This window comes from Panicum virgatum, chromosome 2K (assembly GCF_016808335.1).
Source record: "Panicum virgatum strain AP13 chromosome 2K, P.virgatum_v5, whole genome shotgun sequence".
NCBI classification, from domain to species: Eukaryota; Viridiplantae; Streptophyta; class Magnoliopsida; order Poales; family Poaceae; genus Panicum; species Panicum virgatum.
In genome coordinates this window covers 7996086-8065743 of record NC_053137.1, presented here as the reverse complement: position 1 = coordinate 8065743, position 69658 = coordinate 7996086, and the positions used below count along the sequence as shown (strand labels likewise).

The following is a 69658-nucleotide window of genomic DNA, read 5'->3' as shown; positions in this document are numbered from 1 at the left end:
TTCTAGTTCCTGAAACTTTTATTTATTTTTATTTTTTATATATATTGGCGTATCCCCGTATCCTTATTTTTGGAAAAATAGCGTATCGGAATATCCCCGTATCGCGTACCGGTATCCGTATCCGCGTATCCGGGCAACATAGACTACCACACTCTAGCTTGATCTTCACAATCAAGCTCTATATGCTCTATATCTCATGTTCTATATCACATACTCAACACATGAGGGGTACATGTCCTTTTATAGGACTTACAAACCGTCATACAAACCTACAGCTCATTGCTAGCTAAGTACTAGCTGGTTCACTGTTTTTTCCAGCTTATGATCAAAACCAACTTTGCCTTTCCTTTGCTTCCATGCATTCACTGCATGTTCTTGATCCTTGCAGTAGTAAACCTCAAGTTGATTACCTCTAGATACAACTATGCTCTAGCTAACACTATGCCCATAGATGCATGTAGATGCATCTACACATTTCTTATGACAAGATTATTTCCAACAATAAGATGCACCACGAACAAAACTGATTAGATTTGTAAACATCATGATTAACATATTATTCAAATGATCTGACATGTGTATATGTGTCCGTGGGCTATCCCAAATTTGTTTGAACAAGGATTAGTAAGTTAACGACTTCAAAAGGTGAACAAAAAACATTGCAGACATGACCTATTTGTAAGTATTGTGCGGATATGCTACACAGCATATTGGAAAAATTGTGCCACAGATAGGTAAACAGAAGGGATACTGGATTCACTTACTGTATTGGAACCAACAAAGGATACAGCCTTAATATCCTCATCATCACAAATATTGTTGACAACATCCTGCATCAGAAAAAATGCAATTGGAGCCAAACAATGTAATAGATATTAAAGTCAGCAGAACAGATTCATGAATTTTCTTTTCGGAAAAGAGGAAAACACAGAAAAGATCGAACAATTCTACAGAGTAAATAAGGCAGCATTGCCCCTAACAAACACCAGTGGTCAAGTGTACTCTAGCAACACCAGAAGTACATGACAACTGGGAAACAAGTTACCATAACATAGTATCAGATCAAAATTTGAAAAGGCAGCTAGGAATACCATACGTGGGTACCATGGACAATGTTCAAAACACCCTTAGGTAAACCAGCCTCCATTGCTAGCTCCGCAAGCATCATAGCAGCCCCTGAAGTAGTAACAAGAAACAGTGAGGTACAGCATCAGATTTCCAAATTGGTCAAACATAAAGCAGTTTGAATGGCTTTGTATGGTATTTCTTAGGAGTATATCAATTCCATTTCATTAAGAACATAGATGCCATAACTCAAGAGTAACTAATGGAAACATTGAAGCTGGGTGTACTTGTATCCATATCCCTTACAATACTAAAAGAATATATTTCCCTTAAAATATGTGCACTATGAGCACATTTTGTCCTAGTAGCTTTAAAAAGAAAATGCAGCTTAGTAACCAAACTGTAATGGTAGGTGGTCGCTAATAAAGTAGGCAATACAACCATGCAAAACAAATTAGTCCATAGATATCATTTGTGATAACAAAGTTAGTCAAGGAATTGGCCAGTTGGCTAGGCAATGAGGGGTGCAGGCATGCTGCCAGCTCACTAGACTACTAGAGTTTGAGTGGTGGAGCTATTTGCTATCTGCCTTAAATAGAGGCTGGGACTAGTTGAACAGAAAATCATGTTTTATTAAATAAAGTTATATAAACTTGATGATAAAGTAAATCACCTGGGTCCTTTTCTGATGGCTTCAGGACAAAAGTATTGCCACATGTTACTGCTATGGGAAACATCTGCAGCCATTGGAGGGGAAGGAATTTTTAAGATGACCAAACCTATTCTCTTGAGTTAAATTATTTCAATAGAGAATAACAACATAAATAGTGACAATTATGTGAAATAGTATAACCATGAAAAAGCACAGGTCAGATCCTGTAGATTGAAGTCAGAATGCTAGGTGTACAGCATTCACATGATACAATTAATCATTGGTGTCAGTTTTCTATTAAGATTTAAAAACCAAAGAGGAAAAGGTGTCGTGAAGTTAGACATACCCATAGGGGAATCATAGCAGGAAAATTAAATGGGCATATCCCAGCACACACACCAAGTGGCTCCCTAATGCTGAAGGTATCAATCCCATTAGAAACATTTGATACGTATTCACCCATTTGCAGAGTCCCCATTCCACAAGCATGCTCCACCACCTCTACAAGATCAGGAGTTTAAAATCAAAATCGTAAAACATGTGTGATAAATGGCCAAGATAAGGGTCCTCTGACAGAAAAAAAAAAGAAGTCACTAATTCAAACATATAGGCAGATTAAAACAGACAAATCAGCAGTAACAGTGACTTTTTATGCCATCTGGGGTATTTCGGCAATATGAGACAACATTTGATATTGCATAAATAATGAAAAACCTTTGTAATAAGTTTTCAGGACACTTGTTTTTTATTGCAGGTTGAAATTTATTGTAAGATGTAAATGCATTTCTTATAGTAACTAAGGTATGTGAATTTAGGAGGCAATTGAAAACTTCTATGTCAAGATATTGAGTTTATGGTAACATAAAAATTTTAGATAGTCGACATATCCACATTCCAATGATCTGAAAACCAACCTAGACCCCGAAACACATCGCCCCAAGCATCTTTCAGCGTCTTCCCCTGCTCCGTTGTAATGTTCTCTGCAAGCTTGTCCTGTGATCAGGAGTCAACGACAGTCACCAAAACAACGACCCGACAGCATCAAAATGACGCAAACAGGACGTCAATTAAGCAAAGAGTCACCATGTTTGCCCGGATGAGTTCCTGGAACTTGAACATGACGCGCTGGCGCATGGTGACGGGCGTGCCCCGCCACCCGGGGAAGGCCGTCCTGGCGGCGTCCACGGCGGCCCTGAACTCGTCGGCGGTCGTGAGCGGGATCCGCGACACCACCTCCTGCGTCGCCTGCGACAACCCGACACCCAAATGCGCGCGTCACACACACACACACAGCCCCCAAAATCGATTCGGAGGGAAGGAAAGCGGGGGCTTACGGGGTTGGTGACGTCGACGTGCTCGTCGGCGCGCGACTCGACGAACTCGCCGCCGATGAGGAGGCGCACCCTTGGCTGCGAGGGGTCGAGGCGCAGGGCTCCGAGGTAAGTCGCGACGGTTTAACGCGACGGCAGTGGCCGCCGCAACCGCGGCGGCGCGCAGTCGCAGAGGGATACGAGGGGGTAAGGGGGGAGCGGGCGCGTACCGGGGACGAGGCGGGGCCGTTGGAGAGCCACGGGGCGGCGGCGGTGGAGAGCGGGACGGCCGCGGCCATCGCCGGGGAGCGGCGGAGCCCGGAGGCTGCGCGCGGAAGGAGGAGGTGTCAGTCTCAGTCAGTCCGTCGGGGAAGGGATCGCGCGGGCGCGGGGATGCGCGCGTACCTGAGCGGGAGAGCGCCGCGCGGAGCATGGGGTCCGATCGGCGCCGGCGGCCGCGCCTCCTCTTCCGGATTGGGGCGCGGGGCGGCGTCGGAGGCCGGGCGAGCGGCTGGTTGGTGAGTCGGAGTGGTTTGCTGGACTGGTTGGTGGGGTGATAGGGGGTGTCGCGCCTGTGATTTTGTATAGCGGCGGCGCCGGCGGCTGCGGGGCCCGCCGAGCAGTGAGAGAGGGGGAGAGATGGATTAGGATCGGCGGGGCGCGCGTGACGGCGGCTAGTGTGCAGTGCGTCAGCCGGTGTCGTGCGTGCCTATCGGAAATTCGGAATCAGCCAGCGCGGGATGACGTGGCCGGCTGCAAAAGAAACTTTTTCTTCTCCGAGGAACGCACGGGACACTTTGGGCGGTAAAAATAATCAGGGTGAGACTACTATCCATCCTAAAACATTACAACTACCTCCGTCGTGCGGGGATAATATCTTTAAAAATAATTATTTTTAAAAAAAATTATTGGTTTCATCATGAATAAACTAATACCATTTTATGTTATTAATCTTTATATAATTTTTTCTACCACTACAGTTAAAGTTTAAAAGGTGAAAAATCTAAAAATAGTTATTCTGGAACGGAAGTAGTAGCAAAGAGCACATAAACTGCCAGAAATAGCATGGATGTCATGCATGCTAGAGTACTAAACATACTGTCACTGAAACAAGTACATGAAAGATTATATATGTGAATGTATATCTAAGTCATCTGTGTGCATAAATAAATTATTCATGAATAAGTTATCAATTGATTTTTTTCTCACATTGTTTTGTACAAGGATCTGAGCGGGACAATGAAAATTATTATCCACTCTTGCTTATTCCTCTGGTCATAAAAAATTTGATTCACCAAAAGTGAGAATAAGCAAAGAATGTTGTAAATACCCACCATTGATGGTTGAAGATATGTTATTATAGATGGGGATTCATACACCTCCCGTTGATGGAGCGGTGACCGGCGATGGTGGGAAAAATAGATAGGAGCAGGTCGATGCCAACATCCCAGAAGCTATGCTATTTTCAACTCTTTCTAATGGAGCGGAGGATTAAGGTTTTTAGAATGGAATGGACAAATAAAAATATAAAATTAGCTATGGGCATTAGGTACAACAATAGCTAAGAAGCTTGGAATGTTCAGTCAAAGAAGTGAAAGCAAATACTTAGGCAGAAGCAGAGACTGCCGAATGCCGATTCTACAGCTACTGCTATCTTACAAGAAACCATGGCTCCACATCGTCCCTTCCGCCGATTCTATACAGTGCACCGTCCACTTACAGTTGTGTGTGTGCAGGTTGCACTGAAAACAAACTGCCAACCATTTTTTCTTCTTCTTCTTGAAAAGATGGATGCCAACCACTTCATTTCCAAAATGCAGCTCCAAGATTCCTCCAACCCGTACTCAAAATGTACAACCACCACCCAAGGAACTCACTCTTCATCACAGTGTTAACACAGACGATCAGACCGCGCGTCATCTGTCAGTTAGCAGGCGCGTGCCAAGAAGCTCCGAGGAGAATATAATCAGCGCTAGCTAGCCCTGCGCGGCGATCCTGACGTTGAGCCGCCGGAGCCAGACCGAGTGCAGGACCATGTGGAACGCGTCGTACCGCCGCGGCGCGCCGCCGTGCACCATGAAGTGCCGCCGCACCGCCCGCACCCGCCGCTGCATCCGGATGTACTGCCGCGGCGACACGGCGGCGAGCACCTCCCGGAGCCGCGGGATGTCGGCGGCGCGGAGCCGCACGGCGAACGCGCCCCAGTTGAGCACGTCCGCGAACGGCAGCGCGTACTCGCCGTCGTCCACCACCACCGGCACGCACTCCAGGTAGATGGCCTCCGCCAGCCGCGGCGACGCCACCTCGTACCCGCCGGGGCACAGGCAGAAGCGGCTCCGCCGCATCATCTCCGTGTACGACACGCCGCGGGGCAGGTACTCGCTCACCTGCACGTCGGGCTCCCCCTTCCCCTTCCAGTGCGCCAGCAGCGCCGGCCGGACGGGCCCGTGGTTGCCGCCGGCGAAGAAGGCCAGGATCGGGCGGCGCGACGCCGACGGCCCGCCCACCTGCCGGTCCACGACGTCGCTGCGGAGGTTGATCTCCGGCAGGGACACGTCCTTGGCCGGGTTGAAGCCCTCCGACGTGTTGGCGTTGCACAGCACCCGGATGGAGTTGCCGAAGAGGTGATCGTTCGCCGACGACACGTACGGCCCCTGAAACAAAATTACAAATTCACAGAGTTCAGCTGAAAATGCAGAACTCTGAAAATTCCCCAAACGACAACTCACTAGTCAATGATCTACAATTTACATAACAGAAATCATATATAGCAAAGTTACCCAGTCATGGCAGGAGAGCATGAAGTGGTCGGCGCCGAGGCTGCGGTTCCAGTACGGGTACTTGGTGGAGAGCACGCTGATGTAGTCGGAGACGGTGCGCTTGAGCGGGCCCATGTCATGAGAGTTGGGCTCGTAGATCATTTTCACCATCTTGACGACGCTGAAGGGGAGGAAGAAGGCGTGGGCGAGGTCCGGGTCCCTGGTCCGCAGCCGGCTCTCCATCTCCATGGAGTAGATGAACCTGCCCTCCGTCGAGTATATGCTGCGGCACGGCCCGTCGTGGAACACCGGCGGCTCGCCTTCCTCGTACACGTACACCTTGAACAGCTTCTCCATTTCCAGGTAGCTCCTGCGTTGCAGAAAAGAATGTTCAGAAAATTCAGAACCAGTGTTCAGAAAGAAAATTCATAATCACTGGCACTGCATGAACAATCAGGTATTTATTCTGTAATAACTACAATTAAGTTTCACCTGGAGAACTATGTACCTGTGAAACGCATAGGCATTCCTGTAGATTGGCCCCATCGGCACATAATCTTTGTCAGCCAACGGAGGCCTCTTGTCTTTGTTCTTGATAGCTTCCATTATCGCCGACCGAGCTTTCGCCAGACCCAGTTCTAGTCGCTCCAATTTGGCAACCCTTTTCCTCTGCACTTGTGGCGTGACTTGGAGGGCCACATCATCTGAATTCTCCTGCAACGCAAAATCGGAGTAAGCAACTCATTAGTCATTACTCATACTGTTAACATGCTCCGTTCAAGACGCCGTGAAAATGAAAAGGTCAGCATGACCATTTTGGAAACAGATCGTGAATCTCGACTGAATTGCCGTCCCTGCCTAAATCCTGACTCCTGAGGAGAGCTTGCAGTTGCAGAGGCTGCATGACGATGCTCCAAATCAGACTTGGGCACAAGTGGTGGACAGACTGTTTACTACAATTGTGGCAAACTGCAACTTCAGATGCAGCGCATTTGCAGCTAGCACCTGTCACAACTTTTGGCAGAAACATCTAAAGCTAAGGCCATGTTTAGTTCCCGCGCAAAAAAATTTTGCGTTGGAATTTTATTAATTTGAAGTACTAAATGAAGTTTATTTATAAATTTTTTTGCATAGATGGATTGTAAATCGCGAGACGAATCTAATGATGCTAATTAATCCATGATTAATCAATAATTAGCTGATTTTTACTGTAGCATCACTGTTGCAAATCATGGATTAAGTATGCTCATTAGATTCGTATCGCAATTTACAACCCATCTATACAAAAAGTTTTATAAATAAACTTCATTTAATACTCCATGCATGTGTCGAAATATTTATTGTGACGGTTTTTTTTGCGTTTACGGGGTTTATGGTATGTGAACTAAACAGGGCCTAACTTCCTTTCTCAGGAACTGACGACAGAAGACAGTCGCAAATTCAGAAACCTTTTACGCAATTAGACCAGGTTGTTGGAAGCTGCCCATCCTAATTCACGAGCAGTTTCAATTGCACAAGCAACACATTGTACAAATTTAGCTGCGCAGTGTTGCCATTCTCCAATTAATTGAGAGATTCAAGCAGGTCTACATATTCTCCTGCCGTCCCTCGACGATTCTGAAAGTTTTGGGTTGGGATCAGCCAGGACTCCGTAAACAAACAAGCCAATTCATCGAAAGGACGGAGCTGCCTTTCCTTCCACCTTAATGGTCGCTGGAAAGCCAAGAACACCTAGCCTCCTCCGAGAAGAAGAAAAAAAGATGAATTTTGTTTATAGGACACGGAGGAAAGCCACGTGTCAGTGTCCAGGATGAGGTGTTTTTTTTATTGGGTAAATTCCCCTGCAGGATTTGATCTCCAATGTAATTATTTAATTTCCTCAGTGGCGCATCATCTCCGCCGTTCCATCGAAGATGAACGGCGTCACACAACACCGATAGTTATACCATCATTGAATTGTTGTCAGGAAATCTACTGTTGAATTCGGCGGTGATCGAAGTGAACTAAAAGTTGACAAGGAGTAAGATGATGATGCTCTGTCCAAAAGGTCCCATGATGAGAGTACTACTAGTACTACTGTGCCGTAAATATCCACGTGTACAAATGTCAGCGAATTTTGGCGTTCTTGTTAGGCCAGCAACAATAAATTTTTTTTACAAGTTCAGTTCTGAACTTCTGATTCAGTGATTCATGGGCTTCCTGAACAGAGATTTTGTAGTCCTAGCTATTGCTCCATTTGCATTTTTTTATTGCACAATTTAATCAACTAAACACACTACTAATAGGTGCTAGTATCCAGCAAAAGCATGACATGTCCCAATTCTGAACCTGAATCAAAATGGAAATTCATTCCCCCCTCAAAAAAAAAAAAAACAGTGCACTTCAAGAATGAATCCAACGAACTAACCAGAATTCGTTAAAATAAACGGAAGAAAAATAAATGACACCATCAACTGGTAGCCAAGCTGGTAGCTGGGACTGCATATATACCGTCGCTGGAGCCGGAGCCAGTGCGGCCGGTGTCGGTTCCGGTTCCGGTGCGGCGACCGGCGGCGTGATGGAGAGCTGAGGCGGCGCGCCATGGCCGGAGCTGGGGCTGATCAAGGACAGCAGGAGGTCGTCACCACCAACCTGCAACTCCTCGTGCACCTCCTTGCCGGAGCTGTTCCTGCGGCCGCCGTCGCGGCCGCCGTCGGAGAAGGAGCTGGAGGTGACCAGGAGGTGCTCAGCGTCACCGCCACCTCCGCTCGGCTGCAAGGAGGAGAAAGAGGCGATGGAGGAAGACGAAGACGAAGACGACGACAAGAACCAGCTGGAAGCTTGCGTCCTGGGGTCCAAGGCAGCCAGCGCCAAGAAGGTCACCGCCACAAGGCACGCCGCCACGGCGTAGGCGGCGGCGACCGCCCTGCCGTTGCCATGGACTTGCAAGCACGGCACGCAAGGTGCCGCGGCGGAGGACGCGGAGACGGAGGCTCGCATGGCTGGTTTGGCCTCGGTGTCAAGGCAAGGACGACGATGCCGCCATCACAAGCTAGCCGCTGTCCGGAGTTTCTCGCCGTGCCTTGCGAGGTGCGGTTGCACGCGGCGGCAAGCTTAGGAGTTAGGACATGTTCATATGAGGAGGACGGTGGCGGGTGGCTACGCTCCTGTGCGGGAGGAGGGCGGCGATGCTTGCCATGGCGAGGAAGAAAAGCATGTGTGCGCGCGTCGCGTTTGCTGACGGCGACGGAGGCGGAGGAAAAGCAAGTAGTACGAGTAGTAGGTGGGGAAATACTAGAAGGGGCGTGGGACCCACGAGATCGACGAACGCAATATTTTAAGGCCTAGTTTGGTGACTTTGGTCAAATGACTAAATGAGGGGATATTGCAGTTGGGTTCCTTGGTTTCTCAGGTTTTCATTTTCGGTCCTTGGGGTAATAAGTTCCTTTTGCTTTGCTTCAATTCAGATGAATTTATACATAACTGTGTACACGTCAAGTATATACTAAAATGATAAGTTATAAAAAATAAGGGAATATGATATTAATATCGTTATATATCAGATATGGTGCATTGAGCAATGCCCATGCGTGTAGTACTTCGCTTTGTCGTCAAGGCGAGTGGTACGAGACATCGATTTGTAAAGCAGTACAAAGATCTCAATTTGTAAAGAAGCCGTACAAAGCAAGCGGAATTTGAGACCTAAATCTTGAGAAATACTGAAAAAAAATTATACAGCCAAGGAGGAAAAGACTGTATTATTCCTCTCGCAAGAAAGAAAAGGGAGAAAAGAGAAAAACTGTAAAACCCTATTAAAACTGGCGTTGGCGTTTCTTGAATCTCCTTCTGCTTTCGGGAGCAGGGAAAAATAATCTCCGCAATTCTGAACGAAACTAGGAGTTCAAAAAGAACTAAAAGAAGAAGGAATAACCGTCGCCCCTTCCATTGCGCAGCCCGACGGCGCGAATAAGCGATAAGGTCGGGGGTGCCTGCGCGAAAAACGGCGCCATCGCCATGATGCGTCAATCCTGATGCGAGATCTTGGACTCGTGCTCCCCCTCGCTACGTGCCAGGCTGCCACGCCCAGGCTTCGCCATGCACTCATGCAGCCGTGCTGCTGCTGCAGCCGGGAAAGAGAAGCGAGCCGAGCAAAGCGAAGGGGGCAGGGCGCCAGGCGAGGCGGGGCGCGGCGAGGGCACGTGGTGACCGGGGGCGCGGTGGCGTCGACACGACGCAGGCATGGGGCGCGACGCGAGAGGCCCCCGGCCGCGCCGAGCGGCGCCCCGCCCCGTCTTCCATGCACGGTCTCGGACGAGTTCGATGCGCCCACAGACGCCGGCATCTGCTTTCACGTCGCGTCCGCGAGGCGGCAGGCAACCAGCCAATTTCTTGAATGCCATCAAAATTTAGATCATCTCTTCATTGCTATTGAAATTTTACTTCAATCCTCTCAGTGCCATTTCCGTTAGATTCCAAACAGTAACCGTGAAAAAACTGTTCATAAATATTAAAATTTGATCTATACAATTTTTGTGTTCCGATTCTACCCCCATGAACCCTATCCCTAACTCCGAACCCCACCTCCCCTCCCGACCGCCGCACAGCACCCCCCCCGAGTCGTCTGCGGCTCGTCGGCCCGGCCGGCGTGCGCCGCGCGCAGCTGCCCTCAGGGCCGGGGCACCAGCCTCCGCGCCCTCCGCGGCTCGGCCGCCGTGCGCTGCGGCTGGTTGCCCTCGGGGGCGGGGCACCGGCGTCCGCGCCCGACCTGCGGCCCCGCCGCCGTTCGCGCCGCCCACCGGCCTCCGCGCCCTGCGTGCCCTGCCGCCTTTCGCGTCCCTCAGGGGCGGGCCCCGGCCTCCGCACCCGGCGTGCCCCGCCGCCGTTCGCGGGGCGGCCTGGGATCCAGCGCTCCTCCTTGCCGGCAGCCGGCGAAAGCGAGCGGTGGCGCTCGGGCTGGAGGAGGACCCGCCCGATCCGCTCCGTCCCTCGCGGACCCGCCCCGTCGCACGCGTTCTCCTCCTCCCCCGCCCACACGCCGCCGCGGGATAGGCCTCCGCCGCGGCGCGCCGGTGACGGAGCCCGTGGCGGCCGCCATCGTGGCGTAGCTGGCCCAGGCGCTGGCGCTGTGCCACCGCCGCGGGGTGGCGCACCGCAACGTCAAGCCCGACAACATCCTCATCGACGCCGCCGCCGAGGAGGACGAGGACGAGGAGGACGGCCGCGGGGCGGCGCCGCGCGCGCGCCTGGCGGACTTCGGGTCCGCGGCGTGGGTGGGCGCGGGGGGCCTGGGCCGCGCGGAGGGGCTGGTGGGGACGCCCCACTACGGGGCCCCCGAGGTGGTCGCCGGCGGCGAGTACGGCGCCAAGGCCGACGTGTGGAGCGCCGGGGTGGTGATGTACGCGCTGCTGTCCGGCGGCGAGAGCAGCGTCGTGGCTCCGACGCGTGATCTTGGCGGCGCCCGCAGCCTGCTCCCCTCCGACAGCAGCGTCGTGGGCTCCGACGCGTGATCTTGGCCTCCGGCCGCGAGCGTGGCCGCCGCCTCCGCGCCCAGCGGCCGCAGCCTGGGCCGCGCCACCGTGCCCGCAGGCCCCGCCTGCTCCTGCTGGTCGCCATGCCGCCTTTCCCCGCCGCCGGCCGGCCCTGTGGCCGGCGGGAGCCCCGCCGGTCGGCCAGATTCGCACGCAGGCAGAAGGGAACCAGGGCGGGGGAGTGGCAGGGGGCGGAGGAGGAGTGCCGCGGGTGAGGAGGAAGAGTGGCGCAGCGGTGGGGGGCGCCCAGGGGCAATAACGTCTTTTTTCACCTAATTTAACAGTCAATCTAACAGCTGACTCACGGAATGACACTGAGGGGATTGGAGTAAAATTTCAGTGGCAATGAAGGGATGGTCTAAATTTTAATGGCATTTAAGAAATTATCTTAAATTTTGATGGCATTGAGGGAATTAACTCCAAGGCAACAAGGGGGAGAGGCGGACAAGGCTACACGCGGCGGCGCGCCGAGTGCTGCCGTGGCGCCGCGACGGGGAAGCCGACGACCGTTCCCGTCTCTGCCCCGTACGCGTCCTCTCTCCGCATGAGAACGTCGCGACGCCCGCGCGCGCTTGTTTTTGCTCCGCTCGTTCTATCGACTGGACTGCGAAGGTGCCCGTTACTGCATAGCGATTCCTGCGTAGCCGACTCCAAACTTCCATTTTAGGCTCCAGCTCCGGTTGCGCCTCCTCAAAAACAGCTTCGACTCTAAATTCTCTAGTAGAGCAGTTTCTTTAATGAAGCTGAAGCTATTTGAAAAATATTTAGAGCTTGTTTAGTTCGCGAATTTTTTTGGAGTTTTGTACTGTAGCTCTTTTGTTGTTATTTAACAACTAATATCCAATTATAGACTAACTAAACTTAAAAGATTCATCTCTTCATTTACAGTTAAACTGTGTAATGAGTTATTTTTTGCAACTGCATTTAATGCTCCATGCATATGTCCGAAGATTCGATGTGATGGGTACTGTAGAAATTTTTTTGGAAACTAAATATGGCCTTAGCAAAATAGCTTCCTCAGTTGCTTAAATGTAACTAGATCAAATATTCATAATACCTTTATTTTTACTATTTTTATTTTTCTTTCTATTTTTTTCCTTCTTATATATCTTTTTTTTAATGATGATGATTATGATCTAGCAAAGATTTTCTTAGATTATCAGCCTGCACATCCTGTGTTTATATATACTCAAAGTAAAAAACACAGAGGAGTTTGAAAGATAGAAATTGTAAAGCCAACCCACGTTTATGAGTCGGGAGTCCTTTTTTGTTCTTTAAGTCATTTCAGGACGTACATTAGTTTGCGCATTAGTAAGCAAAACGTGCTCGATCTGCGACCGACAAAAATGTACAGGCTGCTACCAAATTCTCGATGCACATGCACGTAGATCTCGACTGCAATCCCCATGAAGGTAAAAACAATTAGTATAGAATGTGATGAAAGATTGTCCAGAGCACATGGACACCGCGTATTCTTCCCTCTTCCCGGCTCCCAAACACAGGCCGCGTGTTTAGTTCTTTTTCAAAAAAAATTTGCAAAAAAATCTTACCAATTTGAAGTACTAAATGAAGTCTATTTACAAAACTTTTTGCACAGATAGATTGTAAATCGCGAGACGAATCTAATGATACTAATTAATCCATGATTAATTAATAATTAGCGGAATGTTACTGTAGCATCACTGCTGCAAAATTATGAATTAAGTATGCTCATTAGATTCGTCTCGCGATTTACAGCCCCCCATGCAAAAAGTTTTGTAAATAGACTTCATTTAGTACTTCAAATTAACAAGATTCTTTCGCAAAATTTTGTATTTTTGTGTTTACGGGATGAGAACTAAACATGGCCTATAATCCCAATTCCCAACACACACGTAAAACTAGAGGTGGTAAAGAGTCAAGATTTTGATCTAAAAAATCTAAGAACCGAGCCTTAAAAAGACCGAGCTCTAATCTTATATAATTTTAAAATAAATAATTTAAAAATTTTATTAGACTATGAAAAGACCACTAGAACCATAGCCTATTACCACCCCTACATACAACTCACGCTAATTAATCAACCACTTTTTTTTTCTCTCACCGTCACATGCAATTCTAACCGTATTCCTCACGTCTTCTCGAAGAACACATTTCATTTTTCATTCCCGATTTTTTAAACATTCTCGAATTTTCACAAGCAAATTAAATACGTAGTATACACAGAGACCAACTGCTGTGATTATTTATTTCATTTCTGACAACTGGGGCCCGCGATCCTGCACCGCGCCTTGCCCCTGTCGCCGGCCTTCGTCCCGGCCCACCCGCGCAGCTTCCGGAGCAGCCTCGGCCGCCCGATGCTCCACCCGCCACCGTCCCCGCCGCCGCCGCTGCGCCCGCCCGCCGCCGCGAACCCCAAGCACGACGACGCCTGCGGCTCCACCTCCACGCTGCGGCGCGGGCGGCCCGCCGACCCGGACGACGACGACGACGACACGGACCCGGCCTTGCACAGCTCCACCTCGTTGCTCGGCGCCGCCGCGGCCACCATCGTCTCCCCTTTCTTCCCCTCCTCCTCCTCCGGCGGCGGGCGCCCGCCCTTGCGGCCGTCGTGGTCGTAGGCGCCGCCACCGACTACGGCACCGGCGTCCTCGTCGCCGTCGTAGGCGGTGCTGCCGCCGTCGTCGTCGATGAGCATGAGGTCGTGCTGCAGCCACGCCGTGATCCAGCCCAAGTAGATCATCTCCTCCATGCCGGCGGCCCACCGGTCCCGGAGCGCCTCCAGCCCGTCCACCAGGTCCCGCCCGCTCGACAGGTTCCGCAAGCTTCTCTCCACGACCACCTCCACGTTCTGCAAAGTAAATTAATTCGATCATCGTTTAATCCCAGCGTTTATAAGTCAGAATTCATCAGCGATCAAATCAGACATGGAAAGATGAAGCGAGAACAAGATGATCATTGGTGAATTATTACCTCATTGTTTGCTGCTGCCTTTTGCTCCTGCAGCTGCAGCGTCAGCTGCTTCATCTCCTCCATGCACTGCTCGAACTCCTCGCACCTTCTGGCCATCTGGGACTGCTTGGTATCAAGAGCCAGGATTTGCTCACAAAAAGCATCCGAATCCTGCTTGCTTCTCTTGGCGATCTTCTTGAACTTGCTCTGCAGCATGTCGAGCTTGCCTTTCATGGCCGCAAACTCTTCGGCCGCCGCCCGGATGTCCGCAGCGGCTGCTTCGAGCCGCTGGTTCTGGGACTCCAGCAGCTCCAGCTTCATGCCCAGGCACATGATCTGCATCTTCTGGTACGCCGACTCCTGCTCCTTCATGTCGCAGTACTCGTGGAATTGTGCCTCAATGCTGCAGGCTCTGTCTTCGAGGGCCGACACCATGATCTTCAGGCTGGCAATCTCGTCGGCCGCCATCCTCTGATCATCCTGGAGCTGCTTGCTGGCTGTAGCTTCTGAAGAACTTTGAGTGGCCTCTACCACCATGACTTCTTCGGCATTCGAAGCCTGCCTTGCAAGTTCACTGATCATAAGCCTACCTGCAGTGCTGCAGGCACTCTCTGTTCGGGCCAACCTTCGCGATGCCCGACGAGTTGACTCCATTTCTTCCTCTTCCTCTTCCTTGCAGATTGAACCGGATGATTGGTCCAATTGGAATGAACTCTCAGATGAGTCTGTGTAACTACTGTGCCTATTTGCCCTGTTTGTTTTCAGGTCACAGATAAAAGCACCAGCCAGGGGAAAAGCTAAGGGAAAGACTATCTTCAGAAGGAGATTCGTGATGCCCTCTGCCCTCTTACTTTCCATTGAAAAGATTTCATCATTCCTTCAGTCTCAGTTGAATAACCTTTTAAGTACTATATGTATGCCAACCCAAAGTTGTTCCTACATTGCTTTGCCTTCAGGGCTAAACTATGCCAAGTTTGTTCAGGTATTTAACCATCCATGGATTTTGCGTTACCAGCTACCTTTGGTCAAGAACACACAGACTTCTTTTTTGAACAAATAAATGCATATGTTGAGGTTCTTCCATACCATCTTATCTTGTTTTTCACATAAATATACCTCTGAGATAAAGACTAACAGCTAGAGTTTTAAACAACATGGAACTCATCTTTATCTTTCAGAGCAAGATTAGTATTGTTCCATTTCTTGATTAAGAGAAGAAAGCATAAACTTTGCATGCAGAAGATGCAAAGGCTTCCCTCTTCTTCTTCTTCTTCTTTTTTTTTTAAAAAAATTGCCAAGGATCATCTACTGCTGGCAGCATGGAACCTTCTCTACCAGTCAAGGCTTCCCTCCTTGTGGTTATGGCTGATTATAGAATAGAATTAGTAATAAAACTAGTGAAAAGGGACATGCTTATACAGAAAGCAGACCAACTCACCACAGATAAGCCAGGTTTGCGTGATGGGTAAAATCCACCTTTTTGCTTGCGTGTCCTAGATGAAGACAGCCCATTTAGGTCCTTACCTTTCGGCCTTTGCTTTACACATCTAGTTGCCTATTCTTGTTTCTGTATTTGCACAAATGCATACTATGTACCTTCTTAACTCAAAACACAAAACTGCCACTTGAAGCCCAAATCATCAATCACATAGCTATCGAGCTACGAACCTTTTATACTTTTCTTTCCACCTAAATATTTACGGCAAGGGTTTTTCTAAGCAGTACAGGCAATATAGAAATTGGAATAGCTGATTTATTTTCAGCACCTATAAGAGGAAAACGAATTCTATATTTCAATGGAGTTCAAAATCTTACACGAGTGCACTATCAATGCAATACCACCAGTATATCTTTGTAAACTAGCCTTTTTTCGAAGCAGCACTCTACTTTCCACACAAATATGTACCATTCTCTTTACAATGCTATGCACAGTTATCCTTCGACGATCTTCACAGGAGTCCTGAAGAAAAGGAAACTTATATTATAGTGACAGTTGGAGAAAAAAAAATGAACGTCAGTTACAAGTGGTCAACCACACTTACCCAAATGCACTCTGCTTGATTGATAGTAACTCAACATCCAGCTGTTGAAAAGAGAGTGTAAAAACAAAATAGATGGAGATAAGGCAAAACTGAACCAGGGCATACACAAAAAAAGGACATATTTTGTAAATTACGTGGGAACAAATGACAGTTTACCTCAATGGTTGCATTTGGAGGAATTTCTTGGACACCTTTCTTTCCATACGCCAGTTCAGGAGGAACGATGATCAACCTCTGACAATTCCATCATTATGTTTTCCAATGCTATTAAAGATTCTCATATATGTTTGTTGAAAACAATAAAGTAAAGGAAGTAGATCTACATTTGCTATGCATCTTTTCTTTTGTTTGAAACACAAGTGGATATTCAATATTCTATTTTTATGTGCCACAAGTAACTTGCACAATTATCTTTGTTTAACAGATTATAGGAATATCATTGACATTGTCTTTGATAATGTATATGAAGGGAGAACTTAGTTATCCTCATTCTGGTTTATAAACTGATCGAGCCAGTGACAATATACTACTCCCTCAGTCCCCAATTATTACTTATTAGTCGTTTTGGCTTTTCTAGGTGCAGAGTTTTTGCTATACATCTAGATATATATTATGTCTAGGTGTGTAGCAAAATCTATGTATCTAGAAAAGCCAAAACGATTAATAATTTGGGACGGAGGGAGTAGTAGTTTATAGAATCAGTGGCACTGTACTAGTTGTCTATATATTCAATGCATTTATTTATTTGAAAAGATAGATCATAGATGGAAACCAAATTAAAACTTGGCATTAACTTACCTGGCCACCAACTTTCATACCCTCAACCCCAAGATCCAGTCCTTTTAAAACATTGCCTCTCTCAGAATTGCCAACATCAAATCCATATGGCTGCACATAACTTTAAGGCTTGTAAAATGCAGTATATATAAAATAATCACAGCCGAGACCATCAATTATGATCATTCCATAAATATCAAAATCAGAAAACTAATCAGGATTTGTTGTATACCGAAAATACCAACAACATCAACTCATGCAAATGAAGAAGCACTGAAATAATCATAATAATCATATAAACATAAGTACAAATATATTGAACAAGGAACTTCACCAATACCAGAATTTCATAATATGTCAGGAAAATTTAGCTCACTATAACGGCTGACATGTATAATTGAAAACACATTTGAATGTGAGAATGACATGTAGCAATTATATGGAGAAAGAGGCAGAAGAATAGAAGATGTCCTAGCATTACCGTTCCACCTCCAACACCGAGACCCTGCCTGCTTGTCATGAACGTGATGCCCTTCCACTTGGCCACATAATGTACCTACACTAAAATAAGCATCGATCATCATACGAAACAAAATATGGATCTGTAATAAATATGCAGCTGGTAAACATCCATATATGTCGTATGTGAGTAGTTCATGATTCATTATTGTTATGTACTTATGTGTGACAACATTGGTATATATACAACCATTCAAAGTTCAACTGGAACCCTCTTAGTTTAGCGCACACTTTTCAGCAATCTTTTCATTATAGCATGCTAACTTATTTCAAGCAAGACATTAATTGAATAACGTGATTTATCAAAACATGAGCAAATTACAAAACAGCAAGAGACTGTCTGGTAAGCATGCTTCAAACAAGAGCACCTATCACATCTGAAAGAAATAACTTCTAGATATGAAATTTAGCCTTCAAGTCGGTAAACAAATGAGCACAATTCAGACTTTCCAGTCCCAGGACTCAGGAGAGCTCAGGCTTAGGTATCCTTTCCTTGGGATTATTCTGTTCAGTGTCAGCTATGATTTGCATACTGCAGTGGAAGTGCATATGCCACTGATTCGTCCATTACGGTTAGCTCATGCTACACTAGGTCCAAGATGCACGAATCGGTACTTAGTTACGTACCGCGACACGGGATCCTTTAACAGCTTGAGCCCCACTTCCTACCTTGATGTCATAGTACCTGGTCAGAAGTTTGGCAAGTTAGTCCATCCTCAAACAATGGAAAAGCATGCTTAAGCATTCAGTCAAACAAAATCAGAACAATGTCTGAACTTTGAATAAAGAATTTCACATGTGAAATGGCCTATTTTGAAGAATTCATTTTTCTAAAAAAAATCAGCGATCTTCATCATCAGTGGAATGCCACACCAGGAAGGAAATTGAGCCCAGTGTTCAGTCTAATTCTAGTTTCCACGCACCAAGCAACAAGACAAAAAATCAGTAAGCACTAGCACTATTTTATGCCCATGTGGAGATGATGATACGTGACACAGCACAAAACAGAAACAAATCCTTAATCCACCCAACCATCAGACCGACATGTCTTCTTCTTGCTTAAGACAGCGGAGTTTTACCCTTAAACTCTAAAAAAATCAGACTGGCATGAAGTAGAATTGGAGCAAGTGCATACTTGAGGCCATTTGGCAGGGTTGTGAACTCGCTCTCCGGAATCTTGGACGCCCTGAGCTGCCGATTCAATCAACCAAACACACGAAAACAAGGCACAGACATCTCAACCCAACTTCACAAGATCAACCAAATCCTGACACCATCTTTGAGAAATGCTGTAGCAGAGTACAAGGTCGCCAGGTCCTTACCGCCCTCCGGCTGGTGGACACCGCGCCGGCTTCCCCTCCGGCCACGCCAACTCCCACCACTGCGCCAAGGAACACCAAGAAACGATCAGAACGCGCACCCCGGCGAACCGTCGAGCAGAACAGAGCAGACAGCAGAACAATCAAGAACCTGCGGCGGCGGCGAGGAGGGAGGCGAACCACCGCCGGGTGGCCCCGGGGGACTCGCCCGGGGAGCAGCTGCAGCGGCATGCGAAGGCCGGCCGCCGCGCCGCCCTCCTGGCCGGGAGTGGAGGGGCGCGGCGCGGGGAGAGGGAGGTGGAAGGCACGACGGAGAGCTCCATTGCTCGGGGTAAGGCGGCGGCGGCGGACTCTGAAATTTTGTTATTTCCCGACTGTGCTCCTGTGGATTTGGTGTTCGTGGCCTCTGAATTTCCATCCTAGAATTATCAGTTTCGGGGTGTCGCTCCCACCGGCAGAAATCTGAATCTTCAATTTCAGCCACACTGGAGCTGTGCAGGAGGCGATGTACAGGTACAGACGGGTTTCTTGATTTTTTTTTTCTTTCTAAAAAATAAATGTGCTCGTGCACAATCACATGGTGTTTAAAATTAAATATCTTTCTCCAATTTCAGGATTTACTCGCTCCTTTTCAAAATATAGGTGGTTTTGGTAAATCTAGATGCATAACTTTTGCTCCTTTCTCAAAAATTATATATCTAACTTTATTAAAACAATTTACAATTTGAAACAAAGGAAGTAATTTTTATGAGAAAAACAAGAAAAAAAATAAGAGGCATTGGTTGGTGCGTACTTAGCCGCAATACAAGGCATGTTTGTTTTGGGCTAACATTACCGAGTCTAAGTAAACTGGAGTGACAATTTATTATTATAGTATTTCATTGACCGTTATAATTAGGTACTAAGAGCATCTCCGAGAGTTCCCCATTCCAGATTGCCATTCTTATTTTTTAACAAAAACAGAAAAAATCTTCTCCAACAGTTCCTCATCCAAGATTGCCATTTATGCCAAATTCGAAAAAAGAGCCTCCGCGCGCGTATATATGCACACTTGTATCCGCGGCGCATCCGTCCATATCAGAAGAGGTGGAAGGACATAAAAATAATTTTGTTTCTGTCTCAGGGTTCTTGATGTAAGTTTTCATGAGGTGGAAGGGTATAAACATAATTTTGTTTCTCTCTAAGGTTTCTGATGTAAGTTATATCTGGATTTGGCAAGTGAATTATGTCAAACTATTGGAGATGAGCTCTTTTTTTACTTGACATATCTTTTTAGAAATTGGCAAAACACAAGATTTGCCATTGCCAAATAAAATTTGGTAAACTCTTAGAAATGCTCTAACCTCCGTTTCCAAGTACTTGGCACTCCTCGTTTAGCATGCCAACTGTTGATCAAACTTTTTTTTAAAAAGATTTTATGCATACTTAAAAATCTCAGATAGTAATAAAGTCTATTTCGTAACAAATCTACTAATGTATAAACATTAAATATTTACAGATATTCTAAAAAATGTTTGATCAAAGTTGGCACGTTAAGTGAGGAGTGCTGAGCATTTTGAAACGGAAGTTGGGACTCGGTACTCAACTAGATCAATCCGAGCAGGGCGGATCAAAAACACTGAACTCAACTTGATCAATCCGGGCAGCCCCATCCATAGGGTGGGCCGTCACCCATGGCCCACTCTAAGATTTAGCCCAAGAAGTACTTTGATGGTCTTTTTTTTTGTCTTTAGCATCTGAAGGGGGCAGGCGGGCAGCCCAAGAATTACATATTGTAATTTGTAACTTCTTGCTTCATTTGATACAAGTTTTCATACTTAAATATTGATTTGAAGACGTTTATAAGATATTTTATTACTCTGTTTGTAGACTTGTGGTATTCATTTTTTTTTTTGCTTTGGACTACCCTACCTTTGAATTCTGGATTCACCACTGAATCCGCGAGTTATATGGCCACAATTTTCAAGTCGCTTTTTTCTTTTTGGCAGGGCCACCTATCATTTTTGCTTGTAACTCATTCCATCGAGTTTGTCGGCCATTTTCACGTGATACTAGTGGAAAAATCATTTTACGGAGAATTGGAGATCGGAGGAGGCTCTAACCGTGTTGCTATCAGGTCATCAGGTTGGGCTGGGAGCAAGTGCGAGCCTTTTTTTTTTTCTGCTTCGAACCATGAGTGAGTGGACTCGACCGCTCGAGCCTCTATTTTCATTGTAGGAATTTTATACACAATTTGAAACCTGCCTGATATCACAGGATCTAGACCACGATGGCACGGCACAATAGATGAAGCCCAAGAATGAGCTCTGATGCAAGGTACGGTGCTAGTAGTAGGGTGCCCTTAAATCCTCTACCAGGTGGCGTGGTTCTCTTAGAGACATGTCACATGGCATGCATACATCGTGGGGTAAGGGCAGCCGCAATGTGGTAAAAAAGTAGTCATTATGCAATAAATGCACCTTTGAGGACTAGCTATATACATTGCACATGTGGTCTTTATAGCAATGATTGCTAAAGTAGTTCATAGCCATATGGACCGGCCATAAAAGAATAGAATATATTAACTTTTGATTTTATTGTGTACAAATGGATATTAAACTGAAACAGTTGGCGTTGGAAATGAGGAGGTTGAGTAAAAGCAGATTTTTTTTTAACTTGTGGGACCAACCGTATGACCTACCTAGTTATTTGCACATTGTGAAGTAATTTTTAGACTATTGACACCTGGTGTGGCCCCCGCCTTATGGTCCATGCGGTCCTCTAACATTGCCCTCGCCCTAAGGCAGGATAGAATGCTTGCATCCTATGAATCCATGTTGAAGGTAATAAGGTCTTCCAGATGTAGGGCATCATACACCTCGCTAGAAGAAATTGCCGTAATAACTCTAAATTCTAAATTCACCACTTACATATCTTATTGGGAGCCAAATGCAAGTGCGGTGGGCTCATTACCATAATTTGTGGGCAATGCAAACAGGTCCATTAAAGTTTTAATTTTAGGAAAATGAGACTCGTTATCATTGCTTCTCAGAGGTGATTCGACTAATGAAGGTATCTTAGACTGTCACACCCGGTTTATGAAGGCAAACCGAATGCATCTCATATGTGCGCCAGGATCAGTTTACACATATATGATTGACCATAAAGTGAATATCACAACGAGTGCAAGCGTAAAGAGAGTATTAAAGACTTTATTACAAAACTGAATGTCTTAAGCGAACAAGTAAACGTCTATAGAGTAGCAGCGGAATTCTTCTTCAGCACAGGCAGATGACTGGGAGACATACGCCTAGAAATCCTCGAAGTCTTCTGGATACTCCGGACAGTTGTTATTATGGTTTGAGCGGCAAGTATGCAAGGGTGAGTACACTTATGATTGGTACTCAACAAGTGATAGGAAAACAACTATAATATATGCAAGGCTAAGGCAAGGAATAACTGACACGGTTTAACTGCACTCAGCAATTTTAGTTGATCATATTTTATTAGCAAGCATTAACTAGATATAAGTATATGCCATTAAACCCACAAGATAAGCATATAAAAAGATAAACAACATAACCATAAGTAAAAGCATCGATTTAGATCAACTTCAAGTTCAATTATCATGTGAGGGTCCAAGCCGCTCGTGACCGTGAGCACGACTGATATATCAGTTTTACACTCTGCAGAGGTTGTACACTTTCACCACAATTCGCGTAAAAGTTCAAAGAACTTTAAACCCAACCATGCAAGTGCAGGTCAAGCACCGTATCACACTTCCTTAGGTATGATTGCATAGGGACGCTACGAGGCCTTTACAAAGACTCCCTAACCTCTTGCCCTTTCGGTAAGACTGTCACAAGCTAGAGTCTCTTATTATTCAGCCAAGACCAGAGCCATATGATATTGTGGTTGCACTGTTTTCTTGGGTGGTTCTCCATGTTCCAATTAACACATATGATCTTGATTAACAATATTAAGCCATCATGAACATGAAGTAAACATGTATAGCATTTGTATTAACATTATCCACCCATAACCAAGGTAAAGCGACTAGCATAGCTACCCAACATGAAATTAAACCCAAGTTGATCAAGGAATAAGGTAAACAATACTAGGCATGTCCTTAACTCGGTTCCCATCATATTATAGACACATGCATGTACATAAAAGTAAATGTGATAGATTTGGTGATTTCATGGGTCAAAAACATGATCAAGGGTCCACTTACCTTCCTCAAACTGCTGCTGGTCCAGTCCTTCGAAGTCTTGATCTTGCTGCTGCTCCTCGAACTGCGGATCGTCTATCGCACCAAACACGCACATACAAGCAAACAAGTGCAAAAGATAAGAAACAGTACACCAAACAATATTACTAAACTATTCTACTCGTTGCAACGATTGCGTGAGCGTAAAGATCATCGAAAACGGATCTAAAACGGAAAAGTTACGGATAAAACAAGGTTTAAGGACTAAATTGCGGAAAACCTAAAAGATCAGGGGCTAAAACATAAAAGAAAGGGCTTTATCGTAAATTCTTTTGAACTGCTGAGGACGGTGGCTTAAATTTGATAAAATAGAGGGACTCTTTTGCAAAATTTCCTTGGGTTGACCGGTAAGGGCTTGGTTGACTTAGATGGGATCTAATCTAGACCCTTGGATCGAGATCGGACGGCCTGAGCGGGTTGGGGCGAGCGGCGGCGGCGTTGAACGGCCGGCGGCGGGCTGAGACGGCGGCGCGCGACGGCGGTCCGCCGGACTTGGCCGAATCGGCCGTCCGGGACTCGTTTCGAGCGCAGTTGGTACGAGAAGCACAAGCACGACGCGGCGAAGCCATCTACGGCACCTGCGCAGGGCCTAGGCGAGCGGAGTGGGCTTGCGGCGGCGCATGGCGGAGTGGCGGCGGCGCTTGCTCCGACGAGCTAATGCGCGTGCGAATAAGCAAGATAGAGGGAGAAAGGGGATCGACGAGCATCACCACCGCGACGCGAAGCTCCTGGAAGGCTCGAAGGCGGCGGGGGCGTGACACAACGGCGGCGTAGCGTTGGCCCGAGCTCGGGTGGAACTTCAATGGCGGCGCCGAGGCTAGGGTATGCGGAGGCGGCGGCTTCGGTTCGATGGGGGTTCAAGGGGTGCGGGCGGCGCCTTTTATAGACCGGAGCAGGGCCCCTTGGCGTGCGGGCCACGCTAGGGCGGCGCGCGCTCCACCCCGACTCGGGGAGAGTCCGAGTCCTCCCCGAGGTTGGGGATGACGAGCGGGTCCCACGCGTCGGTGAGAGAAGGAGGGAAGGGAAGGGAGACGGGATGGGCCGGGAGAGAAAATGGGCCGGCGCAAGGAAAATGGGCCGCGGGAAAGGGTTTCTGGGCCGCGGGGGGAAAGAGAAAAAGAAAGAGATGGGCTGGGCTGAAAGAGAGGGAGAAAGAGAAAAGGTTTTGCATTTTTCTGAAACGGTTCAAACACTTTCAATTTAAATTCAAACACAAAGATTCGAATTCAAACTGAACCACAAACAAAATAAGATGCAAAGGCAGCATGAAATGCAACAAAACCTATTTCCCTTATATTCATTTTATGGCTAAGTATTTTATTTAATTCTCGACAAATGCTCTAAATTCAAGGAGAAATTAAATAAAACCTTATCGAACCTTTAACAAACCTAATTAAATTTATTTAGGTTCCTGATTTAAAAACACGGGTGTTACAAACCTACCCCCCTTAAAAGGAATCTCGTCCTCGAGATTCAGCTGGGCTAGCAAAGAGCTGAGGGAATTCTGCCTGTAACTCATCTTCTCTTTCCCAAGTAGCCTCATCCTCTGCATGATGACTCCACTGAACTTTACACATCCGTATCCTCTTACTCCGAGCAATCCTCTCTAGCGTGTCCAGAATTTTGACTGGATACTCGGTATAAGTCAGATCATCCTGCACATTCAGTTCCTCCAGTGGTAACTCCTCCTCTGGCACCCTCAAACACTTTTTCAACTGCGATATATGGAACACATTGTGTACATCGGACAATCGGGCCGGTAGCTCTAGCTCATAAGCTACTTCACCCTTCCGGGCCAAGATCTTGAATGGTCCAATGTAACGAGGTGGCAACTTCCCCTTAACCTTGAATCTGCGCAAACCTCTGATAGGTGACACTTTGAGATACACAAAATCTCCTTCTTCAAAGATCAACTCTCTACGTCGAGTGTCTGCATAGCTCTTCTGCCTCGACTGTGCCACTTTCAGATTCTCTCTGACAACCTGCACTTGTCGTTCGGCCTCTTTTATGATCTCAGGGCCGAACAACTGGCTTTCTCCTGTCTCACTCCAATATAATGGAGTTCTGCACTTCCTTCCATATAATGCCTCAAATGGTGTCATCTTCAAACTGCCCTGGTAACTATTGTTGTATGAAAACTCTGCATACGGCAAGCTCTTATCCCAACTGCCTTCGTGCTTTAGAGCGCAGGCTCGGAGCATATCCTCTAACACCTGATTGGTCCTTTCTGTCTGCCCATCTGTCTGCGGGTGATAATCTGAGCTGAAGTTCAGCTTCGTATCCATTGACTCATGCAACTTCTGCCAAAATCGAGACGTGAACTGAGTACCTCTGTCGGACACAATCTTCTTAGGTACCCCATGTAGGCAGACAATCCTGGATATGTACAGCTCTGCCAGTTTGGCTCCCGAGTGAGTAGTCTTCACTGGAATGAAGTGAGCTACCTTTGTCAACCTATCCACAATAACTCATATAGAATCATAGCCATCCTTTGTTCGTGGTAACCCCACAATAAAATCCATACCAATTTCTTCCCATTTCCATTCTGATATTTTTAAAGGTTGCAACAAACCGGCTGGTCTCTGGTGTTCTGCCTTGACTCTCTAACACACATCACATATGGCCACGTGAGCTGCAACATCACGCTTCATGCCATACCACCAATATCTTTCTTTCAAATCCTGGTACATCTTGGTACTGCCTGGATGAATCGAGTAGGCTGAATCATGGGCTTCCTTTAGAATCTTCTCTCGCAGATGATCCACCTCTGGCACACATATCCTCTTTCTGAACCACACGGTTCCATGTTCATCCTCAGTAAAATTAGGTGCATTGCCTCTTTCTATCAGCTCCTTGATTTCCTTGATCTTATCATCCTCAAGCTGACCCTTCCGTATCTCTTGCTCAAGAGTCGGCTCGACTTCTATAGTGATTCCCTCAATGTGACCAACAAAACCAAGGTTGAGTTTCTCAAACTCCCAACACAATTCTTGAGGCATCTGGCTGACCCTGGTGGCGTTCGCATAACTCTTGTGACTCAAAGCATCAGCAACCACGTTAGCTTTTCTGGGGTGATGGTGTATCTCCAGATCATAATCCTTTATGAGCTCTAACCATCTTCTCTGTCTCAGGTTGAGGTCATTCTGAGTGAAGATGTACTTCAGACTCTTGTGATCAGTATATATCTGACATCTATGTCCCAACAGATAATGCCTGTTGGAAATATACCCTAGAGGCAATCATAGAGATGATCATATTTCCTTGTATTCATGATTAATGAAGTGTTCCTTGAATATCCATGAAAGGCAACTTGTATTGATTGACAATTATGTGAATTGTCTGTGAGACTCTTTACTTGTATGGTTATTCAAAATCTGTTCCTAGTCGGAGTTCATGTGAGGGCACACATGGATATTAGACTAGCACATGTATTAGTTGATGACTATGTTTCACAAGTCATGGATATGTAGATGTCAAACTAATAATGTGGGCTCATGTGGAACATGAGTCTGAACTGACCCAACACGAGATGATGACTTCTCATTACACAATATGTACGCTGTGTCCTAAGACCTGAGATCATCGTATGTACTCAAGATGTGAACCGACTTACTTATGAGCCATCAAACGCTGCACCGTAACAGGGTTGTCATAAAGGTAGCTTTCGGGTCTGTCAAGAAGCATGCTGTGAGACATAGTCGGTCAAGATCGGATTTGCCCCTCTCTACAAGAGAGAGATATCTCTGGGCCCCTCGAGTGATTCGGATCAGGAAATGCATGGCCATGCTGGGGTTAAGAGTTAACCAAGGATTTCGAATCACAGGATCGAGAAAGAGCGGTTGGCTTGGAGCTAGACCAAATATCGTGAGGCAAAAGGAACACCATGTATATGATATTGTAACGGCTCATCTGATATGATCTTTATGTACGTATAGGAGTTGACATGTCTTGCTAGAGGCCACTGTCTACTATTGGGCCGAGTAAGAGTACTCGGGCCATGTCTATTCGCATGTGAGCCCATATGGTCACACACTTAAGGGAAAGAAGCCTGATAAGGACGAGATCCGAATTAGACTGGGCTTAGGTGCACTAATGGGCCTTTTCGGCTCAAAAGGGGGCGCCCAAGATGGGGCCCAAGGCAGCCACCTAAGGGGCTATATAAACAGAGGAGAGGGGGGAGCCTAAACCCTAGACCATTTACTATTCATGGTTACTGTTCACGGGAATAGTAACGCCGCCGTGAGCCGTAGCCACGTCGCGCTACAGTACCTCCTCTCCTTCGCGCCCAAGCCCTAGGTCGCCTTCGCGGATCTAGCAGTCCGGATCGCGATGCTTCTTCCCGTACGTGTGGATACCTTTGAGGTGCCGCATCTGCTGCACAAGGACGAGCCGCACAAGAGGAGGTTCTCGCAACTGCACTGCCGGCTTCCATCTGCACTACACCGACACGCTACAGAAGTTCCGCAACCGCGCGTCTAGTGGTAATCCCGTGATCTATAACTGCAGTAATCCTGGTTTATGCGATAGAAAATTTTGTTTTTGCTACCCCATATTCCTACAATGACTCCATATCTTCAAAGCATGTACCACGGCTGCTAATTCCAGGTCGTGAGTGGGGTAATTCTGCTCATGCTTCCTCAACTGACGAGACGCATAAGCAATCACATGTCCCTCTTGCATCAGCACACAACCTAGTCCTTGCCGGGATGCATCACAATATATATCAAAGCTCTTGTGGATATCCGGCATAGCCAACACTGGTGTTGTGGTCAATCGTCTCCTCAATTCCTCAAAATTGGCTTGGCACTCATCAGACCATACAAACTCTTTTCCTTTCTCCAGTAGTGAAGTAAGGGGTTTCAGTATCTTGGAGAAACCTTCTATAAATCTTCTGTAGTAGCCTGCGAGTCCTAAGAAACTCCGGATTTCTGACACTGTCTGAGGGGGTTCCCACTTCAACACATCTCTGACCTTGCTAGGATCAACTACAATTCCTCCATCTGTGATGACATGACCAAGAAACAAAACCTCATTCAACTAGAATTCACATTTGCTGAACTTGGCTTACAACTGATTCTCCCTGAGCTTCTGCAAAACAAGCCTCAAATGTTCCTCATGTTCTTCCTCATTCTTGGAGTACACCAATATATCATCAATGAACACCACTACGAACTTGTCGAGATACTCCATAAACACCTTATTCATCAAGTACATAAAGTAAGCTGGTGCATTGGTCAACCTGAATGACATAACTGTATATTCATACAACCCATATCTGGTAGTGAAAGCGGTCTTGGGAGTATCCGACGGTCGTATCCTCAACTGGTGATACCCTGACCTCAGATCGATCTTGGAGAATATCTTGGCTCCTCTCAGCTGATCAAACAAATCTTCTATATGCGGCAATGGATACTTGTTCTTGATAGTAACTTCATTTAATGACCTGTAGTCCACACACATCCTCTGTGTACCATCCTTCTTGTCAACAAAGATCACTGGTGCTCCCCATGGTGACGAACTAGGATGAATAAATTTCTTATCTAACAATTCCTTTAATTGTTTCTTAAGTTCTTCTAGTTCACCAGCAGACATCCTATATGGTCTCTTAGCAAAGGTGCAGTACCAGGTAAAAGATCTATGATGAACTCAATGTCACGTTCAGGTGGCATACCTGGCAAGTCATCGGGGAACACATCTGAGTACTCGCATGCTATCCTGATGTCCTCTATCAGAGCAGCCTTCATCTGATTCACCGTACAATCTGCTGATGTTGGAGGGGTTGCAACAAACTCAAACCTCTCACCTGCTGAGCTAGTGAGGAGCACTGATCTCTTGGCACATTGAATGACAACATCATACTTGGTCAACCATCCCATTCCAAGAATGATGTCAATACCACTAGACTCCAGAACTATCGGATTTGCCACAAATTCTCTGCCCATGATCTGTATTCTAACCCCAAAACACCGATACATAGCCTTCATATTCCCCCCCAGGTGAATTTACTAGCATGGTTCTAGGCATAGTGCAAAGAGGAATAGAATACTTGGCTACGAACTGAGCAGATATGAAAGAATGCGTTGCTCCAGAATCGAATAAAACTGATGCAGGAGCTGAGTTGACTAGAAACATACCGAACACAACATCTTGTGCCTCCTGAGTGGACTCCGCGGCAACATAGTTCACCTTTCCATGGACGTAGTTCTGCTATCCACGGTTGCCCTGGGGAGTCTGGTTGTTGTTTCTCGGCTACTGCTGCAGTTGTTGGGGGGGGGGGGGGGGTCTGTCTCTGCCCACTGTTACTGAATTGGCCTGGCGTACCCTGTGTATTCCTTTTGGGACAAGCGTGAGCAAAGTGTCCAGGCTGACCACACTTGAAGCAAGCATTGCCTCCGGAAGATGCGGGGTTGTTGTTTCTCGTAGGGGTACCGACTGGAGTGTTCTGGCGATTCTGCTGGGGAGTGGCGCGTTGAGCTGACTGCTGATTCTGCTGGTACTGCTGAGCTGGGCTCTGGTACTGATACTGATTCTGCCCAAAGTTGACATTCTGCCCAAAGTATGTGGTACTCCCTGAATTGAGTCCCGAACTCTTGCCAGGTGATGGTGTCCTGATCAGCATGGGCGGCGGTATAAGCATCCCACCAGTCTGCTGCAGTTCCTTCCAATCTACCTGAGGCATACAGTACTTTCTCCCTATCCGTACACTGAACTATGTTCAGCATCTTCTCGATGGTCTTGAGCCAGTCATCGGCGTGAAGAGGATCTGGTGAGTGGGAGAAAGTAGGAGGCATGTGACTCATGAAGTCACGGTGGCGATCCCTCTATGGCGGCTGTGGTACTGGAGCTTGGTTCGCTTGAGCTTGTAGATTGGCCATGGCATTGGCCATTTGGGTCAACAGCTGTGTCTGTGCAGCAAAAAACTGCTCCATCCCTGCTGGTGGTGGTGGCGGTGGCCCGTTGTTCTGGTTGTTGCCTCCACTCATGTTGTTGGGTTGCTGGTTGTTGCCTCTTCTCTGACGCTGCACTGGTGGCTGATCAACTCCTGATCTGGACCTGGTGTTCACCATCTGACCAGTTAGACAAGTAAGACTCATGAAATAATCATGGTAAAATATAGGTGCAAGGATGAGATAGAGACAATATAAAATAAAATAGATAACCCCAAGCTTTACTAACTAGCTAACTTTATTAAAAACTTGATGCAATTATGGTCATCACTCCATAATTACATCGCAATCATTACAAAAAGCCAACTCACAAATGTTCACAAAACCAAGCATTGAAACACACTGATTAACTAACACACTTAAACAAACGTTCACGAACTAGCGATTACAAAAAGACTCTTTACAAGACTCAATCTAAACTCTTAAGCCTATCATCTAATAGAAATGGTTCTGGTAGCCACGGTCGCCGAAACGAAGCCTCTTGCGCGGGGGTGACAAGGCGGGAAGCGGAGGCTCCTCCTCTGGAACAGGTGGAGGCGCCTCTCCTGCAAGTTGGGCCTCTAGCTGGCGAATCCTGTGGTGAGCTTCTCTCAGTCGGTCTTGGGTGTCGTCCAGCTGGTTGATGGTGCTCCTTAGGTCCGAGTCGACTCCAGCGAGAGCCCGCACTGTGACATTGACGCGGGTCTCCTCGTCCCCTCCAAGTGTCAACGTCGTATCCTCCTTCCCACGAGCACGACGAGGAAGGTGCTGATAGTCTGTGTCCTCCAAGTCTCGGCAGTGGGTGTGGTTGAGGGACCAGAGAGCCCTCCTGGCGGCATGGTTGACTGCAGCACGGTAGGTCGCCATGGGCATGGAGGAGTTGTGTGCGGAGACGGTCATCATGCCTCGGGGCCCATTATCCACCCTTATGTGGACCCGAGTGACGTAGTAGTCGCCGAGCACAAGGTCTTCATAGTGCCATGTCTCGCACATGGGAGCCATGAGGTTGTGAAGCTCGTTCAGCACGTCCCGAAGCAGCAAGGGGAAGTGACCGTCCTCGTGGAATGAGGTGTAGACGCAGTATGGTGCCCTTTCTTCTGGCGGGCCGTCATCCTGATCGTCTTCATCATCATCCTCGTCGTCCGGGTCCTCTGGATCCTCTGGGTCTTCCGGGTCTCCTCCAGCGGGTGCAGGTGCTGAAGCTGCTGGAGCAAGAGGTGCAGGTAGTGGTGCTGGGGCTTCATCCTCTGACATCTCCAGGGGCTCCTCCTCTGCATCAGAGCCTTCCCACATGCCTCCTCCATAGTAGCCATCATACTGGGTGTCACCGTTGTCCTCCTCTTGTCCTCCTCCAGCGATGACGGCCGCTGGAACCTGAGCTTCGAAATAGGCCAGTGGCGGGCCTAGATCGTGTGCTGGCGTCGGCGACGGTAGAGATGGATGTATGTTTCCGTCCGCATCGACTTCCCGGATGTTGCCTTCTTGGTCTTCGTCGAAGAAGTAATCCCTCCTGGGCACTTCCTCAACCTCTTCCTCCGGCTGAGCTGGCACTGGAGCAGGCGCTGGGGCGGGTACTAGCTCAGCGGGTACAGGAACGGTACGACGAGCGAAGACACGACCTCCAATGCTCTTGCGTGCAGTCTGCTTGGTTCTGGCCATCTGAAGAACATGATAGAAAGGTTTTAGAACATACTTTAAAGAAAAACAAGTATGTAGTCAAGGATGAGACAAAAGCTATCAATAAGGATTAAGCAAATAAGCATGAAAGAGCATGGTTGCTAAGCAAGATAGACCTTAATTTTCGACCATTTCTATCTAGGCTAACGTCCTACAGTCAACACTGCTCTGATACCACTTCTGTCACACCCAGTTTATGAAGGTAAACTGAATGCATCTCATATGTGCGCCAGGATCAGTTAACACACATATGATAGACCATAAAGTGAATATCACAACGAGTGCAAGCATAAAGAGAGTATTAAAGACTTTATTACAAAATGAAATGTCTTAAGCGAACAAGTAAACGTCTATAGAGTAGCAGCGGAATTCTTCTTCAGCACAAGCAGATGACTGGGAGACATACGCCTAGAAATCCTCGAAGTCTTCTGGATACTCCGGACAGTTGTTATTATGGTCTGAGCTGCAAGTATGTAAGGGTGAGTACACTTATGGTTGGTACTCAACAAGTGGTAGGGAAACAACTATAATATATGCAAGGCTAAGGCAAGGAATAGCTGACACGGTTTAACTGCACTCAGCAATTTTAGTTGATCATATTTTATTAGCAAGCATTAACTAGATATAAGTATATACCATTAAACCCACAAGATAATCATATATAAAGATAAACAACATAACCATAAGTAAAAGCATTGATTTAGATCAACTTCAAGTTCAATTATCATGTGAGGGTCCAAGCCGCTCGTGACCGTGAGCACGGCTGATATATCAGTTTTACACTCTGCAGAGGTTGTACGCTTTCACCACAATTCGCGTAAAAGTTCAAAGAACTTTAAACCCAACCATGCAAGTGCGGGCCAAGCACCGTATCACACTTCCTTAGGTATGACTGCATAGGGACGCTACGAAGACTTTACAAAGATTCCCTAACCTATGACAATTCGCTAAGATTTCAAGCCAAAGTGGTCATAACACTGCCCTAATGAGGTGGTACCTTGCCAAAGGACCATTAAACAATACCAATTGCCCCAAGAGGACCGAGCTATACCCCATCGATGCATCCCCTCTTGCCCTTTTGGTAAGACTGTCACAAGCTAGAGTCTCTAATTATTCAGCCAAGACCAGAGCCATATGATATTGTGGTTGCACTGTTTTCTTGGGTGGTTCTCCATGTTCCAATTAACACATTTGATCTTGATTAACAATATTAAGCCATCATGAACATGAAGTAAACAAGTATAGCATTTGTATTAACATTATCCACCCATAACCAAGGTAAAGCGACTAGCATAGCTACCCAACATGAAATTAAACCAAAGTTGATCAAGGTATAAGGTAAACAATACTAGGCATGTCCTTAACTCGGTTCCCATCATATTATAGACACATGCATGTACATAAAAGTAGATGTGATAGATTTGGTGATTTCATGGGTCAAAAACATGATCAAGGGTCCACTTGCCTTCCTCAAACTGCTGCTGGTCCGGTCCTCCGAAGTCTTGATCTTGCTGCTGCTCCTCGAACTGCGGATCGTCTATCGCACCAAACACGCACATACAAGCAAATAAGTGCAAAAGATAAGAAAAAGTACACCAAACAATATGAACAGAACAAAACAAGATTACTAAACCATTCTACTCATTGCAACAATCGCGTGAGCGTAAAGATCATCGAAAACGGACCTAAAACGGAAAAGTTACGGATAAAACAAGGTTTAAGGACTAAATTGCGGAAAACCTAAAAGATCAGGGGCGAAAACATAAAAGAAAGGGCTTTATCATAAATTATTTTGAACTGCTGAGGACGGCGGGTTAAATTTGATAAAACAGAGGGGCTCTTTTGCAAAATTTCCTTGGGTTGACCGGTAAGGGCTTGGTTGACTTAGATGGGATCTAATCTAGACCCTTGGATCGAAATCGGACGGCCTGGGCGGGTTGGGGCGAGCGGCGGCGGCGTTGAACGGCCGGCGGCGAGTTGAGACGGCGGCGTGCGACGGCGGTCCGTCGGACTTGGCCGGATCTGCCGTCCGGGGCTCGTTTCAAGCACAGCTGGTACGGGAAGCACAAGCGCGACGCGGCGAAGCCACCTAGGGCACCTACACAGGGCCTAGGCGAGCGGAGTGGGCTTGCGGCGGTGCATGGCGGAGCGGCAGCGGCGCTTGCTCCGACGAGCTAATGCGCGCGCGAATAAGCAAGATAGAGGGAGAAAGGGGATCGACGAGCATCACCACCTCGACGTGAAGATCCTGGAAGGCTCGAAGGCGGCGGGGGCGCGACGGAATGGCGGCGCAGCGTTGGCCCGAGCTCGGGCGGAACTTCAATGGCGGCGGCGCAGCTAGGGTTTGCGGAGGCGGCGGCTTCGGTTCGATCGGGGTTCAAGGGGTGCGGGCGACGCCTTTTATAGACCGGAGCAGGGCCCCTTGGTGTGCGGGCCACGCTAGGGCGGCGCGCGCTCCACCCGGACTCGAGGAGAGTCCAAGTCCTCCCCGAGGTCGGGGATGACGAGCGGGTCCCACGCGTTGGTGAGAGAAGAGGGAAGGGAGACAGGTTGGGCCGGGAGAGAAAATGGGCCGGCGCAAGGAAAAATGGGCCGCGGGAAAGGGTTTCTGGGCCGCGGGGGGAAAGAGAAAAAGAAAGAGATGGGCTGGGCTGAAAGAGAGGGAGAAAGAGAAAAGGTTTTGCATTTTTCTGAAACGGTTCAAACACTTTCAATTTAAATTCAAACACAAAGATTCGAATTCAAACTGAACCACAAACAAAATAAGATGCAAAGGCAGCATGAAATGCAACAAAACCTATTTCCCTTATATTCATTTTATGGCTAAGTATTTTATTTAATTCCCGACAAATGCTCTAAATTCAAGGAGAAATTAAATAAAACCTTATCGAACCTTTAACAAACCTAATTAAATTTATTTAGGTTTCTGATTTAAAAACACGGGTGTTACATAGACGGTACAAATGAGGAAGGCATCTTAAGGCGATAAACATCTTCTTTATCACCAATTATTTTTCTCGATATAAAGCAGATATGAGACATCTTTCTGATGCATTTTCCAAATAAAAAGAAAAGAAAACAATATCTTACGGACCAGTAAAACCGAGAAAAATATCTTCAGGTGATACAACCTGAAAATGTACCTTAGGGAGTTATTAGAATGATACAACCGAGATAGATGCGCGGACAATACACTCGGGTGGTGAAAATGTACCTTAGGGAGTTAGAATGATACAACCAAGGTGGATGCGGGGACAATACACTCGAGGTGATTGGTGGCGCATGCAACACACTCTTGCTTATTGAAAGGTATGGTAACATGCAGGCAACAAAGATATTAAAGAGCGACAGTGCGGAGACAAGACAACCGAGCTGGAAATAATGGCGGTACGCGGCAATACAACCGAGACAGAAAGGAAAGCGGTATGAGCGCAATACAATCGAGAAAAAAAAAGATGGTGACATCTAGCACTACAATCGAAGTTGAAAAGGTGGGCAGCGCATGGAGTGATACAACACGAGACAGAAAAGATGGAGGCATGCGCGGACAATACACTCGAGGTTGTTAGTGGCGCGTGCAACACACTCTTGCTGGTAGAAAAGGATGGTAACACGCAGATAACAAAGGTATTAAAGGGCGGCAGTACCGAGACAAGATAACCGAGCTGGAAATGATGGCGGTACGCGGCGATACAACCGAGACAGAAAAGAAAGCAGCATGCACGCAATACAATCGAGACAAAAAAGGTTGGTGATATTCTAGGACTACAATCGAAGTGGAAAAGGTGGGTATCGCGTGGATCGATACAACTCGAGACAGAAAGGATGGAGGCATGCGCGGATAATACACCCGAGGTGGTTGGTGGTGCGTGCAACACACACTTGCTTGTAGAAAAGGATGGTAACATGCAGACAACAAAGACATTAAAGGGCGACAGTGCTGAGACAAGACTACCGAGCTGGAAATGATGGCGGTCCGTGGCGATACAACCGTGACAGAAAGAAAAGCGGCATGCACGCAATACAATCGAGACAAGAAAGAATGACAATATTCTGGCACTACAATCGAAGTGGAAAAGATGGGCATCGCGTGGATCGATACAACCTAAGACAAAAAATGGAGGCATGCACGGATAATACACCCGAGGTGGTTGGTGGCGAGTGCAACACACTCTTACTGGTAGAAAAGGACGGTAACATGTAAGCAACAAAAACATAAAGGGCGACAGTGTCGAAACAAGACAACCAAGCTGGAAATGATGGCGGTACGCGACGATACAATTGAGACAAAAAGGAAAGCGGCATGCATGCAATACAATCGAGACAAAAAAAGATGGTGATATTCTTGTACTATAATTGAAGTGGAAAAGGTGGACAGCGCATGGATCGATACAACCCGAGACAAAAATGATGGAGGCGTAGATAATACAACCGAGGTAGAAATGATTGCGTGGCATGTAGGAGCAAGGATAATAGTCGCAGCCGGTGGCGGATAGAAACAAACGCCAGCGGGGCTTGCATTTATTGCTGCAGCGGCAGGGGCTGCAAGCGGCTAGCGCACACGGCCAATGAGCAGAGCGTGCAGCACGCGCATCCGCCGGCTGAGAGCCGTCGCGTCGCGAGACGTCCGCTCAATTCTCTCTCTTCATTTATCTCTCCTCCACCTGAAATCTCACCCGCATCCGCCAGAAACAAACGCCAGCGTGGCTTGCATTTATTGCAGCAACGGCAGGGGCTGCAAGTGGCCAGCGCACACGGAGCGTGCAGCACGCGCATCCGCCAGCTGAGAGCTGACGCGTCGCGAGACGCCCGCTCAATTCTCTCTCTTTATTTATCTCCCCTCCACTTGAAATCTCGCTTGCTCTCCGTCAGCTATTATACTTTTCTAAGCCCAGAGAAAATAGGTTGAATATAAAATTATTTGTAAGATGTACTTCAATTTTTTATAGGTATCTAAGAAGTCAATAATTACATGATTTTTTATATGGTAGTCTATCAATTTTTGCAAATCTAATTCACACAGGGTGAACCCGCTAAACTTCGCTGACAGGTGGGACCATCCTTTTTCTGTCCCCACATTCAGCGAGCGTGGGTACAGCCGCGCGTCCCGTCCCTTTCCCCGCAGGCCGCAGCCGCCCACGTCGCGTGGCCGCGCACCTTGGCTATAAACTCCACCCCGTCCTCGCCGCTTCGTGTGCTGATCAGTTTCCATCTCCTGTGTACTTCCCTTCCAGTCGCCACTCGAAAAACCCCCTTCCATTTCCGCATGGATTCGCGTGGCGCGGGCGGCGGTGGCGGGCGCGGTGGTGCCGGAGGGCGCGGCCCTGGTGGGCGAGGCGGCGAGCGCGGCGGCCGCGTCGGCGTCGGCGGCGGCGGCGCGGGAAGGCGCCAGCAGCCCCACGGCCGCGGCGGCGGGGCAGGTCCCCAGCAGCCTTACGGCCGCGGCGAAGGCGGAGGCCGAGGAGCCGGCGGCGGCGGGTACCCGCAGAAGCCGCTCGGGCGCAGGGAGGGCGCGGCCCCGGGCCGCGGCGGCGTGGGGGCAGCAGCACCCGTCCGTCCCGCCGCGCCACGTCCTGTAGCGCCGCCGGTGGCCGTTCCCGCGGCAGCCGCCTCGACTTCCGCGAGGCCACCCGCGCCCGCGTCGGGTCTGGCGCCAGCGCCTCCAGTCCCCGCCGCGGCGGCTGCTACTGACTTGGCTGGAGGCATGGGGAGGCTGGCCGTGGCGGGCGCGGACCCCGCCGCTCCTCCCGCGCCTCCGGCTGCGGCTAGATCCGCGCCCGCGCAACAGCCGCCGGCGGCTCCGCCGGTATCGAGCAAGGGGATCCCGCACCCGGCGCGCCCGGGGTTCGGCAAGCTGGGGAGGAGGGTCGTCGTGCGCGCGAACCACTTCCTCGTCGAAGTGTCCGACATGGACATCTGCCACTACAACGTGAGCTCTCCCCTCCCCTCCTCCCCATCTACTCGTGCACTTGGCTGATCTGTTCTGCTCTTTTGTTTTTATCATTCCATTCCAGGGTTTTAGACCGGTAGTTTTTTTTCTCAGTAATCGATCCGTTGGAGATGATTTAGATTATGTCCACCATATGCGTTTTTTGTTCTGAAATGCTATTGCACGTACATGATCACCATTGTGGGCTTGTATTGTTGGGATGGATTTGTTTTGTTGGGATAGTGGAGGAAGCAGATAGAGGTAAACTTTTTCGTTTTTTCGTAGGGGCAGTACTACCAGCTGTCCCATTTCCTCTTATCTTTCTAGGTCCAAAGTGGTAATTTCAGCACTTGCCATTCTGAGCAAAGGTCTTCAGTCAGCATGTGAAGTACTGGCTGCTATGCTTGTGCAAATGAAGCGGCTGGGTTGATAATGATGCCTCGGGTTGTGTGTGTGCCAAGCACAACTTTGTTGCTTTCACCATTTCCTTCTATACTCCATGACATGGCATTGATGGCCATCGCTTCATTATTGCTTTGCCAACTATCGACGTTTTAGGCAAGGTCTTGGTCCTCTTGCATGTTGGTGGTTGCATGGTGGATAGGCTCTTTTTTTTTTGAGGGGTCACCGGAAGGGGAGAGGATCCCCACCTGATTTTTCATTGCTTATGTGGCCCAAGATGGCCTAATGAAAAAGATTTTGTTACAGGGTGTAGTATAGTTTTACATTGCCTGATGAAAAATAGAGCACCAAACATCTCCAAGCGCCGCGTCGGCACGGGGAAGCCTGCATGCCCTGTTGTAAGCCAGGTAATTTATCTAGAATTGCTAGCTGCGTAGCTGCCATTTTGAGAAATCAATCCAGTTTCAGGCTGTCAGATGAACTTCTTGATGTTGTGCTCGAGGCTGCACCATTATCTTTTCTCGTGAGCTTGGTTTGGGTCATAATTGGGAGGATGATCGCTGGGTTAGGATTTATAGATGGTTGGGGCTCGGTTCAGAGGGAGGCCGGTTACGGTGGTGGAGGGCTGTGTGGTGAGGCAGATGTTGGGGTGATATTGATGCCACTCCAGCCCTTGGAATGGCCCAGCTCCGCCCCTGCTTATATTCATGAAACATTGGATCAGGATTTTTGTGTTTGGAACACATCTGTGACCTGGCCCTAAGTTTTGTTTATTTTAATATCTGTTATTTATTATGTTGCTTGTGTTAGGAACACATCTGGGACCTGGCCCTAAGTTTTGCTCCACCTTCTGACTGTACCCATAATTCCATATACATACCAGGTTTCAATCAGTCCTGAACCGAAGGCAAGAAAAATCAACAGGGTGGTGCTTTTGGAGCTTATCAAGGTGCACGGTGCGACATCTCTAGCCAACAAGATGCCTGCATATGATGGAAGCATGAGCATGTACACTGCAGGAGAGCTGCCATTCAAGTCAATGGATTTTGTTGTCAAGTTGGGACGCCGAGAAATGTAAGCAGGACAGGTTCTATGTTTTTTTTTTTTTGAACAACGTACACTACTTTGTGACTTGCAGCTGTTAACTTATGAACTATCTGTCCTGTTTTCTTAATTACTGAAATGCAGTGAGTACAAAGTGACAATTCGATATGCGGCACGGGCAAATCTGTACCACATGCAGCAGTTCCTCAACGGTCAGCAAAGGGACTCACCACACGACACAATCCAAGCACTCGACGTTGTAATGAGGGAGTCGCCTTCTCTCAAGTATGATACCAGTGCAATTTCTTCACCTTTTCTTTTCTGCAATATCTTGTTTTGTTGGAGCTGTGACCATGTGGCCACTGATTTCATTTTGTTTCGCAGTTATGTCACTGTTTCAAGATCCTTCTTCTCCAAGCAGTTTGGTGCTGCAAAGGACATTGGTGATGGGTTGGAGTGTTGGAGAGGATATTATCAGAGCTTGCGCCCCACTCAAATGGGCCTCTCGTTGAACATCGGTACTAATCTTCTCCGAAATTAACTTTGAAAATTACACCAGTGTATTCAATTTCGATTGAGATTGCTGAATTGAGAAATCACGGCCGAAACTCAGGATTTCGTGTGTAAGCCACACAGAAGTTGGTGTGCCATTGTTGGTTCCACATTTCTGTCTATGACATTGGAATTTGTGTCTAAAGTTCAGGTGTCATATACACAAAGACGAACTTAGTGGCACATGATCAAAACAATAGCTTGTGTGTGGCATACATTTCCAGCAGTTCAAAATTAGGTTTTCCCCTAAAACACTTGAGTAGGATATAGATGGGGCCTTCATTTTTATGTTCATAGGAATGTTGCGCATTTCTTTTCAATATTTAACCTCTTGATTGCCCTTTTATTATTCAGACACATGCTCGACTTCATTTTATAAACCTATCCCTGCGGTACAATTTGTTAAGGAGTGTCTGCTGGTTACAAACCCCACACAGCCTTTTTCGGACAGGAATCGTTTGAAGGTGATATTTGTCAACAAAAGTTGTTAGATTCTATTTTATTTACAGTCACTAATAGATCTGGCTCTATATTTTTTCCCAGATTAAGAAAGCCCTGCGTGGAGTTCGTGTTGAGACCACACATCAGCAGGGCAAAAGGAGCATCTACAAGATAACTGGGGTTACTTCTGTCCCACTGGAACAACTGAGGTTGATCTGTTGATATCTCATCCCAATGCTTATTCAGTTTAGTATTTTTCTTCCAGTATGAACTTACTTGTTGTCATTTATTATCTTAAGCTTTCCTTGCAACGATGGCACTCAGCTAACTGTTGTTCAATACTTCAAACAACGTTACAACTACCAGTTGCAATACACTGCTTGGCCCTGCCTGCAGTCTGGCAATGATTCTAAGCCGATATATTTACCAATGGAGGTAGTATTTGCATCATTTGTGATTTCTGCTCAACACCTAGTGCACCATGCTAATTATATGTATAACATGTTTGCAGGTCTGTCAAATTATTGAAGGGCAGAAATACTCTAGGAAGCTCAGTGACACACAGGTGGCCAGCATACTAAAGGCAACCTGTAAACGGCCCCAAGAGAGGGAAAACAATATCATCCAGGTACATTTCTAGCCCACTTTGGCTTTGACACTGCCTTTTTGAAGGGTTAAAATTTCTTGAAATTTGTTACATCAATTTTTTTTTGAAATATCTAGAGTTTAAAACCTTAAATTGGCTGTATCCTCATCCATGTATTCACAGAACTCCCAAGTCTGTTTAATTTTTTTATTTAAGAAAATTGATTTCTTGACATATGTACCAATGAACTGCAATTGATTGCATACATTTGGCAGTAAGCAAGCGTAGTGCACATGTAATGTATAGTTTTTATACTTTAGTTTTTGTTTCTTAAATTTACTCAACGCACTTTGTTGTGATCTAATGTCATTTCTGCCGTTTATCGCTGCAACTTAAGTGCAATGATTTTTTTTTTGCCTTGTTTAGATGGTTGGCCACAACAACTATTCAGCTGATAGGCTGGCACAAGTGTTCGGGATCACTGTTTCCAATCAGATGGCCAATGTGCAAGCTCGTGTGCTGCCTCCACCCTTGGTATCTGTTATACATCATTTTGATGGTTGTCTTTTGATTTTCTATAACTAATTCCAAGAATGACTAAATTTAATCTTGTTTCAGTTGAAATACCATGAATCTGGAAGGGAGAAAACTGTTGCACCAAGCGTTGGGCAGTGGAATATGATTAACAAGGTGATTCTATATGTTGGGGAGTTAGATTTCCTGATCAGATTTTCTTGCCAGCTCATTTTCGTTTTTATGTTGGTATAATGCCAACAATGTATAATTACAGAAAAAATGCAAACAAAAGATTTTCTGGTTCCTAGAGTTGGCTTTCGTCGGTTCTGGAATACTTTGCCTACTGATATTCACTTTATGCTTTCAGAAAATGGTCAATGCTGGAACCGTTCACAGCTGGACTTGTTTGAGCTTTTCACGAATGCCACGTCATGTTGTAGACGGAATATGCAATGACTTGGTTCAGATGTGCAACTCCATTGGCATGGTAAATTCGTGCATATGCTTCTGGATATGACTAGCTTAAATCATCAGCCAGAGCACATTGAGTTTGATGTCAATGGAATTTCAGGTTTTCAATCCAAGGCCAGTGATAGAAGTTCAGTCAGCTTCTCCCAACCACATAGAAGCTGCTCTAAGGGATGTTCACACGAGGGCTCCCAATCTCCAGCTGCTTATTGTTATTCTTCCAGATGTTTCTGGTCATTATGGTATGCTCACCCTTGAAGATCAGTACACTTCTAAAATTTCTGAAAAAAAGAAAGTAATGAATGCTATGGAAAAACTATATTTACACAATTCTGTGGAAAAAAGTTGACCAATAGTCCAGTAACATGTGTCTATGTAGTGCACACGTGGCATGTTATTTGTTATCTTAGCACACATAGGGCAAGTTATTTGCAGTTTTTTCTGTTGAAAACTTACTATTAACTTTTCCACAATATTCAGCATATGAACATATTTGTCCATGAGTTTCGCAAAAAAGAAAATGTCCATGAGTGTTTCTGCTTGGTTTCATGGTTAACACTTGTGCGATTTTCTAGGGAAAATTAAGAGGCTGTGCGAGACTGAACTTGATATAGTATCTCAGTGCATAAATCCAAGGCCCAATAAAAACAAGCAGTATTTCGAAAACGTTGCCCTTAAAATCAATGTGAAGGTCAGTGCAATTTACTGTTTTCTTCTCGTTTGTGTGCTTCAGTTGTCATGGAAGTGATATTTTTTGTGTTTATCAGGTTGGAGGGCGGAATACAGTGCTTGAGAGAGCCTTCGAGCCTAGCGGAATACCTTTTGTCTCAGATGTACCAACAATCATTTTTGGTGCTGATGTTACCCATCCTGTAGCAGGCGAAGACTCATCGGCATCTATTGCAGCTGTCAGTTTCTTGTCCTCTGCTAGCAACTGTTCTGTTCAAACGTTGCAGTAATTTAAATTAAAATATCGGTTCATATTTGAATGCTAATTGTTATGGTTCCGAACTTCCAATAGGGGCTTTTCTGACACAGTAATGGATAGCTGGCATCCCCTTTTGCAGGTGGTGGCATCCATGGACTGGCCTCAAGTAACAACCTATAAAGCTCTGGTCTCTGCTCAAGCACATAGGCAGGAGATTATACAGAATCTCTTCTGGACTGCTACAGATCCAGAGAAAGGCACCCCAGTAAATGGTGGAATGATAAGGTAACTCGTATTCTTTATGTTCATGATGGATGTGAATTAAGAGATGATAGATTGAAACTTAGATGCCTGAATTATTTTCTGCAGGGAGCTGCTGTCTTCATTCTATAAGAGGACTGGCCGAAAGCCTGAAAGGATTATTTTTTACAGGTATATGCTTGAATTATTTACATAACTCTTGGATGAAGCCTTGTTGACTTCCTACTACCCTTTTATTGTTTATTCAGGGATGGAGTAAGTGAAGGACAGTTCAGCCACGTTTTGCTCCATGAAATGGATGCAATTAGGAAGGCTTGTGCCTCTATGCAACGTGATTATCTACCCCCAGTGACATTTGTAATAGTACAGAAAAGGCACCACACAAGGCTTTTCCCTGAGGTTCATGGAAGGCGTGATCTCACTGATAGAAGTGGAAACATTCTTCCTGGTTAGTACCATGGTCACCATCCTTATCACTTATAATCAAAAGTAAGTAAAAGAGATCCAACGCAGCGTTAATATGTTGGTGAGAATTGAACTCTGGCTGGCTGGGTTTACCACCCTCTTCCCAACCCTTGTTGGCTGGGTGGACAGTGTATCTTTGGGAGATCTAAACTTCCAGCAAAGTATATGATAGTTATTTTAGTGCATCTTTGATTGTGAATTGTGACTCTTTTTTTTTGCTGTGCAGGAACTGTGGTTGATAGCAGCATTTGTCATCCCAACGAGTTTGATTTCTACCTTTGCAGCCATGCTGGAATCCAGGTATGTGTCAGACACCTCGGCATCGTGCGTCCCAAGATACTTTGGAGCCGCTGACCTTCTGAGTTTTTATAAATCATCAGACTAAATGTAAATGCTTTTCATCAGGGAACAAGCAGGCCAGCACACTATCATGTCCTCTATGACGAGAACCGTTTCTCGGCTGATGCGCTGCAGATGCTAACTAACAACCTGTGTTACACGTAAGCTTGATCGCCCTCCATTCACCACTCCTACTTTTGTCACTATATTTGTTCCCTTATTCAATTTCAATGCTGACTGTCGCTGCCATTGGAACTCAAGCTGTTTTTTGTTTTGCATTGCAGATATGCACGCTGCACGCGTTCTGTCTCAGTTGGTAAGTCTCCTCCCAGGCCTACCAATGCAGATGTATTGCTCCTTAATTATTTGGAAAGATTAGTTTTCCTCTTTTGTTTCTTTCTGTATTCATGTGCTCCTCATATGTTCTTGGAGTTCCTTGTACACTGGAAAATTTATTCCAATCCTTCCCCATGCAGTTCCACCGGCCTACTACGCTCACCTGGCCGCGTTCCGCGCGAGGTACTACGACGAGCAGGCAGAGGGCACCGATGGAGCCTCTGTTGTCAGTGGCGGTCCAGCTGCGGTCCGCCGGCTCCCGCAGGTCAAGGACAAAGTGAAGGAAGTGATGTTCTTCTGCTGATGCATCGGCCGGCGCGAGCTGCTGGTGACCGTTGTGGTGCATGTCCGGCTCTAGGCGGCTGGCCTCGATCTGCAAAAGGCCGTGCTTTTGTAAGAACTTGTTCGCTGCTGATGCGACTTTTAGGATGTGGTAAACTGGTACTGATGGTTCTGCTGAATACATTTTGCATGAGTGCTGCTGGTGAAGTTTTAGTTGTTGGCGCCGTTTTTCTTAAGATATCAATTGTGGTTGGCTAATGTTTTCTTGCTGCCCAGAGATAAGCAGTTTTTCTGGGATGTTGCAGTTTGAGGTAACTTGGCTCAAGGCTCATTTTTTTCTCTCGAGCAATTGCTCAAGGCTCATGGAACCCAACAAGGGAAATTCTGTGTCCTATGTAACGCCGTAGGATTGGTGAAGCTCACTTTGCAGTTGGAAAAAAAATCAGATAGTGTCTGTCGTGTACCTGGGAAGAGGGGTAGGATCCAGGAGAGGAATTTGAGGAGGATTTCATGAAGAACAAGGAGAACAGGGAAGAACAGGAAGAACTCGAGAGCGGGGATTCGGTTACAGAGTTGTTCGATTACGACTTTTCTCCGTTCACAGCTGTTGCCTCTTTATACACCGTTACAAGCCTCAGACATATCTGGGCTGAAAGTAATCGGGCCTCATATGGGCCGAGATAACCAAAGCTAAAGTAGAACGAAGTCCAATTCACCCACGAGTCTTCAGTTTAAGCGCCAGCCTTTCCCGCTGTCTCTGCTACTTCTTCAGAGCCCGCTTGGTCATGACATTCCCCTCCCCTTGCGAGCCAGCTTGACCCCAAGCTGGGGCATTAGGAAATCGGCGACGAAGATCAGATTCATCCTCTTCAGTAATCAAGGCAGAATGATGTGTGCCCCACTTGACCTTGATCCTAGGAGCGCTGGCACCCGCCCGCACGGACAGACGAGAACCACCGGATGGATACGAGAATCAGGTGGGAGCTCCAGTTTGTAGGCCACCTCCCCAACCTTCTGTAGAACCTTGAAGGGGCCATAAAAGCGATATGATAATTTGTGAGCCGAGCGAGTAGCTACCAACGACTGTACATACAGCTGGAGCTTGAGATAAACCATGTCCCCAACTTGAAATACTCGTTCAGAGCGATGATGATCCGCTTGAGATTTCATTCGCTGTTGAGCCCGCAATAATTGTTGTTGGATCAAGTCAGTGAGAGAAGCTCGTTCTTTCAACCACTCGGCCAAATCTGGAACTGTACACTCCTATGGATCCACAATGCCCAATTGTCGAGGTGGATATCCATATAAGACTTCAAAAGGTGTTCTACCAATAGCCGATTGAAAGGAATGGACTGAGCACCTGAGAAATGCCTCCAAACATTGATTCAGCCGCTCGGTTTGTCAGTCTGTTTGAGGATGATAAGAGGAGCTCATTAGTAGCTTAGTATCAGACAGGGTGAATAATTCCTTCCATAATGTATGGGTGAAAACATGATCTCTGTCTGAAATTAGAGCTTGTGGAAGACCATACAGTTTGTAGATGTTGTCAAAATACACTTGAGCCACCTGTAGAGCTGTATACGGATGGGACAATGGTAGGAAGTGTGCATACTTGGTAAATTTGTCAACAACTACCAGTATCACATTAAATGCTCCAGATTTGGGCAATCCTTCAATGAAATCCAAGCATGCAACTTCACATGTTCCACTTTTGCCTATTGACATGTTTCACAGGACTGCACAAATGCTGTGACAGACTGCTTCTATTGAGGCCAGGCAAACAATGATTTGACATGGTGATATGTAGCATGAATCCCTGAATGGCCCCCAACAGCACTGTTATGCAGGGCCTGAAGGATGTGATTTTGAGCCAACAAGTTATTACCAAACCACACCCTTCCTTTGAATCTAAGAATACCATCTTTCAGGTTGAAACCTTTGTCATTTTCAGGGTGGACACTTAGTTCAGTCAGCAATTGCTGTGCTTGAGGATCATCCTCATATCCTTCTTGCAGCTTGTGTAACCAAGAAGGAACACTGACTGATATGGCCGCTACAGATAGGTGCTCAGGGTGTCTAGATAATGCATCAGCTGCAGTGTTGGAAGCACCCTTCTTGTACTGAATTTTGAATTTGAGGTCCATCAACTTTAGCACAGCTTTCTGCTGAAGTTTGGTTGTGGCTTTCTGCTCAGTCAAGTAAAGCAGGCTCTTATGATCTTGTCTAATTACAAACTCCTGAGCAAGCAAATAAGGTCTCCACTTTTCTATGGCTAGAAGAATTTCCATACACTCCTTCTCATAAGTTGAGAGTGCTTGATTCCTAACACTTAGTGGTTTACTTAAATAAGAAATAGGATGGCCATCTTGCATCAGTACTGCACCAATTCCCATATCACATGCATCAGTTTCCACGACAAATGATTTCTGAAAATTTGGGACAGCTAAGACTGGAGCCTGAATCAGTGAGGTTTTCAGCAAGTTGAAAGCATCCTGAGCAGCCTGTATCCACTGAAACTGAACCCCTTTCTTCAGCAGGTTGGTTAATGTCTGCTGATCATTGCATAATGCTGAATAAATCTCCTGTAATAACTTGTTAAACCCAGAAAACCTCTGAGATCTTTCACATTCTGATGGACTGGCCAGTCAGAGATAGCTTTAACTTTAGATTGTTCCGTTGCTACACCAGCAGGAGAGATTGTATGGCCCAAGAATTCCAACTCTTGTTTAGCAAATTCACATTTAGACAGCTTTAAGAAAAATTGATGTTCTTGTAGTATCTGGAACACTTGCTATAACAAGGCAGTATGATTGTCAAGAGATGAAGTATATATGAGTATATCATCCATAAAAATCAAGACACCCTTCCTCATTAATGGGGCAAAACTCGAGTTCATGGCAGCTTGAAAGGTAGCTGGGGCATTTGTTAATCCAAAGGGCATGACTAAGAACTCATAGAGACCATGGTGAGTTTTGAATGCTGTCTTCTTCTCATCACCTGGGGTAAGTCTAATCTGATGATATCCTGACATGCAGTCAAGCTTAGTGAACCACTGTGAACTATGTAATTCGTCCAATAACTCATCTACAACTGGCATAGGGTGTTTTTCCTTGACTGTAATAATGTTGAGTTGTCTATAGTCCACGCAAAACTTCCAAGAACCATCTTTCTTTCTGACTAGCAGCACAGGAGAGGCAAAGGAACTCACACTCTTCTGAATAAGACCCTTGGATAGCATGTCATCAACTTGTTTTTCAATCTCAGTTTTCTGATGAGGGGCATATTTGTATGGTCTGACATTGATAGGTTGTGCTCCAGGCATTAGTGGTATGGAATGGTCAAATTCTCGAGATGGAGGCAATGTTGATGGTTCCTGAAACAGATGAGAGTACTGCTGAATAACAGTCTGAATACTAGATGGAATTGAAGTAGGTAGTGTTGGTGTTTTACCGGCAAGCTCTCCGAGGTATACCCCGAGGAGATTGATTGTAGGCAGGGACTCGCCTAGATCAGAACGCGATGGTGCAAGGAACATAAAGATTTAGACAGGTTCAGGCCGCCGGAGCGTAATACCCTACGTCCTGTGTGGTGGTTTGTATTGCCTCAGGTATTGTTCGATGCTTTGAGAGGGTCCCTGCCCGCTCTTATTGTTGGCGCCTACCAACGTCACCACCGAGAAGCAGCGATGACGCCCACAGACGCCAATTTGGGGTGACAGTATTTCATGAACCACGAATAAATCCGCAAGCGCATGGAATACCGCTGTAGTATTTTACCCGGGAGTATACCGGGGTGTCATTTATATTTCCGCAGGGAAGGCGGTGAGTGAAGAGATATAGACTAGTTGATGAACTTTATCTAGATTGGATATTCTCATGCATAAACAGGGGTAAGATAATAACATGGTAGGAGATAGTGTGACACACACACACAAACTACTCTCTTGGATAAATAAAAGATAAAAGATGCTCTAGGCCGGGAGCAAGGCAGAAGTCAGAGCTCAAGTCAGCTGTGCTAGGCTAGCTATATCTATACTTTCTCATTGGTTAGCTCGTCAGAGATTAAACTACACAACAACAACAGGGAGATCGCTATCAAAGCTACGGGAGGAGCTCGTACACCCCGGTGACTTTATGTACCTCCTACCCCCCATACTGAACGTGGAGGATTACTCGGGCTTGGACAGGGCTGTCACCATCTGCCGGCTACCTCTACAAACCGTGGGTACAGTTGACATTCAGCAACACTTAGCTAATCTAGACACCATGTCTACACTAGTAAGGGATATTCTAGTGTCCCACGCGGAGCCCCCACCCTCCGGATGGACAGACATCACACTAGAGCAATCATACGAATATTGGAGCAGTTGATAGAGTTCTAAGAACAAAAGACTAACCATCTCTAGCACAGGGCGATCATGCAATGCAAGCATTGAATAATAACGCAACCATAACAAGAAGCATATACTCGATAACTCAGAATATACTTCAAGCAGATATCAGTAACTATAGTCTAATTCTATTACAAACGACCGAATATTACAAGAGAGAGCTAGAGATGAACCCATACCAGAACTCTCGAGTAGATCCGGCGACTCCATGACTCCTAAACTTCTCCTAAACTCCACTAAGCCTAAAGACTATGCAAGATGAGCAAGAGAGGAGAGGTGTGAGGTGTGTGTGTTCTATTCTCCACCCCTCCTGTATTTATAGCAGGGAGCCATGGGGTGAAGCTTGCACAACCGACGTAGGGGGCCAATAGGGAGGCGCCACGTGCCCTGGTTGAGACGGTGGGGCCCATGGGCCAGGTCGGCCGACCAGGTAGGTCGGTCGGCCTGCTCAGCCCACCAACCGCCCCCAACTTCTTCTAGCAGGCTATCCTGGGCCTCCTTGTCTGATCCACGTTGGGGTTGGCCTATCTTGACTTCATTTGGATTGGTTCTTGGGCTACATTTGGTCCATTTGAGCCTGAATCAGTGCTCTGATATTTTCTGTGATTTTATATCGGGCCAAAGTGTGCTTGCAAACTGCATATTAGCTCAAAAACACAACTTACATTTTCTAAAAGGTAAAGTGTGGTTTAGGGACTTTATTGGATAAATATGCGTGTAAGAAATGTAAACTCTCATGATTTTCTGATCAAGTTGATGCCTGAAAATGGTCGTTAGTGAGCGTCAACACTTTTATATCCTGGGAGGACAGGGTTACATGAAAAGTTCTAGTCGAATACCAGTAGAGTTCTACTCCAACAAGGTCGAGTAGTTTCTATGTACATCAACTAGTCCGATAAAGAGGTAAGGGATATTCCACATACTATCCCTTACTCTAGAATATTTCACGCTTGTGAGCAGTCCCGCTACCCCGGGTCTGACAGGTAGGGACAACTGCCCAGAGACAGCAGCTATGAGATCCATCAGAGTATGATCAGTGTCAGTAATAGTCTCAGATTCAGCCAGCATTTTAATACTCCAACAAGGGACGAATGCGTAACACAAATTGTGCACCTGATATCTCCACGGCCCTCACCTGATATCTCGAAAGCTTTAGCACCTGTGAAATCCACGGATCCAGAAATTGTAGTATTTTGTTCCCAGAGTTGAAAGTTGTTGATCCAACCGATCCAACCACAAATGTTATTACTTGCTCCACATTAGTCCAACTTCCGTCCACAAATGCTATTACTTGCTCCACACCTGTGGTGCAGATACAGTGTGGAATTTCTTATCTGAAAATGAGATCGCACCAAAAAGAGAGCGGGGAAATAAAGAAACACAGGAGCTAGTACGACCCTGAGATAAGGTTAAATAACATCTTCTAGGAAAATATAGCAACTATTAAGCCTTAAGACATGATACAATGACATAGAGACATCATCTGAATAACAGCCACACTGGTTGGTAACACCGACAATAGCATGGCCCCCACGCTGGTTGGATACATCAACAATAGCTCGTTTAAATAACATCTTCTAGGAAAATATAGCAACTATTAACTCTCAAGACACGAGGCAATGATACGGAGACATCAAGTAAATAACATCTGAATCGAGCGAGTTCTAGTTAGTTTTAAAGATGTAAGAGGTTGGATACATCAACAATAGCTTGTTTAAATAACATCTTCTAGGAAAATATAGCAACTATTAACTCTCAAGACACGAGACAATGATACGGAGACATCAAGTAAATAACATCTGAATCGAGCGAGTTCTAGGAAGTTTTAAAGATGTAAGAGTAACATCAGTATCAAGGTACTCTTATGACAAAAGATACCACTTTTACAACTTAAAAGATACCACTTAAATATAGTACAGGATAACAAAGTTGAATATCTCTGAAACAAGCACAGGTTCATCACTTATACTAAAACATAATAGTTATTATTATGCTAGCCAACCTGAACTCGTTACCACACCAACCACACGTGACAACAGTGCTACACCAACTTCCAGTCATCACCTTCGTCACGTGACAACAGTGCTACGCCAACTTCCAGTCATCACCTTCGTCATCGGGGACCTCCAGCTGGTACTCAGCATACCCCTTGATGATGGACTGGTATTGCAAGTACCCATGGAACAAACGATCAACCTTATCCATGGCAGTAATAGCATCAATAGTACGTCGGTTCGTCAAATACTTATCGTAGGGGATAGGCTTGGGACGGGGCCGATTCTTCAAAAGATCAATGCACTTCTCGTCCAACCTCTGAGTCACCATCATAGTCTTCCTATCTCCACCGGGCAATTCAATGTCCTCCTTTATTGGCTCCTCCCGTTCAATCTTGACAGGGGGCTTATCCAAAATCTCAATAACCTTCTTGAGCACCCTCCTAACCTGCACCTTAGTCTTCATACCTCCACCGACTGATTCGACGATGCCCTCAATCAACACCTTATCGATCGATCCACTGCCCTCCATCTCCGCCTCCTTCGATCCACTGCCCTCCACCTGTTATGTCAGTTAACAATTTTAATTTCATTAAGAAACACAAACTAAATATAGGGAAAAAAGATAGAATTCCTTTTATTTTTCTTCAAATAAAAAAACTTTTTCACACATAAGTCACCAATTTTGCATTTCAAAAGAGGATGCATGCCCTTTTCTAGTAAAGAGTTAAAGCTATTCTGTCGATATGAGTGTTCTATATCAGATATAAATTCTACACAAGCTATTTCCAGCTTAAAAGCATTTCGAGACTGATACTAATGTAGTTATAGAAAGTCGGACTTAAACAGTTTAGCTAAATGGGAGAAGTCATTGAAATAAATATTTTATTTTCCTTTACCTATTCCCATCTATCTATCCTTCTTGGATTCAAAAGAAGCACTCTGAAACCAAAAAAAAAGAAAAGAAAAAGAAATACCTCGTTCGATCTCTTAGCCTTCTTCTTCGACGATCCGCTGCCTTCCTTATCATCGCCCTTGGCCTTCTTCTTCTCCTTCGATCTGCTGCCTTCCTTATCATCGCCCTTGGCCTTCTTCTTCTCCTTCGATCCGCTGCTAGATCTCTTGCCCTCCTCCCTCGATCGCTTCAACTTGTGCTCCGACGATTTGGCGTCTGCCACCATCGCCTCGTCCTCCGTCGAAATCTCCTTCCCGCCATCCGACCAAAGGAGGGCCACGAACTCGCTGACCTCCTCCCTCGAGCTCTTCGATCCGGCCTTGGATCTAGGGTCCGCTACCATCATCATCGCCTTGTCCTCCTCATCGGGCCTGGGCTTCTTCGCTAACAGCGAACAGAAGCGAGTCGGGCACAGCTCTAACGGCGAACCGGAGCAAGCCGGGCACCTCTTGGTCTCCACCAGGATCCTCCTCCTCCTCTGCAAAATCTGCCGCTGCTTCCTGGTCGCCTCAGCCGGCTCCACCATCTGGAGGGGCCCGTGTAGTAGCACCGCCCTCAGCATGTCCCGCATCTTCTCGGCTTCCGCCACCACCTCCTCGTCAGGGTTAGGTTTGCGCTTGTTCCTCAACACAAATCCGGAGCAAGTGGAACACATGACCATCTCTGGTAACCTCCGCTTCGTCCCACCCCCGTTCTCCATCGCCCTCCACTCACCCCCGTTCTCCATCGCCGTCCACTCGCCCCAATTCTCCATCGCCCTCCTCTCACCCCTTTTGCGGCGGCTGCGGCTGCGGCTGGCTTAGATAGACCAAGGAGAAGAGGCGGAAAGGGAGCCCCCGATATATATATATATATATATATATATATATATATATATATATATATATATATATATATATATATATATGATTCCCTCCGCAAACCCTAGGTGCCAAATGGGCCAACAAGCCCAACTCGAGCCAACTCGCCCTCGCCACGGTGGGGCAACGAAACGGACCAGCCGTCTAGAGGTGAGCGGCGAAGTGGATATAAGTTTTTTTTTAAATGATGAAAATAATTGGGTCATATCGGTAGGCAGTGGACCCTTGCCGGGTCGATAGATAAGCTGGGCTGATCCAGAGTATGAGGCCGGACTGGGCTAGATGGGGAGGAAGGTGGAGGTGGGCTAGGCCTGAGGTGGTCGACGGGCCAACGCTGCTGGGCTTTGGGGGAAACGAGGCAGGGCGGGCCGGCTAGCTAGGTGGGCCGCGTGGTCAGAAGAGGGAGTTGGGCTGGATTGGAATAGAAAAAGAGAAAGGATTTTACCTTTTATGACTTGCCAATTTGAATCAAGGAATTGAGAGAGAGGTAAAAGGGATTTGTGAGAAATTTGAGATGAATTCACAACTGAGTTGAGAGGAATTTATAAAATGGTTGGAGGAAAAGGAAAACGTATTTTTCCTTCTATGACTTTTGAATTTGAACCGAGAATCTTGAGAAAGATGCAAAGGGGGATTGATCGAGATGATTCACGAGAGAGTTTGACGGGAATTCAAATAGATGGATACTCTTACTTTTATGAATTTATTATGCCTCCAGGAATTTGAGAGAGGATCGAGAGGTATACGATGGGAAAAAGGAAAAGGAAATTTTCATTTTAAGACTCAGGGAATTCGGGAGGGATTAGAGATGAGAGAATCAACAAGGATTGAGAGCAAGTTGCTACGGATTTGTGCACTCAGACACAAAACACTAAATCAACTAAAGAACTCCGGCACACTCCTACAAACAATTCTACAACGTTTGTTAGTGGTTCGACTTAGGTCTTGACCTAGCGACTATATGATTCACACATTTGCAGGACGAATTTTTAAAAGTTTGGATTTTTGGCTTGCATAGACCCTCCGTTCCTTCGTCCCGCCGCTCGCTAGGCCGTACGACGGTTCCGCATCCCCCGTCCGATCTCAACGGCCCCTGCCAAATCTACCCTACCGCACGCCGCACCCCCGCACGCACGCACCACTCCTTCCCCGTCCCGGCCGCCGCACCACTCCTTCCCCGTCCCCGCCGCTGCGTACCCGGCATCCCCGACGAATCCGCCGCCGCCGCCCGCACCGTCCCGGCCGCCGTACCGCTCCGTCCCCGTCCCCGCCGCTGCGTCCCCGGCGTCCCTGACGAATCCGCCGCCGCCATCCGCACCGTCCCGGCCACCGTACCGTCCGCACCATCCCGGCCACCGTACCGTCCACCTGCGTCCCTGTCGGATCCGCCGGTCCGCGCCGTCCCCGGCGGATCCGCCGCCACCGTCCGCAACGTCCTCCTGCGTCCCCAGCCGGAGGTGTTGGACAAGATCAATCAGTTTGATCATTTTTTGTCCGCGAGCGGCTCCAGGAGGTGACCCTCATCTCCGCGTACAGGCTCGAGCCTCCTCCGATCTGCCGTCCGGAGGGCTATAGCGAGGATTGGGCGTGCGTCGCCACCACCCTCGCAGTGCCCGCCGCGGGCGCGCGTGCTCGCCAAATCCGGCGGGGAAGACGGCACAATAGTTGAGCTAGCTGGCGGCCGGGTGGTGGGCTCACTCTTCCGGTGCCGTTTTCGGCAATAATGCCACCTGCAGTGCTGCAATGGAGGCACCGGCAATGACGCGTTATTGGAGTGCAGCGGCCAGCAGGGTTTTATCCTGCCCCTGGCAGTGATGCAAGACCAGATGTTCGTGGTGATGTCCACCATTGGCCGGGCTGCGGTCCATGTTGTTCTGGCTTGCTCCATGAGATCGACGCGCTCGTCCGACCCGAGGTATAGAGTCATTCTTGGGCTATCTTGAATACTGTCCTTAACTATTGTTTCGTTGTGCCAAAGTGTCACCTCGTGCTGGTGCTGCAGACTGAGAGGAAATGTAGACTAGCTGTTCGAGGAAATGCCTGTGTAGCCGTCAGCATATATTTGTTGATTGAAAAGTTCATTTATTGATGGTGCCCAGTGCCAGTGCCAGTGCCCTTCTTCATGACGGGCATCAGCTCTGTGAGTGAGATTGCTCTCACTGCATGCAGCATTATGATAAATCAATGGTGTGTTCAAAGTGTGCATCTTTCTGAAATTTGTTGTGCTACTTCTTATCTGAAGAAACTTTAGAAATTCTGTACAAGAATAGTTTTTACTCGATGGCTTTGTAATGTCATTGAAGTGGATGACAAGCACTTTCGTTCTGTATATTTCCTTCTTCACGTGTTCAAAACATAAATAGTCCAGTTATGCTATATATTTTTTTCGGAAGTAGCATGTTCAAGTTATGCTATTTTTTTTCTTCTAAAGTAGCATGTTCAAGGCGACATTTGTTTAGTTCCTATGTGTTTGTTGGATAACTCATTTGTGTTCTATTGGACCCTTACAGGTTTAGAAATAATTAACTACAAAAACCTTAACCGAGGTGGTCAAAAAACATTAAACCGCCTCGGAGCAAAGGCCACGGTTAATCGTGGCATTAACCGAGGCGGTTGCGAAAACTGCCTCGATTAATCAAATAAAAAAATGAAAAACCCCTGAATAGGCCCGCCAAGCCCATCTAGGGCCCGCCGAACAGGGTCGTGGTCGCCGCCGCCGCTCGCGCCGTCACCGGGGGAGGCCAGAGCTGCCGCTCGTACCGTCGCCGGGGAGGCCGGATCCGGACCATGCTTGTCAGATCCGGCCCCTGCTCGCCGGGTTAGGCCGCGGCCCCCGCCGCGAGCCCCCGCCGCCGCGGCCCCCGGAGGCCGCCCCCCATGCCGCGGGCCCCTGCCGCCGCCGCACCGCTGCCGTCGTTTGGCCCCGCCGTGGGCCGCCGCCGCTCGGCCCCGCCGTGGCCACCGGAGGCCGCCCCGTGCCGCGGGCCCCCTGCCGTCGCAGGAGGCCGCCGCCGAGGGTGCAAGGGGGGAGGGAGCGGCGCCGCCGCCGCACCGCTGCCGCCGCTCGGCCCCGCCCCGCCGCAGCCTGCCGCCCGCCGAATAGGGTAGCAGGAGCTGGCATTGGCTCCTGCGCTAGCGCTGAGCAGGGCAGCTGGGCAAGGAGATAAGGGAGAGAGAGAGAGATAGAGTTAGGGTTTTGAAGTATAAAGTACATATATATGTATTTGTAATTGGGATTTTTGGGCTATTGGGTTGGGCCTGATTAACCAAGACGGTTATTTTTTTATTAACCGAGGCGGTTCGAAAAACCGCCTCGCAAAATAGATAACCGAGGCGGTCAATTTAAGGAAAACCGCCTCAGTTAATAAAAAATAACCGTCTCATTTAATCGGAGGCATTAACCGAGGTGGTTATTTTTTCTGTCCGCCTAGGAGGTGCTAAAAAAAGGTCGCGGTAAATCATTTTTTGTAGTAGTGTTTGATCCTAACATTTATCCGAGACTTAAGAAAATGAAGCAGTGATTACTTTTATATCAAAGTTAGTTTGTTCAGCTGTTCATATTATGTTACTGACTTGTAATATTTTTAATTGTCAATTTTCTTGTCGCTGACACATGGCAAGTCTCATGGTTGCGTTGATCCAGACATCTGAAAAGCACTATTATGTTGGTCTTCTAATTGAGTGTTGTGCACCAGATAGCTATCATGCTTGTCTGGTTGCAAGATGAAGTCATGGAGATGATTATTTATGTTTGACTACAGCATCGTTGCTACAGGTATCAGAAAATTCTCCTTCTCTTCAAAGTGGATCATGAGTTGTTCATGATCTAACGCAAGGTGTATTTGCAGCTAATAAGTCTCAGTCGATCGTTATTGCAGTTTCAGACTGGTTTTATGATATTTTTTCTATAGATTAATTTGAGATATGCATTTAATTAGTGATTTGTTATAGCATTGGAAACTAGGATATTCTGTAGTAATGCTAAACTTAATTCAAGCAGTAAAGCTCACACCATCTTGTGGTGGGCTGGACGTGCTGGTCATGGGTTTCGGTAGCATTGTGGCCACCCACCACGTTAGCAGAGGGGTTGCGCCTGACGCCGCGAACAATAGAGAGGAATACTTTGTGCACCCATATGCCACGCTTCAATGGTTCTAAGTCCGCACCCTCAAGCACGAGGTAATCCTCTATTATGCTTCCCGAACTAGCCTTGGAATGTTAGTTGTGATGAGGATTTTGTGAGTTAGTTTTCTGTTTGTTATTCTATTTCTAAATATATATAGAGATTGAATGGTGCTGAAATTTAAAGCACAGGGCACCAATTGCCATACTGAATTTTGCCAAAAGGCCAAGGGGAAGGCAAATAGCATATTGGCAATTCAATTGAGTCGCACCATCATAAATCACTGTTTCTACCCAATTTTAATGTCTGTTGTAAAACTAAGCTCCTCTATGTCCATTTTACATGTACATTTGTATCTAACTCATTTTATGATTAATGGCAGATTTATGCCATTTCGATGGTAATCACCAGTAAAAAAGTTGGATCCATTAATAGGCTGGATTATTATATGTGAAGCACTGGCCGAAAAATGTAGACTCTGTCCTTGTATCTCACTGTGCAACTCCACCAACAAATACTTCTGAGAGAAGCAAATATCAGAGAAAAAGGAAAAATGATGTAGCTTTCTAATTGTGACAGATGGTGATCCATCTTAGTGCATTATTTCCAACTATCTCTAAAAATTATTTTTAAATTGTCAACCTGTTGTAAATGGTTGCGCTCAACTATTAGAGATTTTTTATATTTTCCATGTATGAGCTGGTCAGTATGTAAACCTCACGCTAAACGCTTGAGCTCTATGTGTAGCCTGTAAAATAGATCTGTGCTTTGAACTGTGATTTTGTACTGCAGCACCCCATAGCCAATCAACTACAACAAATAATTTTTATGATAAATTTTTGTCACCCGTAGCAACGCACGGACATTCATCTAGTCTAACTATATTGCTGCTTTATGTCTAGAGGAATTGTTACAGCAGGGTGACAGTTTAGTTGGAGAGTTCTTTAATTTCAATAGCTATCTGCAGTATGGCTAGAGCTTGACACTAGAGCTACTGGTCTGTCATGCCTGATCCTTCACTTTGACCCTCCTCCGGCTGGGCTTCGCCGCGGCGCCTACCGAACTCGCTGTGATGGCTCCAGAGGAACCTCCAGTGATGAACAATCAACGATCGCTGCTTCCGCCGCCAATGAAGTCGCGTTTATGGTTCTGCATCCCGAATCTGAACCTTTTCTTGTCAACTCCAATCTTACGGCACCCTTCCTCCACGATCGCTTCGTCTCGCTTCTTCAGGCCCCACCCCACCCGGTGCGCCAGCTCCGCAGCTGCCCGAGCTAGAGCGGAGTACTACTATACCTAGATTGGAGAAAGGGCGAAGACGAGTGGTAGAATCTAAGCGGACTGGTGAATAATAAAGAAAGGCGACGACCATCAACTTTTTTTTTTTTTGAGATAGAGGCGACGACCATCAACTAATCACTATGAACCACCACGGAACGTGCATCTATTTCGTGAGCTACCAAAATGGGCTAGTCTTTTAGGCCCATAGTCCACATCCAATTTGTGAGCAAGGGCGTCCCCAAGTCACAGTAAATGAAAATCAGCCCATTCTTTTGTCAACAAAAAAAAACAAGCCCATTGAGTGCTACATACTCACCAATCATTTTTCCCTACAAATTTAGCCTTGTTGTTTTTTACTCCTCTACAGTCACTTGTATAAACTCGCACGCATGGGCGCGCGCAAATTTGTAGTTACGAACGAGCTGGCCCTTGTGCAGTTTGGATGGTCCAGCCGAGCGTCATCGTGGCAGGCTAGGCTTCCGTTTGTTGCCGCGCCGCCGGAGACAGCGGACTGTCGTCACAGGTAGAAAGAGGGCTTTAGTACCGACGGGGAACCTGGATTTGTACTGATTTTCCGACCGGTACCACTCTTCCAGTACTAAGTGCATGCGCACTTAGTACTGGATGCACTTAGTACTGGTGAGCTGGCTCGATACTAAACTTTCTGTTTAGTACCGGTTGGTAACACCAACCAGTACTAAACTGCTGGCCACGCCAGCAGCTAGGCCGAGCAGTTTAGTACCGGTTGGTAAAATAATTTTTTTCTTTTTGATCTTTTATATTTGTTTTCTTTTTCTTTCAATTTCAATTAATTAGTATTAGTAGTCGTACTCGCAGCGATTTGTGTATTCGTACTCGTACTCGTATCTAGAATTTGTATTTGTATATGGAGCAAAACAAATAAAAGAAATTATATACATACATGAATAAAAAAAATGTTAGAAATTATATACATACATGGATAAAAGACAATAATATTTATAAGTATGAATTCTCATAAGTTTTTTTCGACAAATTCTTCAATAATTCTAATCATCTTCATCGTCATCGGCACCGGCATCCTTCTTGCGGCGTTTCTTGAGTTGATCAGCTCGAGCCACACTTATTCTTGGATCAGAATAAAATTCACCTTTTGAATTTATCACCTTATCCAACAGGAATCCACAAAGTGCTTCTTGAATTGCCCTGATTCTTTCCGGTTCGATGAGGTTCTCTTTCACATTCCAAATCTGTCAACAACAAATAAACACCAATATTTTAATTTAGTACTTGCATGGAATTAGATATAAGAAATTATTATTAATGTTATACGTACTTCGAAGTTTTCTTGTGTCACCCTCTTGGTATCTCTGCAAAAAAAGTACATGTGCTCACATACGTAGTATCCGCAGAGGTTGGTTCTTTGGTTCTGTCTCAAACACTATATATATATACATGTTATGAAATATTCATACTGTTTGAATAAATGAAAGTAGATGTGCGATATTCGTACCGGCTTGTTATGGTTGAATTGAAGTTCAGTCGGTGTTGACGTGACTCCTAATTGTGTTTCGAGGAACCGAGACCATGCCCTTTGTATGATATTGAAAGTGATCGGTGCTCTAGCCTAAGAGGGGGAGGCAGTGAATTAGGGACTCTTAAAATCTTAACCTATGGCTCCAACTAGTTTGCACAAAACTTAAACTAAAATAAGCTATCTAGATGTGCAACTATGGTTCTTCTAGTGTGAAAACCTCATCCCAAAAAGAGTTTTGCAACCTATAGCCAATTCTAGCAAGATACTACACTAAGAAAGTAAAGGCACACAAGTTGCAATATGAAATGCGGAAGATTAAAGAGGAGGGATGAGAGGAAGAAAAATCTCGACACGAGGATTTATCACGTGGTTCGGATTGCCACAAAGGCGTCCCTACATCCACATTGTTGAAGCACTCACGAAGAGTATTGCTTCCCGACAATTAAGTCTCTTCCGTGAACACAATCACGGTCACCTTGATCCCGATTTCCACTAAGGGAGATTGCCCACGAAGGAGGGGTCGCCATCCCCCGCACAATGTTGTCGACGCTGCTCCACACCAAGCCGAAGGGTCGTTAACGTGTCGGCGAGCCACCAATGCTCCAAGGAGGCCGGCGCACCGAAGTACAAGTTTGGTTCACTCTAGAACCAGCCACAGAGATCACAACCTTGCTTGTTCACTCTCTCAAGAGCTAATCTAGCACTCACACTTACAAAGCTAGTGCTAAAATCTAAGGATATGATCAATATGCACTTGGGTTGGCTTGGAGGTGTTCTTTAATATGTATGTGGTCTCTCTAGTCTCTAGCAAACTTCAAATGGTCGGGGGAACACATATATATAGCCCTCAAACTTAAACTAGCCGTTTAGAGTCGTTGGCCAGTTTTCTGCGTAGGCATCGGAACTTCTGGTGCTGAGAGCATCGGTTCTTCCGGTCAGTCTGCGCTCTGAAGTAGTCGTTGTCTTCTCTGACACAGCTGCAACAATCTTCAGAGACCATCGGTTGAACCGATGCTAGGGCGTCGGTTATACCAGTGAAACTTGGTCTTCATGTAGCCGTTGCACTTGATCCTTCTCTGCTGACGTCATTGCACCGATGCATTGCTCCGGTGGGCATCGGTTCTTCCGGTGCTGAAGGCCTGGCCGCTGCGCACTTGTCATCGTCTCTGGACAATAGTACATTGATTGCACCGATACCTCTGAGTGACCCGTCGGTTAAACCGGTGCTACTGAATTTTTCTCACTTGGCTCAGTATGCACGCCCAATTACACCGATGCAGTGACGTTGGTTCTTCCAACAACCATCGGATTTCCACTATACTTTGGCACCACTACGACTGATTGGACTTGTCATCTTGATGGTGGATTGGACATGGCGTCGCGATGATAGATTGGACATTGCATCTTGACGATGAATTAGACGTGTTGAATCATATCCATAGGATCTAAAGACTCCTACAAATGTGATCTCACAAACTTGTTAGTCCCATTGATTATGTTGTCACTCAATCACCAAAATCACAAACAATGGCCTAGATGGGGCCATGTTCCTTACAGATGTCTACGAGATATTGATATAATTCTGGTGGCTTTTTCAAGGAGTCCCACACAGTAACTCGGGATCGATCGATTTCGATCACAAGTATGATCCAATGGAAACTGTTGTTACATACACTTATTGGCTAGTTGAATTGACTCAAAAAGTCAAAGGACTCACTCGAAGTTGTACAGGAACGGAATGAATGTGCGATCGCGCTGTCCTTCCAAGGACATGAGTATATTATTCTCGGTCCGATTAGGATATTGTCATACACTCTCCTCATGTATAACATTCGGATCGATGAAGCCAACATTGTAAATCCCGCTCTTCCGACATTCTAGTGGCTGCTGCTGACTAGTTGCAATTGCACCTTCGATCGAAGCAACCCATTCTTCTAGGACACGCACCTTCTCTGCTACTTCAGCTTTTCTTCTCTGTCGGCTTCGATACGTCTCTATGTCGCCACTGAAGCCATGCTTCCATGGAACTACGCCCATGCCTCGCACACGTCCTGTGTGTTTCGGTGTGCCAAGAGCGTACGTCAGCTCGTCTTACTGGGACCCATCAGCAGGGTGTCTCAGCATCTGATCTTGCTTACGCTCTTCTTTGTTCCACCACATCAACTTAGCATGGTCCTTGTTTCTGAAAAGGCGCTTCAAACGTGGTATTACTGGGAAATACCACATCACCTTTTCTTAACGGGCTCCCCGTCGACATCACCAGGATCATTTTGCCTGATCTTGCACCGTTTCGCGTCACAGACAGGACAAGCATCCAGTTTCTCATATTCATCATGATAGAGAATACAGTCGTTAGGACACGCGTGAATTTTCTGAACCTCCAATTCAAGAGGGCAAACAACCTTCTTTGCTTCGTATGTTGTAGAGGGCAGTTCATTCCTCTCTGGAAGCATGTTCTTTACGATTCCTAATAGCTCCTCAAATTTCTTATCAGTGACACCATTAGCTGCCTTCCACTGCAGCATTTCAAGTGGCGTACCCAACTTTTTCAGTCCTTGCTTGCAATTTAGATACAACAATTTTTTGTGATCCTCCAACATCTTAAAAAACTTCTTAGACTCCTTCAAGGTATCACTGTCTCTTTGTGAATCCACTAGAACCTGACCTAATTCGTCAGGTGGTTGGTCTTCTGCTGCATTTTCTCCAGCCTCGTCTATTTCTTCAGCATCGTCCATGGGTTCATCTTCAAAGGCCACCGCTTTATATAAGTGAGCCCAGTCTGTAATATTATCATCATCATCTCCTTCACCGTCTTGCATCACAACTCCAGGTTCACCGTGCTTGGTCTAAAGAGTATATTATCCATGAAACTATTTTCATAAATGTGGGCGTGTAGAGTGCTTCTCTTAGAGTATTTCTTTTTATTTTGGCAAAGGCAGCATGGACAACACATGAAACCTTTCGATGACTTGTGGGCCTCCGCCGCATCGAGAAAAGACTTTAGACCATTAATCCACGCCATGGCGCACCGGTCGCTATACATCCATTCTCGATCCATCGATCTACAATTTTGTATTAAATAACAATATTATTTTACTTGTATTCATATCATTTGGCACATAACATAATGAAATACAATTGCCATTTTCGCGAATTTAACATTGAAATACAAAATGTCCGAATATCCATCACATAACATGCTTAAATTAAACAACATGATAAATAAAAGTCCAAATTAATAAATATAGATTACACTACATGCTAATTACCTAATACAAACTACTCATCATGAGATCTTTTGACCGATGCCTCGTGAACTGCCTCTCGAAGTCTTGACACTAAACGGTCATATTCCGCCAGTCCCGACTCTTCACGTCTTGCATTATATCGAGCCATCAACTCACGATCATCATCAGTACCATGCAACTCGACGTTAAATTCACGATAAAATTTACGGCTTTCTTTGGCAAGGGAGAATATATGAAAAGCTTTCTTAATCAAACGACGAATACGACCGCTAACAAGACCAACACGCTTTGCAGGGTGGAACTCAAACGAATGACCGGTGTGCTCCAATTGATTGTGTACCGCTGCCCGAGCTGCAGCTCGACGCTCAAAGGCGTCATGTTGCAAAGGCATTTCTAAGAAATAATATTAATAATAGGTCAATTATATGTCTCATTAAGAAACAAATTTAATTTCAGGACACTAATCACATAAATGTAAAAAAATAAACAAATTATTAGAATTAAAATGAAAACATAAATTGTAAACCATAATGAAAACAAAGATTTTTTTTAAACTTCTCGATGCTTTCCAATATGAGCCCGAATAAATACATCATTAGAGTGTCAAAATAATTGACGTAAAAGTCGCATTAAGAAATAAACATTTGTTTCTAATGTCAGTTCAAATACTAAACTAAATTAATTAACAAATAAAACTAATGTCGCCATTATACATATAAAAGTACTGAATAAAACTAATTTACAAAATAAAAAAAATCTATCTAAAAGGAAACAAACTAACAAACTAATGATGACATTTGAAAATAATTGAAAAAAATCATTAGAAATTAGGCGTATTCAAACTATCTAATAAATCTTTTCTATGTTCAATTTATTAGATCGGTACATCTCAAAACAATGTATAAATAAAAAAATCAAGCTCATACTCACTCTTTCTAAAAATTCTAAATTTCTCTAAATATGGAGCATTAAACAAAGAATGAAGACCATCAAGTAAGAGAGGATGAAGTTGCAAACCTTTGACACACTTGGATGAGTGAAATCCCAACAAAAATTGAAAAAATGGGCAGCACCTCCTCTCTCACGCCATGGAAGCACCCCGAGCTCGGTGAAGAAATGGTTGGCTCGGGCTCGGAGAGGAAGAAGGCGTCATGTTTTATAGTGGGCAAGTTAGTACCGGCTGGAGACACCAGCCGGTACTAAATCTCTCATTTAGTACCGGCTGGTGTCTCCAGCCGGTACTAAATTTCCTCGGAGCCAGCCGGTACTAATTGGCTCCTAGCCATTGCATACCGGTGTCCGTGCCGGCTTTTTAGTACCGGCTAGAGCCACAAACTGATACTAATAGGTTTTTTTTTTTACATGTACAAAATGTCGCCGTTAGTACCGGTCAAAAGTTTTCTAGCAGTGCGTGTACGCTGAGCCACCACTGCATCACTGCGCCACCGCTCGGCGTGGGCACCTATCCACAACGCTGTGGCAGATCAGCACTGCAGCTCGTGCCTTGTGCACAGCAGAGGAACAAGAAAGACGATGCTTGGCACTGGCTTGCACCGGGGCCGGCCTGACCGGGCGATGGGAGCACGGCCCGCCTGATCTGAATCTCTGACCATAGATGGGGGTAGCCTGCCTGGCCGGGAGAAGCTCGTATGCAGTCGACTTTACGGTGACTTTATTGCTGACATGTGGACCTCGGTGCCATCGGGCCCACATATCAGTGACAAAGTTACTACCTCCGTGATTGCAGAGGATCTCAAACCGCCTGGCCTGGCCAGGGTCGCATTGAACAGGGGAATCAATGGTCTTCTATCCTCGTAGACCCCAGAGTCAGGGATGCGGATGCGGCCCCAGACCGGCTCGATCGAGACGACACGGAGCAGTGAAGGCACAGATCGTAGCTGTGGGGGCCGCAGCATCACGTTCTCGTGGGCGGTGGTGGGCTCGTGGGCGGGGGAAACAGCAGCGACGCCGTGATGGATTCGAATCGGATATAGATAAAATCGGATTCAAATGTTATTTTTTACCATATTTTAATTTGGATATGAATGCGAATGCAGATCTCATCGGATACGAATATAAAATGAATAGTTCGAATCCGGATACCTTCTCGATTTGAAACATAAAGTTATCACGAGTAGGGATGAAAGTGGTAATCTGAACTGTTAGAAAAAATTTAATATTTTAAAATAGATATGTATAAAATTGGATGGTGATCATTTCTTATATTATCAAGCACATTATTACAAATAAGAATAAAATTTTGCATAAATTATTTTATGCATTATTTGCTCCCTACAACAAAAAAAAAGTGAAAAAAATACCGAATTTGTTTCCGAATCCATACCGAATTTTATATCTATCATTTGAGAAAATATAGGATGAATTTGAGGTTTACCTTTTATGAATCTTTACAAGCTCAATGCTCAAAACAAGAATACAAATTTGTATACAAGATTCTATATCCTATTTATTCGCAATCAAAGAAAAACGACCAAAAAACTGATTACCGAATAATTACCGTTTCCGATCGTTTTCAACCCTAATCACGAGTATCGATTTATTTTGTCAACGATTTTATAGTAGATCAAAATTATTATACAAGTAGGGAGTAAAGAATTAGAAGATAGCTAATAAAAAAGAATATAATTATCTATGTATAGCTTTTATATTAAATATATAATACTAATTTTAAAGATAAAATAAATAAATATTTAAATACTTAATAATTAAGATATATAAAAAAAGATTTTGTTATTAAATAAATAAATAATTTGACTCGTATAAAATAATTTTAATTATGAAATAAATATATTAAATAGTTACAATTAATTTTTATATCATTACTAATTTTAATAAATATATTATTAGTTATCTAGCTTTCTAAATAATTTAAATAGTGTACATCATTAAATAATTAGGTATAAAGATAAGTTTAAAATTATCTCACTAGTCACTTTTTCTTTGTGGATACGGACGGATACGGATGTGATCGGATATTCCTCGAATACGAATATAAAATCGGATAGAGAAAAATTTTCAAAGTCGGATTCGGATGCATCCATATGACATCTATATTAAAATCGAATACGAATACGAATATTCATATTTACATTTTAAACGGATACTAATACGAATAATTCGGATGTTCAGCCATCAGCATCCATCCTTGGTCGGCTCCATGCACGATTGAACAACATGGATCTATCATCGTCAGTGAGACGCAGATGCCTCAGACAACGGCGAGTACGGGTGTCCTTGATCAGAGCGGCGCCCCTAGCTTCCCGTAAAATTTTTGAAAGAATATCTTTCTACTTTTAAAGTACTAAATATAGACTAATCATAAAATTAATTACAGAACTCGTCTGTAAATCGCGAGACGAATCTAATGAGCCTAATTAATCCGTCATTAGATGTTATTTACTGAAGCATTACTGTGGCAATTTAGCATCTAATTACGGTCTAATTAGGTTCATTAGATTCGTCTCGCGATTTACAGGCAAACTGTGCAATGTGTTTTTTATTTTGTCTAGATTTAAGTCTCCATGCAGGTGTCGGAAAAAAAAATTAGAACTTTGAATTTAGGAACTAAACACGGCATTCGTCTTCAACAATCAGAGCAGCACGTTCCTTGTCCTTGTCCACTTCCCTCGAGACTCTAGCGCCACTTGCACTGAAATCTGGGGCGAAAGCGAGGCTGCAGAAAATTCGAGATCCAGTGGACCGGTCAAGTGTCCTGGATCAAATCAAAGCTGTGTGATTTGCACTGATTATCTCCTCGTCACCATTCAATTCCGCGCGGTTCCGGCCAACGCCGCAACGCTCGTGCCGTTGCTGGAAGGTTTCGTCGTTATGACACGCAGGATCCGAGCCGAGCGTCGTCTCGGCCGTTTCCTCGGTGCGGCAGACAGGTCAAACGCTGGCCTAACTCCGCCGACGCAAAGCCGCGGGCGCGCAGGTCGCTCTCGCTTGTCACCGGGACTTGGCAGAGGTGGGCAAGGAAAACGGAATCACACCACAGGTCCCGTCGATCGGTTGGGTGTTCTGGTTGGCTTCTACGCCGTGTTGACGAGGCTGACGCGAGTGGGTTATATATGCGGTTCGTGGCATATTGGCATGGATAAGCTTTGCTCTGCCTTGTGCCCTTGGCCCTTGCCACGCGAACCTGTGCCTTCATCTGGAGCACAGCACAGGCTTGGTTTTGGGAAATGGGAACCGTAGACACATATGGAGTGGAGCATGGACGACCATTGAAAAAGGACGAGCAGTATCACGCGTGCCATAAAGTATAAAGCTCTACTATAAAACTCTGCTTACTCTTTCTTATGCTTGATTGACAGTTGCTTTGCCTTCCACTTCCACTTCCTCGGGTCTAAATTATAAGTCATTCCAAGAAGGCAGCATATCAGTTGCAAACCAACCTCTCCGTACAAGCTATGCAAATTTTATGGATGTTTATCCGATGGCCCATAGGAGGTGGGGGCGCATGGGAGGTGGAAGGGGGATTTGCAAATCTCCGCCTGCCTTTAGATTGGGTAAGGGCTCCTCCCTTGGATGTTGATCCGATGGCCTAGATTGAAGTTTGTATAGTTTGCACGGAGAGATTGGTTTGCACCTGATATGTTGCCTTCCAAGAATCTTGGAGGGTAAAAACTTTTGGGTTTGACCACAATTATAGAAAAAAATTATAAAGATTTATGGCATCAAATAGTATACTATGGAAATATAGTTAATGAGGAATCCAATGATACTTAGCTGACATCATAAATGTTATTGTTGTATCTTTAGATGCTTTAACTCTCCATGATTTTTAGAATTTAGGGTGAAGGAAGTATTTGCCTGTCATATCACTAATAAATGGATCGTCATGCCCATAAAAGTGTAGTGCGCGCGTACGACTGCTACTTCTTCTTTTGTGAACCGTGATTGTGCAAAACTCACAACTCAAAACATCATTCAGATAAATACAAAATGATTTGGTAAGGAATCGTGTCTACTACACAACCTAAATACATGGATCTGATGACCCTTAGGACCCATTTGAAAGAGCTTGGATTCTGTATTGTTGGGCGTTGTTTCTTGATCTCGGATAGAGTGATTCTTTTAAATTCATAGGAGGGAGCAGGGTGGGAAAGTTGATGAGAATGAATTCTATGCTAACCACTGCCAAAATATATTAGGGAGCACTACCATTAACCGCGACCTTTAAAAAAGCCCTTGGAGGCAGTTGAGAAAAATAACCGCCTCGGTTAATGCCTGCGATTAACCGAGGTGGTTATTTTTTATTAACCGAGGCGGTTCGAAAAATCGCCTCGCAAAATCGATTAACCGAGATGCTTTTCCTTAAATTAACCGCCTCGATTAATCCACATTAACTGAGGTGGTTAAACCGCCTCGGTTAATCAGGCCCAACCCAGTAGCCCGAAAAACCCAATTTCAAACACATATATTTGTACTTCCTTCTCCCAAAACCCTAACTCCTTTTTTCCCCCTCCTCTCTCCATCTCTCCATCTCTCTCCATCCTCCCGTCCCAGCTGACCGGACGGCGGCGGCGGCGGCGCGGACCCAGGGCGGGGCGGCGGTGCGGAGCCCCCGGGGTGGAGGCGGCGCGGACCCCCATGGCGCAGAGCCCGCCCAGGTGGCGGTAGGGCGGAGCGGAGCCGTGGCGGCTCTGTAACACCCTAGAGTTAAATTTTGGTGCTAATCTCATGTTTATTCGCTAATTAGGGTTAAATAAGGTCATTAGAGCTAAGCATGTTGCATAGTAAATTTAAGTCAGCCGAGTTCGAGCACGTTTTTCTCCTTCATCCAAGCTCCAAATCAACTTTCGCCAAAAATCAAAGTTATAGAGCATCTCTTCCTCTACAACTTTTATTTTGACCAAATTTTGAGTGCCAATGTTAAATTTCGAGATTTGGACGGTCAAAATCGGCTCAAAAACTATGAACACGATCACTGTGCTTGCCCTGTCGCTTGAGCGGCGGCGACAGTGCCGGCGCCGCCACGCATCGCCGTGCCGGCGAGCCTACCCGCCGCTTAAACTCCTCATGGTCGCTTCGCTGGGCAAGTCCGATTTTGCTGCTTCCATTCCCCTTCCTCGCGCCCGCGCGGAGCATGCGAGCGGAGCAGAGCAACCGCGCACCACCGCTCGCCGCGCCAGCCGTCGTTCACCGCCCCGCCGCCGTTCCTCGCACCCCGACCCTCCCGAACCCCAATCCACCTTGCCCTCCATCTCCCCAGCCCCGCCCAACCTCGATTGGGCCGTTCCCCGGCCGGAATCGGGCCGCCGCTGCTGCCCGCCATCATCGTCCACCCCAAGCCTCCGCCCCTCCCGTCGAGTTCCCCTCCCCGGCCTCCCTCCGTCCGATTCGGCCGTGTGGTGAGCTTCCCCAAGGCCCCCTCGTCCTCCCCGAACCCTTTACCCTCCCCTTCTCGCGCCGCCGCGGCGAAACGCCGCCGCGGGCGCCATGGCCGCCGCTGCGCCCGCCGCTGGCCGCCTCTGCACAGTCTCACGCGACGCCGCTGCGCGCCCCGCCGCTGTCGTACTCTGTGGGTTGCGCCCCCGCCGTTCGGCCCCGCCGCCAGGTCCCGCGCCGGCGGGAATGCCGCCTCCGACGCCGTGCCGGCCATGGCCATGGCGTGCGGGCGTGCGCGCGCCCAGGGCTGGCCTGGGCCTCCCACTGACGGGTGGGGCCCAGCCATCAGCACAGTTTAGGCTTTAGGGTTTTTCTTTTTGTTTTAATAGCTGAAATCTTTGAAAATGTATAGAAATTTGTAAAAAATCCTAAAAAGGCAAAACCAGTTGCATTAGCTTCGTAATTTCGTGTTCTATCTGTTAGAACCATGTACTAGCTAGATTCCATAATTTTTGCACCCTTCAATCTTATTCGATGCACCCTTCAATCTTCTTGAGGGAGACACTTTAGGCTAAAAGGCATCTGGAACTAAAACCCCATCTCAGCATTTCATCATCCCTTTGAACCTTAGTCGAGGATGTTACTTTCCCGGTTC

At 46.3% G+C, this 69658-nt stretch overlaps 5 protein-coding genes and 2 long non-coding RNA genes across 11 annotated transcripts in view; 2 read left to right on the top strand and 5 right to left on the bottom strand.

Moving 5' to 3' along the window:
* LOC120664751 overlaps positions 1-438 on the bottom strand; it is a 1531-nt gene extending 1093 nt beyond the window's left edge. Inside the window, exon 1 of the long non-coding RNA XR_005670998.1 lies at positions 151-438. This is a non-coding gene — a long non-coding RNA (uncharacterized LOC120664751). The remainder of the gene's footprint in view (positions 1-150) is intronic.
* The window catches only part of LOC120664742 (methylmalonate-semialdehyde dehydrogenase [acylating], mitochondrial-like), an 8138-nt gene extending 4548 nt beyond the window's left edge, over positions 1-3590 (bottom strand). The window contains exons 1-9 of the mRNA XM_039944061.1: positions 3433-3590; positions 3258-3352; positions 3052-3126; positions 2801-2962; positions 2632-2710; positions 2064-2218; positions 1739-1802; positions 1097-1176; positions 765-830 (exon numbers count right to left, since the gene is read on the bottom strand). Of these exons, the coding sequence (XP_039799995.1) occupies positions 765-830; positions 1097-1176; positions 1739-1802; positions 2064-2218; positions 2632-2710; positions 2801-2962; positions 3052-3126; positions 3258-3352; positions 3433-3460 (804 nt within the window). The 5' untranslated portion in view covers positions 3461-3590. The remainder of the gene's footprint in view (positions 1-764; positions 831-1096; positions 1177-1738; positions 1803-2063; positions 2219-2631; positions 2711-2800; positions 2963-3051; positions 3127-3257; positions 3353-3432) is intronic.
* A 1227-nt stretch (positions 3591-4817) lies between these two features.
* Positions 4818-9002, bottom strand: LOC120664732 (probable glycosyltransferase At5g03795). Its single transcript, XM_039944049.1, has 4 exons — positions 8277-9002; positions 6295-6500; positions 5808-6156; positions 4818-5681 (listed from the first exon to the last, which is right to left on the bottom strand). Exons 1-4 carry the CDS (start codon positions 8763-8765, stop codon positions 5004-5006), a joined length of 1722 nt encoding a protein of 573 aa, XP_039799983.1. The 5' UTR covers positions 8766-9002; the 3' UTR covers positions 4818-5003.
* Positions 9003-13339: 4337 nt separating this feature from the next.
* LOC120664716 (peptidyl-prolyl cis-trans isomerase FKBP16-4, chloroplastic-like) lies at positions 13340-19306 on the bottom strand. Of its 3 annotated transcripts, XM_039944031.1 has the most exons (10): positions 19033-19285; positions 18698-18943; positions 18190-18247; positions 17525-17599; positions 17065-17154; positions 16423-16500; positions 16267-16307; positions 15663-16184; positions 14246-15589; positions 13340-14123 (listed from the first exon to the last, which is right to left on the bottom strand). In XM_039944031.1, exons 9-10 carry the CDS (start codon positions 15080-15082, stop codon positions 13524-13526), a joined length of 1437 nt encoding a protein of 478 aa, XP_039799965.1. In that variant the 5' UTR covers positions 15083-15589; positions 15663-16184; positions 16267-16307; positions 16423-16500; positions 17065-17154; positions 17525-17599; positions 18190-18247; positions 18698-18943; positions 19033-19285; the 3' UTR covers positions 13340-13523. The 3 variants fall into 3 exon arrangements, with proteins under 3 accessions (XP_039799965.1, XP_039799956.1, XP_039799970.1); XM_039944022.1 differs by having other exon boundaries at positions 14246-16184; positions 19033-19286; XM_039944036.1 differs by lacking the exons at positions 13340-14123; positions 14246-15589 and having other exon boundaries at positions 15865-16184; positions 18698-18753; positions 18885-18943; positions 19033-19306.
* Positions 19307-36984: 17678 nt separating this feature from the next.
* LOC120695879 (protein argonaute MEL1-like) lies at positions 36985-44489 on the top strand. The gene is made up of 21 exons (XM_039979092.1): positions 36985-37662; positions 38948-39138; positions 39253-39393; positions 39493-39626; positions 40015-40124; positions 40204-40310; positions 40401-40536; positions 40613-40729; positions 41114-41221; positions 41306-41377; positions 41571-41690; positions 41775-41913; positions 42247-42362; positions 42439-42579; positions 42739-42884; positions 42969-43031; positions 43109-43308; positions 43552-43625; positions 43731-43825; positions 43949-43980; positions 44141-44489. Exons 1-21 carry the CDS (start codon positions 37000-37002, stop codon positions 44302-44304), a joined length of 3069 nt encoding a protein of 1022 aa, XP_039835026.1. The 5' UTR covers positions 36985-36999; the 3' UTR covers positions 44305-44489.
* A 5323-nt stretch (positions 44490-49812) lies between these two features.
* On the bottom strand, positions 49813-52346 carry LOC120664695. Of its 3 annotated transcripts, none has more exons than XM_039944003.1 (5): positions 51793-52346; positions 51644-51684; positions 50750-51228; positions 50675-50705; positions 49869-49974 (listed from the first exon to the last, which is right to left on the bottom strand). In XM_039944003.1, exons 1-3 carry the CDS (start codon positions 52319-52321, stop codon positions 50758-50760), a joined length of 1041 nt encoding a protein of 346 aa, XP_039799937.1. In that variant the 5' UTR covers positions 52322-52346; the 3' UTR covers positions 49869-49974; positions 50675-50705; positions 50750-50757. The 3 variants fall into 3 exon arrangements, with proteins under 3 accessions (XP_039799945.1, XP_039799937.1, XP_039799932.1); XM_039943998.1 differs by having other exon boundaries at positions 50675-50722; positions 50767-51228; XM_039944011.1 differs by lacking the exon at positions 50675-50705 and having other exon boundaries at positions 49813-49974; positions 50737-51228.
* A 1160-nt stretch (positions 52347-53506) lies between these two features.
* Positions 53507-54890, top strand: LOC120664691. The gene is made up of 2 exons (XR_005670982.1): positions 53507-54396; positions 54484-54890. It is a non-coding gene; the product is annotated as an uncharacterized LOC120664691 (long non-coding RNA).
* The last annotated feature ends 14768 nt before the right edge of the window (positions 54891-69658 follow it).

Coding starts and splice junctions, on each gene's coding strand:
- LOC120695879 (XM_039979092.1), top strand. CDS start 37,000: ATGGATTCGCGTGGCGCGGGCGGCGGTGGCGGGCGCGGTGGTGCCGGA. Junction 40,125..40,203: donor CGGACAGGAATCGTTTGAAG/GTGATATTTGTC, acceptor ATTTTTTCCCAG/ATTAAGAAAGCCCTGCGTGG. Junction 41,378..41,570: donor AGTGGAATATGATTAACAAG/GTGATTCTATAT, acceptor TTATGCTTTCAG/AAAATGGTCAATGCTGGAAC.
- LOC120664716 (XM_039944022.1), bottom strand. CDS start 15,082: ATGGAAAGTAAGAGGGCAGAGGGCATCACGAATCTCCTTCTGAAGATA. Junction 14,124..14,245: donor AGGCAGCAGCAAACAATGAG/GTAATAATTCAC, acceptor TTTACTTTGCAG/AACGTGGAGGTGGTCGTGGA.
- LOC120664695 (XM_039944011.1), bottom strand. CDS start 52,321: ATGGAGAACGGGGGTGGGACGAAGCGGAGGTTACCAGAGATGGTCATG. Junction 51,685..51,792: donor GAAGCGATCGAGGGAGGAGG/GCAAGAGATCTA, acceptor ATGATAAGGAAG/GCAGCGGATCGTCGAAGAAG. Junction 51,229..51,643: donor AGGCTAAGAGATCGAACGAG/GTATTTCTTTTT, acceptor CTGACATAACAG/GTGGAGGGCAGTGGATCGAA.
- LOC120664732 (XM_039944049.1), bottom strand. CDS start 8,765: ATGCGAGCCTCCGTCTCCGCGTCCTCCGCCGCGGCACCTTGCGTGCCG. Junction 6,501..8,276: donor TGGCTCCGGCTCCAGCGACG/GTATATATGCAG, acceptor TTTGCGTTGCAG/GAGAATTCAGATGATGTGGC. Junction 6,157..6,294: donor AATGCCTATGCGTTTCACAG/GTACATAGTTCT, acceptor TCTGCAACGCAG/GAGCTACCTGGAAATGGAGA.